At 43.7% G+C, this 72,089-nt stretch overlaps 1 long non-coding RNA gene across 1 annotated transcript; it reads right to left on the bottom strand.

Moving 5' to 3' along the window:
- Positions 1–14,823: 14,823 nt before the first annotated feature.
- LOC137500552 (uncharacterized) lies at positions 14,824–61,573 on the bottom strand. The gene is made up of 3 exons (XR_011018087.1): positions 61,455–61,573; positions 53,546–53,761; positions 14,824–14,988 (listed from the first exon to the last, which is right to left on the bottom strand). It is a non-coding gene; the product is annotated as an uncharacterized lncRNA (long non-coding RNA).
- Between the last annotated feature and the right edge of the window lie 10,516 nt (positions 61,574–72,089).

Here is a 72,089-nt window from a genome sequence, read left to right as displayed (position 1 = left end):
CGGCGCGCTCTCCTCGTAGGGGACCCCCTCGCGCCCGAAAAGCGTCGAAGTTCTGGGCGACACCCCTGCCATCTTTCGATGACGGAATGGATGTCGCACTGTCCTCTACATCTACGGATGTAGAACTAGATAGTGTTTAGGCTTACGAGCATTTTTTCGCTCATAACCTAACACTCCTTTTATAGTCCACACTATGGCACTGTTACAGTGGAATTGTAACGGTTATGACAGGCATCTTGCTGAGTTACGTCAGCTTATTAGTGAGTACGCAGCGAGTATAGTCTGTCTTCAGGAGACCAATTTCAGACCTGGTCATCATACGGTCTTGAGGCATTTCAAACTATACTCGACAGAACGATACTATGCTCACCGGGCTTCCGGAGGCGTTGGCATTTTTGTACGTTCTGATAGCTACAGCGAAGAGGTTCCATTACGAACCCCTCTAGAGGCTGTAGCTGTTCGCGTCTCGCTGCCTGTCATAGCAACAGTGTGTAATGTTTATCTTCCACCCGGCCAGCATCTGAACATCAATGATGTCGCTGATCTTATAGATCAGCTTCCACCACCCTTCCTCTTATTGGGCGATTTTAACGCCCATCACCCCATATGGGGCTCTGAGACGCCTTGTCCCCGAGGAAGAGAGTTGGAAACACTTATAACAGATCTGGATTTATGTATTTTGAACACAGGGGAACCAACTCACTTTAGTGTACGTTACGGCACATACTCTCGCATAGACGTAAGTCTATGCAGCCGAACGTTGGTTCCACTGTTTCGGTGGAATGCACACGATGATCTCTGTGACAGTGACCATTTTCCCATTATTCTTACTTTGTTGAAACATAAACCCGTCGAGGCTCCCCCTCGATGGATTCTTAAACATGCTGATTGGCCAAAGTACACATCACTAGCTGTCTTTCACGATGATGTCAGGCGGACCGTCGGCGAGGAAATAACTTACGTCACCCAAGTTATTCTTGCTGCTGCTGAGGAGTCCATTCCGTTTTTCTCGGGGGCTCCTCGCTGAAAACTCGTTCCTTGGTGGAACGATGAAATAGCAGCAGCCATCAAAGAACGCCGTCGCGCTCATAAACGTTACCGTCGACAGCCTACTGTGGCCAACTTGGTAACATTTAAGAAACTCCGCGCTAAGGCGCGAGTTCTTATTCGACAAAGTAAGAAGGCTTCATGGGAGAGATATGTGTCGTCCATGACGTCACATACTCCATCATCTCAAGTGTGGACGAAACTTCGACGAATTTCGGGTATTCAAGGATCATCTGCTGTACCGGGAATTTCCATTGCAGGCAGTGTCGCCACTGATCCCCTCGCGATTGCTAATCATATCGCTAGTCATTTCGCGGATGTCTCTGGCTCCGGGAATTACAATCCTGATTTCCTCCCTCTGAAGCGTGAGGCAGAACGTCATCACCTTAGTTTTGCCACCCATGATTCAGAGGACTACAACGTGCCCTTTACGGAGTGGGAACTCCGCAGCGCCTTAGCGCTTTGCAAGGACACGTCTCCTGGACCGGACAACATCCATAACCAGATGTTGAAACACCTTAGTGATGATAGTTTACTATATCTCCTTCGTGTGTTCAACCGAATCTGGACAGAGGGTGATTTTCCGTCTCAGTGGCGAGAGGGCATAGTCATCCCTGTCCTCAAGCCTGACAAAGATCCTAAGTATGCAGGAAGTTACAGACCGATTTGTCTTACAAATTGCCTGTGTAAGCTATTTGAGAGGATGGTAAATCGCAGACTCGTGTGGTGTCTGGAGAAACAAGGACTTTTGTCCGAGTACCAATGTGGATTTCGAGCCGCTCGATCCACTACAGACCACTTGGTACGCCTGGAGAGCTCTATCCAGGATGCGTTTCTCCGCAAACAGCACTTGGTAGCTGTCTTCTTTGACTTGGAGAAGGCCTACGACACTACCTGGCGATATGGCATCCTTTCAGTCCTGCATCAATGGAGATTCCGAGGTAACTTGCCGGTATTTATTGCGAATTTTTTGTCCCTCCGTCTATTCCGTGTCCGAGTAGGGAGGACATATTCGCAATACCACGTTCAAGAAAACGGAGTCCCACAGGGATCGGTTCTTAGTGTCACTCTGTTCGCGATTGCCATAAACGGTATTGTCGCTGCTGCTGGTCCAGCCGTAATACCGTCCCTATATGTGGATGATTTTGCTCTGCACTATAGCTCGTGCAGTATGGCAGTCGCAGAGCGACAGTTACAGCAAGCTATTAGGAGGGTGGAGAAGTGGACCTTAGAACATGGCTTTCGGTTTTCTGCCGCAAAGACCTCCGTTGTCCACTTTTGTCGTCAACGTACTCTTCACCCTCATCCTGAGCTTTATCTAGGAAATGTCGTTCTTCCAGTTGTTGACACCTACCGATTTCTTGGGCTCCTTTTTGACAGTAAATTATCGTGGGAGCCACACGTGCGGGAGCTAAAAGTGCAATGCACCAAGAGGCTTAACCTCTTGAAGTTTCTTAGCAGCACTAATTGGGGGGCTGACCGCGTGGTGCTCCTGCGATTCTATCGGGCACACATTTTATCCCGGTTAGACTACGGCAGTGCAGCATATGGCTCCGCAAGACCAAGCGTTCTTGCGAAGCTGAACAGTATCCACCACAGCGGGGTTAGGTTGGCGACGGGAGCTTTTCGTACTAGCCCCATCGCTAGCCTGCTCGCTGAGTCTGGTGTGCTGCCTCTACACCTGAGGCGCCAGCAACTACTACTTACATATGCTGCAAATTTGCGACAGATGCCACTTCATCCGAGCTATCCCTGCGTGTTCAACAATGGCAACCGCTTGTTGTACGTTGCTCATCCACGTGCGACGCGGCCGGTTGGGATACGCTTGGATAGCAGTTATGAATTGTTTGACGTACCTTCGATTCCTTGCCTTGTCAGACAACCAAGTGGGGTACCTCCGTGGGTTGTGCGACGACCTGAAATCATCCTGGACTTGCACACTGGCCCGAAAGGAGACACGGACCCTTCGATTTATCGGAGGATCTACCTGTCCGTTCTTGGCCGCTATCCAGGTTCAGTCGTCGTTTACACGGATGGTTCACGGACAGATACGAAGGTGGGCTGTGCGTTCGTTGTCGACAATGATCGGTTTCTTTTTGCTCTCCCGGATACCTGTAGTGTGTACACGGCAGAGCTCTATGCTATCTGTGAGGCTCTGCGGTACGCATTAGACAATGAGCGCCGACACTTTCTTGTGTGTACTGACTCCTTGAGTTCGCTTCAGTCTATTGATACCTGTTTCCCTCGACACCCTCTGGTGCAGCGGATCCAAGACCTGCTGGCCGGGTGTTCGGATGCCGGCACCAGAATTACGTTTGTGTGGCTCCCCAGCCACATGGGCATAGAGGGAAACGAGTTAGCAGATCAGGCTGCCAAGGAGGCAGTTACACTGCCCCCGTTGCCTTTCAAGGTTCCAGCAAGTGATATTCGCTCTCAGCTGAGACATCTGGTTATGTCTCATTGGGAGATGGAGTGGCAGGCCATCCCACTTCCCAATAAGCTGAGAGCGATAAAAGGAACAACGAAGGTATGGAGGACTTCCCTTCGGGCTTCGCGGAGGGAAGCCGTGGTATTATGTCGCCTTCGGATCGGCCACGGTATCTTGACGCACTCCCATCTACTGAAAGGAGAACCCCCTCCGGTGTGTACCTGCGGCGACCATCTTACCGTGGTACACATCCTTACGGAGTGCGTGGACCTGGTCGATCTGCGCCGTAGTATTAACCTTCCGAGTACTATCTCCCTTATCTTGCGCGATGACGAGCAGTCAGCAGACCTCGTCATCCGCTTTATGAGGGATAGCGGTCTGTTTTATCGTGTGTGATGTTGTCCTTTGTCCTAGTGTTGTTTATGTCAGTTGCGCTTTTATTTCATTGACTTCATTTTATTTTGTGTTGCGCATTTTAATGTGTTATTTGAACGTCTAACGTAAATTATGTGTTAATATCTGTATTACTGGGCAATGCCTTATTCCTTCAATTTCCTGTCCTTTCTCTTATTTTAATAGAACATAAGGCATTGCGTATTAGATCCACTGACTGTTTTAATCTCACCCTCATTTTTCTTCATCACCATTCTTTTTTAACTCTAGTCAGTGGATACCTTTTAAAATTTTAACTTCATGTCTCATGTCATTCATTTCGTTCCATTAGGGGCCGATGACCTTCGATGTTAGGCCCCTTAAAACAACAAGCATCATCATCATCATCATCGAAGCCTATGCAAAGTAGGAAGTACACAGGGGAAGCAAGGTAGACCAAGTTCCAGCCCCCAGATTGGAATGCGCAAGAAAAAGTGTGCTTCAGCAGTGCCAACAGCGGATGTGAGAAAGGATGGCATCAACCACTGGCCGCGCGTCATGGAGACAAGGCAACGCTGCAAACGCCATGGATGCAAAGGCTTCACAGTTATTGAATGTGAAAAATGCAAAGCAGCACTGTGTTTGAAAAAGAACGGAGATTGTTACAAAGTGTATCACACCAGTTGAATTGTGGACATGACTTATCCGCCTGAGAACCCTCTTTCGAAAGAAAGGCATTATTTTGCAATTTGAAAACTTTATTCATGAAGCAAGGTATCATTTTCAAATTCCATCAGTGTACTAAATCTCTTATGATTGTTTAAGAATCATTTTTATTGCTTTCTATGTTTTAGGAGTGATAAACAATACCTTGTCTGTTATACTGTACTGGGGTAACATCTGTACCAAAGTAGTCTACAATGCATGATGCAGCGTTTTTGCACATTTTTTATTTTTCTCTTCTTCTTCCCAAGTATGATCAAATACATAAAAAATCTGTTGTCAATGTGTTGATATATATCTAATTGTCCTGTAATAATTTTCCCACATCACAATTTTGTGTGTAAATAAATTCATGCAGTGTAGGGTTAATAAGGTGGTACTACTCGCAAGTTCAGGCAACCATGGTGTTCACAGCGTGATCGTACGAATCAAAAGTAGTTTCATGGTTCTAATTCAATCGTCCCTTGGTCGACCCTTTTAGTAGCCTCTCACGACAGGCAGGGGATACCGTGGGTGTATTATTCGTCTGCGTCCCCCACCCACAGGGGGTAAAGAGAGAGAAAAAAGAAGAAAGATGATGATGCTTGTTGTTTAAAGGGGCGTTACATCGAGGTCATCGGCCCCTAATGGTATGAAATGAAATAGCAAAAATATTCAAATTCATCCACTGACAAAAATAAAATTTTAAAAATGTCATGAAGAATGAATGGATGGATATGAATCCAACAAAAAACAAAAAAAATAAACAAAAACAGTGGATCCGACTCAAAAAAAGATCGTAAATAATAGTATTACTGACCAAAGGATCACTGTTAAAGCTCAAAGATGCTTGATGTCTAAAGGGGCGAAAATCCACTTCTAAGGCCCCACAGAATGGTACATGTCGCGAGTAAAGTAGAACCATGGTATTTGTCATGTTTGGGTACTAATCAAAAGTAGCGAAGACTCACGGTGTTCCACGCAAGATGGTACTACTCACAAGTATTGTACTTTGTACAGGTAACGCAGACCTATGGTGTTTCACACACAATGCCGCCACTCATAGCCAACGCAAACCGATGAGTTTGCTCTCCCAGGTGTACTAATCACACTATCCCGTGGTGTTCCTCACTTAGTGGATACTAATCACAGGCAACGCAGACCCGCGGTGTTGCTCACGTGGGTACGACTCACGGGTACTGGAAACCCATAGGGGACCCAACCTGTGCTGCTAGTGATCACAAACCTATTTCGTACCTAATATAGTGGTAATAATCGCAAGTAAAGGCGACCTATGGTGTTCCCCACGTGATGGTACTAATCAAAAGTAGTTTCATGGTTCTAAGACAATCATCACTTTGTCGCCCCTCACGACAGGCAGGGGATACCGTGGGTGTATTTTTTCGTCTGTGTCCCCCACCCGTAGGGAGTAGAGAGAGAGAGAGAGAGAGAGAGAGAAGAAAAGAAGAAAGAAGGGATCCGTCACTTTCAAAAATGAAGTAACGGACAAAGAAAGGCAAGGGCCACGTAGGGCATGAAAATGAAAGACTTCCTAGGCGTCGAATTCTCTAATATCGTCGGGGTCAAAAAATCACGAGTTGACCAAGGGGGGTCGGACGGGATAGATGAAAGTGAGGAGCCTGTCACAAGTAAGTAAAAGAATTGCCAGGACTCAGCTAAGGGCTCCGTGGTCGCCAACCCACACTCCCATGTGGAGAGCCCCTGGGGCCCGTTTTAGTTGCCTCTTACGACAGGCAGGGGATACCGTGGGTGTATTCATCTGCGCCCCCCACCGACAGGGGGTTATATTTTACTAGTTATTAGTATAATTGTTGAGTGGCCGGTGACCTGGATTTTGGACCCCTTCAGATAATAAGCATCTTCCAGTAATTAAGATCTTGTGAATTGGATCCACTTTTTGTTTTTGTTTCTCGATCATTCTCCCATCACCTTTCGTTTTACATTCTAGTCAGTAGATACATGTCAAAGCTTTAATTTTAATTTCATTACACCTCGTACCATTAGGGGTCAATGACCTAGCTGTTTGGCCCCATTAAGCAACTATCATCATCATCATCATCATCATCATCATAAACGCTATCAAGAACATTCCACTTGCTACCTCTGAACATGAACATGGTTTCTTCCACATGAACTTAATACTGACACCAACAAGGTCTACTCTACACCTGATACCTTTAAGTTCATTGATGTTTATCAAGCTGCAAGGTTCTCCTCTATGAGGTTGTTCAACCTCTACCTCATATCAACTCATGGCACCTGAAAGGGTCTTGCAAGTGACACAAAGGGCAAAGAATGTTCACATGAAGATGGCAGCAGCAGCAGCTTCAGGGGTCCAGTTTGGAAGTTAATATATTGGAAAAGTCACTAATATCGTGTCTTCATTTTTACTAACATTTTAGCTACCCATTCTGCAGTCTGAAAGTTAATGTAAAGATTAGGTTAACTTACACTGTGTTTTAAATTCATTTTAAACGAATTTACTTGAAATGGCTACTTCGTAGTGGGGGACGCACATGTAAAATACACCCGCGGTATCCCCTGCCTGTCGTACGAGGCGACTAAAAGGGGCGACCAAGGGCTGACTGAATTAGAACCATGAAACTAATTTTGAATCGTACCATCACGCGGGGAACACCATAGGTTGCCTGTACTTGCGAGTAGTACCACTAAATTCGGTGCGAAATAGGTTTGTGATTAGTAGCAGTTAAAGCCTGGCCTGATGGATTCCAGTACCCGTGCGTCGTACCCATGTGTGCAACACCGCGGGTCTGGGCGTAGCCTGTGAGTTGTACCACTATATGAGCAGCACCGTGGGTCTGCGTTGCCTGTGATTAGTACCCACTATGTGAGGAACACCACGGGAATACCGGCGCCCGTGTTTAGTACACCTAGGTGGGGAACCTTCTCGGTTTGCGTTGACTCTGAGTTGGGCCATTGTGTGAGAGACACCATAGGTCTGCGTTACTTGTACGTATTGCAATACTTGTGAGTAGTACCATTTTTGTGGAACACCGTGAGTCTTCGCTACTTCTGATTAATACCCCAACATGACACATACCATGGTTCTATTTTACTCGCGCCATGTACCATTCTGTGGGGCCTTAGACGTGGATTTTGCACCCCCTTTAGACACCAAGCATCATTGTGCTTTATAAGTGGTTCCTTGGTCGGTAATAATGTTATCTTCGATCTGTATTGAGTCCGATCCACTGGTTTTTGTTTGTTTGTTTTGTGTTTTGTTGAGTTCCTGTCCATCCATTCATTCTCCATGCCATATTTTATTTTGGTCAGTGGATGCCTTTGCAATTTTTGTTCTTTCATTTCGTACCATTAGGGGCCGATGACCTCGATGTTAGGCCCCTTAAAACAACAAGCATCATCATCATCATCCCGTGCCTGCCGTATGAGGCGACAAAAAGGGGCGACCTAGTTGCGGACATGGATTGCGGTTTGGTAAACCGTGTTGGACCTCCTGTGGATGCGAGGGTTTTAATACATCCATAGGTAATCCCTGCCTGTCGTAGAAGGCGACTTAAAGGATCATATGGCCATGGTCCCCTGTTTACTTTTTATTGTTTTTCCGAGTGTCAGTTGTAGACCATTTCTAAATTTTGATGTGCGTTAGTGCTCTGTACACGCTATGGGGTACATGCTATTGCGGGTGACTGGAGGAAAGGAGTCCTAGTGCTCACTGCCTCAGTCATCCCGTATTAGACATCGTCTAACATCGGACCCCGGGTAGTACCTGCTACGACCAGGTGGGTATTGCCTTGGCTGCTTGGTTCGGCTACAGAGACCCCTGATAAAAGTGGGTGGCTATCCAAGTCTTTAACTTTTGATTCCCTAAGGGGGGCGACTCTTTGGGAACAAGAACAGCGACTTAATCTGGGTTCCAGCTTCCCTCGATTCCTGCTTGCTATCAAAACCGATGGGCAGGAAATCAAGCTGGTTAAATCGATCCCCTTCAGTCGCTACATCGAAGGTGTGACCTGAAAAAAATGCGCAATGGCGGTTTGCTTCTTAAGACGAGTACTGCGCTCAAAGCCGATCAATTGCATAAGTGCGACCACTTCGGCGATATCCCCGTCAAAGTGGAAGAGCACAAAACATTTATTCTGGTTCGTGGAGTTATTTTCCACCGTGATCTCGTCCCGAACACTGACAATGTATTGATGGAAGACATGAAGCACCGTGGCGTGACCCACGTGCGGCGTATCACACGCAAAGTCAACGGAGAAGAAGTTTCCACAGGTGCGTTCATAGTCTCCTTCAAATTGTCAGTGTTGCCCGAGAAAGGTAAGGTAACAACCTATCGTTGCAATGTGAGGCCGTACATCCCGCCTCCTATGCCATGCTATCAATGCCAGAGATTCGGACACATGGTATCTCGTTGTTCGAATCAGTCAGTGTGTGGTACATGTGGGAAAGTAGCTGACGGCGCGGAGGAATGCACACCTCCGTACAAGTGTACTAACTGCTCTGGTCTTCATTCTCCCCGGGATCGGAACTGTCCGACCTATCTGAGCGAGAAGAAAATCCAGGAGTTAAAGACCCTGGATGGTCTTTCCTACCAGGAAGCGCGCCGTAAGTTTAATTCTCTGAATGCACCGGCCAAGACACTCGACTTCAGCTTGATAGCACAGTCCCTGCTAGGTTCCTCATTTTCCACTGGACCACCTTTCCAGAAGATCGCTGCGCCCAAGGCGGCAGTTGCTCCTGCGAGCAACGCCGCAACTACAACGAGCTCGAAGCCGGGTACACCCTGGCCTTCGACCACCACCTAAGCCTGTGCCGACTAATAAATCTAAGCCGGCACAAAAGGGGAAGAAGACAACGTCTCGAGGTCGGCGAAAGCCGTGCCTAAGCCGGCGGAGACGGCATCGTCGACCAGGGCTGGGAAACCACCTCCCAGCCCGTCTAAACAAGAATCGACGGTGGGGAATAGGAACGCCCTTACCAGGCGTTCTTCCACTTCTCTCTCTCTCTCTCTCTCTCTCTCTCTCCACGAACCTGCTACGCAGGCGTAGCAGGGGGAGAGGTGATACTCCCACGTGGCGCGTCCCAGGTGGCGGATACGGGGGTCCTAACCGGCTTGCCGGCGGACTTGAGGGAAATAAAATACCTCTCGCGGACCAAACACACACCCCCTGTGGGTGGGGGAGGCAGACGAATAATACACCCACGGTATCCCCTGCCTGTCGTGAGAGCCGACTAAAAGGGGCGACCAAGGGATGGTTGTATTCGAACCATGCAACTATATGTGATTAGTACCACCACGCGGAGAACACCAAGGGTCGCTTTTACTTGTGCGTAGTACCACTATATTAGGTACGAAATAGGTTTGTGATTAGTAGCACACAGGAGCACCGCGCGGTCGGCTTTTGCAGTACCTGTGATTAGTACCACCATATGAGCGGGACCATGGGATGATAGCTACCATGGACCTGCCTTACCTGTGATTAGTACCCACTATATGAGGAACACCACGGGATAGGGAGAGGTCCCTGTGGTTAGTACTCTTATGTGATGAACATCATAGGTTTGCGTTGCCTGTGAATGGCGCCGCAGAGTGAGAAAAACATAGGTCTGTATTAATGTCGAATTTCATAAGCTTTGAGTAGTACAATAATGTGTGGAATACCACAAGTGCTACCATTGATTAGTACCGTAACAGGACAGATACCATGGTTCTACATTACTAGCGATAAGTATCATTCTGAGGGGCCTTTGACTTGTATTTTGGACCCGTTTAGACACCAAGCATCCTCGATTTGCTTTGGAAGTGGTCCCTTGGTCAGTAATACTATTAACTATGATAGTTTTTTGAGTCGGATCCACTGATTGTTTTAAATTCATGTTCATTCATTCATTCATTCGTTCATTCATTCTTCATGGCATTTTTTATTTTGGTCAGTGGATAATTTTGAACTTTTACTTTGTCGTTTCATTTCGTACCATTAGGGGCCGATGACCTCGATGTTAGGCCCCTTTAAACAACAAGCATCATCATCATCTTCCACTTCTCCTACGAATGGGGCCTCACGCCCTCCACCTGGAGGACATGATTCTGCGCCAGCGGGTTTTCCTTCTGGGAAACCTGCGCGCTCCCCTCGTAGGCAGAAGCCCCGCCCCCGGACTACGTCGAAAAAAATTGAAGGCCTGCATCACCTCGTCTAATGACGAGGCGCTGCATATGAAGCATGAATCTCCATCTTCGGATGGGGATGTGAGTGTAGGTCAGGTAGCACTACGCTGCTCCAAACCTCCGAAGTCCACACTTACAATATGGCACTGTTACAATGGAATTGTTACAGTTATGATAGGCATCTTGCTGAGCTGCGCCAGCTCATTAGCGAGTATTCGGCGAGTATAGTCTGTATTCATGAACAAATTTCCGACCAGGTCATCGTACGGTATTGAGAAATTTTCGACTATACTCGACAGAACGACATTATGCTCACCGGGCTTCCGGTGGCATTGGCATTTTTGTCCGTTCTGATATCTACAGCGAGGAGGTTCCAATAAGAACCCCGCTGGAGGCCGTAGATGTTCGCGTTCCGTTGCCTGTCATAACAACAGTGTGTAATGTTTATCTTCCACCCGGTCAGTTTCTTAACATCAATGACGTCACTGATCTTATCGATCAGCTTCCACCTCCCTTCCTCTTGTTGGGCGATTTTAACGCCCATCACCCCATATGGGGCTCAGACGCCTAGCCCCCGGGGAAGAGAGCTGGAAACAGTACTAACAGAGCTGGATTTATGTATTTTGAATACAGGGGAACCAACTCACTTTAGTGTACGTTACGGCACATATTCTTGCATAGACGTAAGTCTATGCAGCCAAACGTTGGTTCCACTGTTTCGGTGGAATGCACACGATGATCTCTGTGACAGTGACCATTTTCCCATCATCCTTACTTTGTTGAAACATAAACCCGTCGAGACTCCTCCTCGATGGATTCTTAAATATGCTGATTGGCCAAAGTACACATCACTAGCTGTCCTTAACGATGATATCAGGCGGACCGTCGGCGAGGAAATAGCTTACGTCACCCAAGTAATTCTTGCTGCTGCTGAGGAGTCCATTCCGTTCTTCTCGGGGACACCTCGTCGAAAACTCGTTCCTTGGTGGAACGATGAAATAGCAGAAGCCATCAAAGAACGGCGTCGCGCTCATAAACGTTACCGTAGACAGCCTACGGCGCCAACTTGGTAACATTTAAGAAACTCCGCGCTAAGGCGCGATTTCTTATTCCACAAAGTGAGAAGGCTTCTTGGGAGAGATATGTGTCGCCCATGACGTCACATACTCCATCATCTCAAGTGTGGACAGAGCTTCGACGAATTTCGGGTATCCAAGGATCATCTGGTGTATCGGGAATTTCCATTGCAGCCAGTGTCGCCACTGATCCTCTCGCGATTGCTAATCATCTCGCTAAGTCATTTCGCGGATGTCTCTTGGCTCCAGGAATTACCGTCCTGATTTCCTCCCTCTGAAGCGGGAGGCAGAACGTCATCACCTTAATTTTGCCACCCAAGCTTCAGAGGACTACAACGTGCCCTTTACGGAGTGGGAACTCCGCAGCGCATTAGCGCTTTGCGAGGACACGTCTCCTGGAACGGACAACATCCATAACCAGATGTTGAAACACCTTAGTGATGATAGTCTACTATATCTCCTTCGTGTGTTCAACCGAATCTGGATAGAGGGTGATTTTCCGTCTGCGTGGCGAGAGGGCATAGTCATTCCTGTCCTCAAGCCTGACAAAGATCCTAAGTATGCAGGAAGTTACAGATACAGACCGATTCGCCTTACAAACAGCCTGTGTAAGCTATTTGAGAGGATGGTAAATCGCCGACTCGTGTGGTGTCAGGAGAAACAAGTGTCACTCTGTTCGCGATTGCCATAAACGGTATTGTCGCTGCTTCTGGCCCAGCAGTAATACCGTCGCTGTATGTGGACGATTTCGCTCTGCACTATAGCTCGTGCAGTATGACAGTCGCAGAGCGACAGTTACAGCAAGCTATTAGGAGGGTGGAGCTGTTGACTTTAGAACATTGCTTTTGGTTTTTCGCCGCATAGAACGTGGCTTTTGGTTTTCCGCCGCAAAGACCTCTGTTGTCCACTTTTGTCGTCAACATACTCTTCACCCCCATCCTGAGCTTTATTTAGGCAATGTCGTTCTTCCAGTTGTTGATACCGATTTCTTGGGCTCCTTTTTGACAGTAAATTATCGTGGGAGCCACACGTGCGGCAGTTAAAAGTGCAATGCACTAAGAGGCTTAATATCCTGAAGTTTCTTAGCAGCACTTCATGGGGGGCTGACGGCACGGTGCTCCTACGATTCTATAGGGCACATATTTTATCTCGACTAGACTACGGCAGTGCAGCATATGGCTCAGCAAGACCAAGCGTTCTTGCTAAGCTGAACATCCACCACAGCGGGGTTAGGTTGGCGACGGTAGCCTTTCGTACAAGCCCTATAGCTAGCCTGCTCGCTGAGTCTGGTGTGCCGCCTTTACACCTGAGGCGCCAGCAAATCCTTCTTTCGTACGCTGCAAATTTGCGACAGATGCCACTTCATCCCAGCTATCCTTGCGTATTCAACAATGGCAGCCGTTTCCTGTACGCTGCTTGTCCTCGAGCAACACGGCCGGTTGGAATACACTTGGAGAGCAGTTACAGGTTGTTTAACGTACCTTCGGTTCCTTGCCTTGTCAGACAACCTAGTGGGGTACCTCCGTAGGTAGTACGGCGACCTGAAATCATCCTGGACCTACATACTGGCCCGAAGGAAAACACGGACCCTTCGAGTTATCGGAGGCTCTTCTTCTCCGTTGTTGGCCGCTATCCAGGTTCAGTCGTCGTCTACACGGATGGTTCAAGGACAGATACGAAGGTGGGCTGTGCGTTCGTTGTTGACAATCATAGGTTTCTTTTCGCTCTTCCGGAAACCTGTAGTGTGTACACAGTAGAGCCCTTTGCTATCTGTAGAGCTTTGCGGTACACACTACAATGAACGCCGACATTTTCTTGTGTGTACTGACTCCTTGAGTTCACTCCAGTCTATCGATGCCTGTTTCCCTCGGCACATGGGCATGGAAACGAGTTAGCAGATAAGGCTGCCAAGGAGACAGTTACAGTGCTTCCGTTGCCTTTCAAGGTTCCAGCAAGTGATATTCGCTCTCAGCTGAGACATCTGGTTATGTCCCTTTGGGAGATGGAGTGGCAGGCCATTCCACTTCCCAATAAGCTGAGAGCGATAAAAGGAACAACGAAGGTATGGAGGACTTCCCTTCGGGCTTCGCGGAGGGAAGCCGTGGTATTATGTCGTCTTCGGATCGGCCACGGTATCGTAATTCACTCGCATCTTTTGAAAGGAGAACACCCTCCGGTGTGTACCTGCGGCGACCATCTTATGTAACTCTTGAATCAAACCAGCAATACATGCAAGGGCGACACTCAACACCGCCTAAGAAAGTGAAGTGCCAGCAAGCAATTTCAGCTCACAAACTCATGTACACTGTGTTTTGGGATAGGCAGGCTGCTCTGCTTGTGAATTTTTTGCACCAGGTTGACATATTAAGTGCCAAAAGTTATTGTGAGGCCTTACGTAAACTCATGGCATGGCATGCTAACAAGGGGGATTCTTTTGCTTCATGACACAGATAATGGAACCCAAAACATCATCTCTTCATTTGGTTGGGAACAATTTGATCATACTCTGTATAGCCCTGACCCAGTGACTACAACTTGTTTCTGCATGTGAAAAAGCATCTGGGAGGTCAGCGGCATGGTGATTATATAAAAACCACTGTGCTGCACTGGCTGGAACATCAGGAGGCAGATAAATATGAGGATGACAGAGGAAGTGGCTGTGCAGTTTGGGTACGGAACTGTCAGCTTGCATTTGGGTGATAGTGTATTCGAACCCCACTGTTGGCAGCTGTGAAGATGGGTTTCCGTGGTTTTCCATTTCTACACCAGGCAAATGCTGAGGCTGCACCTCCATTAAGGCTATGGTTGCTTCCTTCCCACCCCTAGCCCTATCCAATCATTGCCATAAGACCTATCTGTGTCCGTGCGATGTAAAGCGGATTGGAAAAATAATTAAATATGAGGATGAAATTCAGAATCTGGTTCCACAAAATTAGAAGTGCCTTAATATGCTTGGAACTTATGTTGAGAAGTAGACTAAGGTACAGGCTTACATACACATAAAAGAAATGTTTACAAGTTTAAATTATTTTTTATATATTAAAAAAATTCATCCTTATAAAAACATGGCAGTTCATAACCACTTCCACTAAATCTAAACACTTATAACAATTTCAAATTCTATGTAATCACTTCCACTGCATCAGGACAGTTTATTCTCTTGGTATAGCTGCCACAAAGAGCCACGTGTGTGCCTGAAATGCATTATAGAAAAAATACAGATTAGTAATTTGGTTTAAAATAAAGGGAAAACCATTTTATATCTAGTTTCAAGGAAGTACAATTCATCTTTAGAGAATGCCACCAATCCCACCAATACTCCGCACATCCCTCAAAAAACAAATTTAAAATACTAATATGCGAATACTGATCTATAGTAGGAAACCAGTTGTATGTTTAAAATTATCTATCTGTTGTTCAGTGCTCTGAAGGAAACTCTGAATCATCTTCAGAAAAAAAAAAAAAAATTCTGATGAAATTAGTTTGAGTATGACTGCAAGGAGCAGGATGATTGCTAAATGTATTCAATCAGATGAATCCTTGCAACAGTACTTGCAGGAGGTGAGCAATAACCAACTACAGCACTCGGTGAGCACGAACAACATAACCTACATCCCTATTACAAAGAAAGGCGACGTGAAAGACGGCATCATCTATTGAATAATTGTCCTTAAATAACATGAAAATGCATAAGATACATCTGAAAACGTGATCAGGAAGGTAAAAGACAAAAGTGAGAACGTTGTGCTGTACTAGAATATAAAGGCTAAAATCATGGTGACTGCAGAAAGCATGGTTGTCAAGGCGAATGGCAACGGCCAATGATAAACTGGAGATTTAATCTTCCCATGTTCTAAAATTAATCATGAAGGTGACTGCACTAATAGAGGAGTGTATGTAAGTCATAAGGGAATGAAAAGTTCTAGAAATAATTAGAAAAATATTTACAGAATCTAGGACAACTAAAAAGATGTACAATAAGATATGAAAGGTCCAGCTTATAATGTAGTATATCTTAACAACAGCTTCTCAGTGAGCTGTAGTCAGATTTGGCTGATTCACTCTCATAGATGAATAACAGGACCAAAAATGTGTTGTTACCAATATACAAATGTGTATATTTACAATTTCAATGAATACTACTCACTTGGTAAGCACCTTAAATTGTTGTAAACAAGATAAGGTTTACCAGAACACAACTTATTTATTTGCTTCACATAGAAATTTACAGTAATAAACATAAAATTGTCTTGAAGCAAAGTAGATAATTAAGCTTGAGAGAGTTTCTGTTTCTGTACACTATATACACTTTGAATGTATTTACACTAACTTCTATCTTGAAAAGATAGTTCGTGAGAATATTCAGTTCCTGATAGTCGAAAACTATCAGTTTCACTAGCATAGAGTAGCGAAGAGAGTTCCTTCTAACTGGAAGTGTCAGAGTTCATGAGCTTGCACTGAAGGAAAGCTAAGTACACTATTAGAGAATCTAATGTGTGTGTGTCGAAGCCTGAGTGAGGTGAGATTGGGGATGTGTAGAGTACAGCATCGGGGCTTGACTTGGATGGAGTGGGGTACCTCCGTGGGTCGTACGACGACCTGAAATAATCCTGGATCTGCACACTGGCCCAAAGGAAAACACGGACCCTTCGATTTATCGGAGGCTCTTCCTGTCCGTTGTTGGCCGCTATCCAGGTTCATTCGTCGTCTACAAGGATGGTTCAAAGACAGATACGAAGGTGGGCTGTGCTCTTTTTGCTCTTCCGGCAACCTGTACTGTGTACACAGCAGAGCTCTATGCTATCTGTGAGGCTCTGCGGTACGCACTGTACAATGAGCGCCGACACTTTCTTCTGTGTACTGACTCCTTGAGTTTGCTCCAGTCTATAGATACCTGTTTCCCTCGGCACCCTCTGGTGCAGCTAATCCAGGACCTGCTGGCCGGGTGTTGGGATGCTGGGCACCAGAATCACGTTTCTGTGGCTCCCAAGCCACATGGGCATCGAGGGAAACGAGTTAGTAGATCAGGCTGCCAAGGAGGCAGTTACACTGCCCCCGTTGCCTTTCAAGGTTCCAGTAAGTGATATTCGCTCCCAGCTGAGACATCTGGTTATGTCCCATTGGGAGATGGAGTGGCAGGCCATTCCACTTCCCAATAAGCTGAGAGCGATAAAAGGAACAACGAAGGTATGGAGGACTTCCCTTCGGGCTTCGCGGAGGGAAGCCGTGGTATTATGTCGTCTTCGGATCTGCCACGGTATCTGGACTCACACGCATCTTTTGAAAGGAGAATCCCCTCCGGTGTATACCTGCGGCGACCATCTTACCGTGGTGCACATCCTTACGGAGTGTGTGGACCTGCTCGATCTGCGCCGTAGTCTTAACCTTCCGAGTACTATCTCCCTTATCTTGCGTGGTGACGAGCAGTCAGCAGACCTCGTCGTCCGCTTTATGAGGGATAGTGGACTGTTTTATCGTGTGTGATGCTGTCCTTTGTCCTAGTGTGTTTTGTGTCACTTTCGCTTTTACCCTATTGACTTAATTTTAGTTTGTGTTGCGTATTTTAATGTGTTATTTTAACATCTCTCGTAAATGATGTACTACCAGGCAATGCCTTATTCTTTTGTTTTCCTGTAGATTATCTTATTTTATTAGAAAATAAGGCATTGCGTATTAGATCCACTGATTGTTTTAATCTCACCCTCATATTTCTCCATCATTTTTTTTTTTTTTTAACTCTAGTCAGTGGATATGTTTTTAAAATTTTAACATCATCTCTCATGTCGTTTATCTCGTTCCATTAGGGGCCGATGACCTTCGATGTTAGGCCCCTTTAAACAACAAGCATCATCATCATCATCATCATGGACTTGGATGAAGGAACGGGAACTTGGAGCAGTGACCTGAGGTGAAACCTCATACTACCAGAATTCCGTCCACCTGGTCGAGACACGTTTTCAAGAGGTGTAGCGTCCATGTTCGACGTACAGTGTATTCTGGAGCAGGACACCAGGAGAATCCTGGAGAGTGACAGACAGGGAGCACCTTTTATACTGCACTCGACGTTACAGGCACGCGCACTGAAGACTGCGCGTCGAGTCTCGAAATATCCACGCTTGCGTGCGTGCGGCTGGCTGGCGCTGAGCGGAGAGAGCGGAGGACATACAACATAAATAATGCTGAATTTCTTGTTGCTGGATGATGTTATTAATAAATTAGGTTTATACATAAAATGTATGTAAAGAAAGAATAAGGATTACATTGTGAGATAAAGCAGTATTATATAATGTATAAAGAGTATATCAGAACTATACCGATTTTTTAAAAAATCAGGAATACTCTTCGTGTTGATGCTGATGTTGATGCTTGTTGTTTGAAGGAGCCTAACATCTAGGTCATTGGCCCCTAACGGTTCGAAATGTAATGACAAATTAAAATTACAAAATTATCCACTGACTAAAATAAATGTCATGAAGAATGAATGGAGGGATATGAATTTAAAACAATCAGTGGATCCGACCAAAAAACTAACATAAAAAATAGTATTACGGACCAAGGGACCACTTCCAATGCACAATCCTGAATTGAGGAGGCTTGTTGGCTAAAGGGGTCCAAAATCCATGTCAACGGATTCTCATAATAATAATAATAATAATAATAATAATAATAATAATAATAATAATAATAATAATAGTACCTGTTCCGAGGTATCTGTGGAACAGCAGAGGTGAAAGAAGGTGCGGGGGTGAACAGGTCTCGGGCTACGAAATTAAAGTTAATTTAAATTTTAACAAGGTTATATTTTTTTTGCAAAATCAAGAAATAACAAGAATGGCAGGTACAGAGTAGCAAAGCCACTATTCGAGAATGTACAATTACAGAGTTACAGGATTTGGGCTCCGAGAGCCAGACACACAATTCTTGAGCAATTAGCCCAACTTTACGATATACAGAATTCAACAAAGGGGTAGAAGACCCCAATCATGCCCAGGAGCACTTGCTCCCAATTACACAGTAAAGCCTCCTCGAGGCGCGCAGAAAACAACTTTTATTTTGGAAAGAGCAACCAGCTCTCAAAGTTCTAGCCTATCAAAGGTCACACCAAATTCCACCTTCAAGCTGTCCTCCAAGGACATAGACACAGGGGTACAAATACCCAATCTACTGAGGCCTATTAAGTGAAGAAACGGAAATATTACATAGCCTCGACAACACCAACTTGAGAGGAGGCACAACTGCACTCCTAATATATTTTACTAAAACCTACTTGGCACTAGGCCGCTTATGCAAGGGCTAATCCCATACTAATGAGGTGACCTATATGAGGAAATAATTTACATTACGTTAAGGAAGAAACGGTTGTGAAAAATAAGTTCACCTCAATGCAATATGAGTGGGAGCTCGAGAGGGTTAAGCACACTCTATCCCGATTTGTAATTTAAAAAGATAGAATAGATACCAAGTGTTTTTACATTTTAAGGGAAGTTACATGGTAAAAGGCTTCGGACCTGCCCCGAGAGTTAAACTGCTGAGCTAGCAAGAAAAGAAGTTATTAAACGGCCATTACCTTGTGGATGAACTGCTGCCCGAAGAAAGAGGCGCTTCCCGCCCCCTGCTACGTACTTTACACACTGAAAGATGTTACTGAAGTGGCTCAGAGACCCGAAAATCAGCAGTTTATATACTCTCGCGGAAAGTTCGAGGCGTTTCAGGAATGAAAACACCCTCCCACAAGAATTTTATTGGCTAGGGTTAAGCAACATATCCCCTTTGGAGAAGATACACCTGATTGGTCATAAATTAATTAAAGAAATTCGGGATTGGCTAAATTCAAAACAAGGGGAAAGAAAGGGTTATACAGCCAACTTAAACAATAACAGAAAGAAATTTAACAAGGAACAAACTTTTGAAATAAAAATTTCTCCAAAAAACAGTTCTTTCACTTCGCACTAGGGTGCACCATTGTAGTTCTTCAGTAGTGTCCTCTAGAAGAGAAAGTTCACACTTCTTACTACAGGTAAAACAAAAATACATCGAAAACGACCCAGTTCAGAAACTTCATATTTTCCAAGTAGTGACATCTTCTGAGAAACTTGAAAATTAACACATTAGATAAAGTTCAGACTTCCTCCAGTAGGGGAGTTTCAACAGGCGCAAAGTTTGAATTAGCGACGTGGATGTGTACCACCCGGTACAGTACCTATCGCTAGTAAAGTAGAACCAAGGTATTTTTCATGTTGCGGTACTAATCAAAAGTAGCGTAGACTCACGGTATTCCACACACGATGGTACAACTCACAAGTATTGTACGTTGCACAGGTAACGCAGACCTAGGCTGTTTCTCACCTAACAGTGCCACTCATAGGCAACGCAAAATGATGAGGTTCCTCACCATACGAGCTAAAAAGTTTCCATATGGCCTCAAAGAACTTTAAGACAAGTAGGAATATTTTTACTTGCAAGAATGTTTTATTACATAGAAAAATAAGAGAGAAGTGCATATGTTAAGCACACTTCATCAAACCACATTCTATTCCATCAAGACTTAGGGCTGGTGTTATAATAGAAGTTTAGACTGTTGGTTCAGTTTAAACTTCGATTTATCTGTTAGTTGTGTATTATAAAACTTAATCTTAGGTTTAACTAGAGATTAATTTTACTGCCAATCATGTAGCGTTTAAACTGAAGTTTAAGAATACATAACCTTACAACATGGCAGAACAAATGGATCTGGAAGATATTTTTGAGGCGTTTGAAAAAATACTAAGCGATGATGAAGAAGTGGTTCAAATTATGGGCAATACGAGTTTTCCGAGCAAGGGGACATCACCTTCATATATGGAATGAGCGGCCGATGACTTTCGATGTTAGGCCCCTTAAAACAAGCATCATCATCATATATGGAATGAAAAATAGCTTACAAAACAGACTATCATAACCCTATTTCAAAAAATTGGTGCTAGAATAAAACATGCAACGAAAAGGTAAGAATATAAAAATGACCTTTTGAACTGTTCGAATGTCAAAAGTGTAAATTTTAGAAAATTGCGGTTATCTGCCTCCCGCAGTACGGTACCTTTATTAAAATGGGAGATTTCAAAGGAATTCATAAGGCCACTGTTTCATGGACAAAATAAATATTTATGTACTAATTGCACAAGCAATTCTATTTCTTTACAAGTAAAATTAGGTCAACGTTTATTGCTTTTAACCGCCATTTTACCTACAAGAAGCAAAGAAAACATTATCGATACTCATCTTTTCTTGCAAGTCACTGCTACCAAGATAGTACATTTCCTTCTTCACCTCAGTTTAACTTAGGCCGGCCATTATAAGACTCAACATAGGTTTAACCTCAAGTTACAGTTTAACTCAATCTTCAATTTAAACCCTCATTATAATACTGGTCCTAAGGGAGGAAAGTGGGTGAAGAAACCTAAATGCATCTTGAGGTTCAACTATGTTACAAAGGAAGTTGACTGCTCATCAACACCTCTCTTATTATTCAATCCTCCATAAGACCATAAAGTGGAGTGAGAAAATGGCCCTGTGGCTCAACTACTGTGGACTTCTCAATGCATTTAGGGTGAAAAATACGCAGAAACCTCAAAATAAAGTATAACAACTTTCTCATGAACGAGGCAAGAGTTTAGGCTTCTGTCAATGCTGAAGAATCGCAGGATTTAGTACAACCCAGACACCAACTGGAAGAACACCCAAGCTTGATGATGATGATGATGATGCTTGTTGTTTAGAGGGACCTAACATCTAGGTCATCGGCCCCTATGTTACAAAATGAGACGAAATGGGATTACAATTTAACCCTTTCGGGTCCAATTGATTTTCCACCTGCATCCTGCACAGGTCCAATTTGACATTAGGCAAATATGGGAAGGAAATACTCACAAAAGTATAAAGCTGAATTTTTACATTAATAATACGAACTGCAAATTTATTTATTATCACTCAAGTTAACCACATTATCAGCGATATTTTTTTAAGTATGGTACTTCCGGAAGCATTTGTTCGGGTGTAGTCCTGGGTTCCCTGGACAGGTCTCACAAAATAATGATGTCTCCTTCCTGCCTCCTTTCACTTTCCTGTCAGAACACCGGCACAGTCCTTGTTTTTTTTTCCTGACGAGCATCTATGATGTGTAGCTTCCCGTTCAGTTGAAGTTCTTCGTCACAGCTGTTCCGTCGGCCGCGTTTACGGGCATGTTTGTTCCCAACGTCCCCAACAAGCCCCATAATAACTCGGTCCCTGAAAGTCTTGTGATTCACCCCGGGCTTATTTTCTGCCGTTTGTTGCAAGTTATATAGGTGAAAACTGTTCACCAAAGCTAACTCCAACACCCAGAAGTACAATTTCCTCCAACACTTCAGACTTTTCACTACAAAACCATAAGATGAGCAGTAGTGATCAGCACGATCGACCCCTCGCATTTTGCCTGTGTAATCTATAATGGCAACAGGCTTCAAAATTCTTTCTTCTCCTTGTCCATTACGGTTGTGTCTGACTACCTCCACCATTGATGGGTTGTGCCATGTACCAAGAACTGACACAGTGCGCTTGTCTTTCCACGAAAATACAATGATCTTTTCTTCCTTCCACAGAGCACAAATTTCATGCTTCTTCAGATTTAGCCTCCTATCTTTCAGCTGAGGTGGTAGTCCCTTCCGATTCAACAGTCCCAGTTAGGTGAATTTTCCTTTTCAAGAGTTCTCTTGCCAGTTTCATACTAGTGTAAAATCGATCAGTAAACAAATTATAACCTACAACTTGAGTAACGTGAAGTTCGTCTGTCACCAGCTGTAGAACTATTCTACTGCCAAATGTCAAACCAGGGAAAAGTAAATTTAGCGTAGTAAACGAGCCAAAGTAAGGAATCATGGACAAAACATACCCATTCAATGCATCAGCAATAACATATATACTAATCCCCCACTTTGTTGGTTTTCGTGGATTGTACATTTTGAAAAGGACACGCCCCTTGAAGCTTACAGTCGATTCGTTAACTGACAGATACTGACTTGGCCTATAAAATTCCAAGAATGACTTCCCTACACATTATAAGACACTTCTAACTTTACTCATTCTTGTTACCATTGTTGATGCACTTGATTGTGGAGGGGGTGAAACATGAAAGCCCCAGAATATCTGAAGAAATAGTTTCCGAGAAAAAATGTCCTTACAGAAGGTCGATGAAGAGAGCCACAAGTCTATCTTCCATGTCATTTTCCTCCTCACTCGAAATATCATACTCAGATTCAGGAATACTAATGTCACCATCAGAATCCGTCAAGTGGTGGTGGTGGTGGTGATTTTTGTTTTAAGAGGAAGTACAACGAGGTAATCATCCTCTCTGAACAAATAAGTGGAAAAGAAATTTAAAATATAAAACAAAATTGTTTATTCAACAAAGGATTTTGGAAACGCAGTACAAAATAAAACAAAAAATAATTATAAAACTAGGCCGAAAGGATTACTAACGTATCAAAAGGGAACGTACGTTCCCTGAGTAACAGTACACTTGTAATTTACATACCCTTGATAAGTCGACTGTCGCACATAAAGCGGATGACGAGATCAGCAATAGTCGCGTCATCGGCTAGTATGCGTTCGAGTGTTTCCTGCAGGCCGAGGCTCCGTCTTAGGCCAGAGAGATCGGCGCACTCTGTGAGGATGTGGGCCACGGTGAATTCGGCACCACAAGAACACACTGGGGGGTCTTCCCTCTTTAGGAGATAAGAGTGCGTGGATCGTAAATGACCTATCCTCAGCCTGCACAGTATTATGGCCTCTCTCCGTGAAGGTCGGAAAGAGGACCGCCACACGGTAGTTGTCTTCTTAATTGCTCTCAGCTTGTTGGGAGTTCGGATATCTAGCCACTCCGATTCCCAGAACGCCAAGATAGTTCGACGTAGCTGAGAACAAATATCCTTAGCAGGTACATTGACGGGTCTTGGAGGTAAAAGTGCAGCTTCCTTTGCTGCTTCATCCGCAAGTTCGTTTCCCGCAATCCCAACGTGGCTTGGAAGCCACGCGAAAGTAATTCTGGTGCTAGCATCGCTTAACCTGGCTAGAAGGTCATGTATCTGCTGCACCAGTGGGTGTTGCGAGAAACAGGTTTCAATAGACTGCAGAGAGCTTAACGAATCGGTACACAACAGAAAGTGGCTTCTTTCGTCACGCAGTGCAAACTGCAGAGCCTCTAAGATGGCGTAAAGCTCTGCAGTATACACGCTACATACTTTAGGGGGCGAGATCTTCGTACTCATATCATCAATGACAAAAGAGCAACCAACATTATCTCCGATTTTAGAACCATCCGTGAAGATAAGTCCCGCGGCCGGATATTGGTGAACAAAGTCCTGGAAATACCTCCGATGAACGGAGGAATCCGTGTTCACCTTGGGTCCACGGAGCAGATCTAGACGTATATCCGGTCGCGGAACCAACCACGGAGGTACCTCGCTAAGAGTTCGTTCAAGACAACCACCGATATCAATATTCAAATCATGACACAAGCTATCAATCCGAAACCCAACCGGCCGTGTGGCATTCGGCCGGTCTTGGCACCGCTGGTGGTATTGGGTGCGATAGATGCATTGATAGCTTGGATGTAGCGGCATTTCACGAATTTTGGCAGCGTACGTTAGGAGTAACTGCTGCCTCCTTATCCGTAAAGGTGGAACTCCCGCTTCAGCGAGCAGGCTGGGAATGGGGCTAGTACGGAAAGCACACGTTGCCAGCCTTACTCCACTATGGTGAATACTGTCTAAAAGGCTCAGCGTAGATTTTGATGCTGAGCCATAAGCCGCACTTCCATAGTCAATTCGGGAGAGGACCGTCGCCGTGTAAAATCGTAGCAGTACCGCACGGTCAGCCCCTCACAAAGTGCCGCTGAGAAACTTAAGCATGTTAAGTCTCTTCATGCAGGCAACCTTTAACTGACGGATGTGGGGCTGCCACGTAAGTCTCTTATCAAAATGGAGACCCAGGAATTTGCAGGTGTCAAACACTGGTAAGACACTGTTTCCCAAGCGGAGCTCTGGTTCGGGATGCACAGGCCGACGTCGACAGAAGTGTACAACTGAGGTTTTCGCTGCTGAAAATCGAAAACCATGTTGCAGGGCCCATCTGTCGACTCGGTTAATAGCTTGCTGTAGCTGTCTCTCTGCAAACGCCACCCTTCCGGAGCTGTAATGTAGAGCTAAGTCGTCTACATACAGCGATGGAACGACTGCGGGCCCAGCAGCGGCAACTATGCCGTTGATGGCGATTGCGAACAACGTGACACTCAGTACCGATCCCTGAGGTACTCCATTTTCCTGAACGTAATATTGAGAAAATGCATTCCCTACTCGGACTCGAAAGAGACGGAGGGACATGAAGTTCTCAATAAACGTAGGCAAATTTCCCCGAAATCCCCACTGGTGTAGAATGGAGAGAATCCCATATCGCCAGGTAGTATCATAAGCTTTTTCCAGGTCAAAAAACACGGCGACTAGGTGTTCCTTCCGGAGACAGGCCTCCTGAATGGAGCTCTCCAGTCTGACCAGATGATCAGTGGCAGACCGATGAGAGCGAAAACCGCACTGGTAGTTAGACAAGAGGCCCTCCCTTTCCATGGCCCACACAAGACGCCGGTTAACCATCCTTTCAAATAGCTTACAGAGGCCATTTGTAAGGCATATTGGCCTATAACTATCCAGAAGTTTTGGATCTTTACCTGGCTTGGGAATTGGTATTACAATTCCTTCACGCCATTGAGATGGAAACACTCCCTCACTCCATATTCTGTTGAATAGGGTGAGGATATCCTTGAGACATCTGTCACTCAAATGCTTAAGCATTTGATTATGGATTTTGTCCGGTCCAGGAGCCGTATCTCTGCATAGCGCAAGTGCACTTCGCAACTCCCACTCCGTGAAGGCCACGTTGTAGGGATGCGAAGCACTAGAGGCAAAAGAGAGATGGTGGGCCTCTGCTTCGCGCTTAATTGGAAGAAATGCAGGGTCGTATCTCCTAGAGCTGGACATATCTGCGAAATGTGACACGATGTGGTCTGCAATGACTGAAGGAATCGTAACTATATCTCCATTAATGAAGATTCCGGGTACTGAGGGCACATTCTGTACTCCGACAATACGGCGGAGTTTTGTCCACACTTGTGATGACGGAGTATGTGCCGTGATGGATGACACATACTTTTCCCACGTAGCTTTCTTACTTTCTCGAATCAAAAAACGGGCCTTCGCGCGCAGACGCTTAAATGCGATATGATTGGCCATCGTAGGATTCCGACGATAATGCTTAAAAGCCCGTCGGCGATCACGTATGGCTGCTGCAATTTCGTCCGTCCACCATGGGACCTGTTTCCGGCGACGAATACCGGACGAGGAAGGAATTGTTTCCTCTGCAGCAGCCAAAATTCCAGTAGTAATGGAAGAGACGTGGTCGTCAACAGACTCCAGCATATCATCAGCCATCACTGCGCGTTTTGTAAATTCTGGCCAATTTGCCCGCCGAAGTAACCAGCGCGTGGGTACTTCGGACTGTCTTTGATTCAAGAGAGACAGAATTATCGGGAAGTGGTCACTATCGCAGAGGTCGTCGTGAACTTGCCACCGTAGCAGGGGAACTAGCGCACGGCTACACAAAGTGACATCCAGGTGTGAGAATGTGCCATGCGCGCTACTGAAATGTGTCGGTTCCCCTGTATTGAGCACACAAAAATCAAATAGGTTGATCATTCGCTCGAGCTTCCTCCCCCTAGAACAGGAAGACGGAGAACCCCATAGTGTGTTACGGGCGTTCACATCCCCCAGCATGAGGAAAGGAGGAGGCAACTGAGCGATCAAATCTTGTAGTGCATGCATATCAAGGTTATAATCCGGTGGAAAGTACACGGTGCAAACCGTTCTCATTACTGGCAACGGAGTGCGAACTGCAACTGCATCTAGCTCAATACGGAGCGGTACTTCTTCGCTGAAGATGTCGGAGCGAACTAGGGTACAAACGCCCCCAGTTGCCGCGCCATCCACAGCTACTCTGTCTTTGGAATAAAGACGATATCCTCTCATAGTCGTGTCGTGTCCAGGTCTCAAACGAGATTCCTGTAGACAGACTATGGAGGCCGCTTAGACGGATATCAGTTGACGTAACTCAGCTAGGCGACAGTGGTAACTACTGCAGTTCCACTGCAATAGTGCCATTGTGTGGATTGGTAGTGTTGCGAAATTAGGACAATTGCTTGCCCTTCTTTTTGTCAACTACCTGCCATTTTCCGCCGTTGTTGTCGGTATTGTCGTCACCATCCACGACAATGAGTGGTTCAGTCTCCATTGTCTCCTCAGAAGAAGGAGGCGCGGTGACTGGACCCTCCGCGGACGGTGATCTTATTGGTCTGGAACAGTGGGCCTTCTTCCTGGGAGAACTAGGTTCTCCAGAAAGTGATCGAACAAGAGGGCGTATGGCCCTCTCGCTCTTGCCCACCATTTCTCTCTTTTTGGGAGGAGAGCCGGCAGATGGCTTGCCGGATTTCTTCGGTGATCCGGTGGACTCCGACTGAGTTGGAGAAGGCTCCTTCTCCAATGTTTTAAGGGAGCTCTGTGGCTTCACCTTCTCCTCCTTTATGATCTGGGCATTGGAAGGAGGGCTGGACTTTCCAGCCCTATTTGGGGAAGTCTTTCCCCCCGCCCTGTTGGGAGAGGACTTCCCAGCCGAACGTTCCTGGGAAGGGCCCTTCCCAGGCAACGTCGACAGTAACGCTCTTTTCGGTGCTTCACATGCTGAATCTCCAGTTTCTTTAGTTACTGAATTTTGTTGCTGGCTTTGACTTTTCAATCCATTTTCAGTACCGGTGTTCTGTACAAAACTCTGTGGAGTGATCTGTACGTTTGCGACCTTTTCCGCGAATGAGATGGAGAACTCCGGAGCAGCCATGGACTTGAACTTCCTCCGGGCGTCTGGATAATATAGCTTATCCAGCGTTTTTATCTCCTGGATCTTCTTCTCCCGCTTGAATGTGGGGCACTCCTTGGAGATTGGAGCATGCGTACCCGGGCAGTTGACGCACACAGGTGGTGGTGTGCATTCAACCCCAGCATGCTCGCACTTCCCACACATTTTGCAGGTCGTCGAACCTGTACATCGCAATGAGGTGTGGCCAAACTTTTGACAGTTATAACACCTCATTGGTGCCGGAATGTACGGACGAACAGTCAGGCGATACATTGCTACCTTTATTCGTTCAGGTATGGTCTCAGCGTCGAAGGTAAGGATGAAAGCACCCGTATCGAGTAGCTTATCACCCACACGCCTCTTCAACCTCTTCACGTCGGTTACGCCCCGACGTGCTAAGTACCGGATCATTGTATCATCGGAAGACTTAACCAAATCCCTGTGGAATATTACTCCCTTGCAGGAGTTAAGGGTTTGGTGCTTCTCGATTTTCACCTCTACCTTTCCGAATAACTTGGCTTTAAGTAGCCGTCTGGACTGTTCAGCCGTAGATGTCTTAATAAGTACGGATCCATCGCGGAGCTTGCACATCTCGTCGACTTCACCAGCAACAATTTCTTCGATGGAATTGCTGATCATGAAAGGACATTCATCAAGAAAACTCTTACCATCGACCCTGGAAGCAACCAGGAATCGAGGAAGACGTTCGTCACTTACATAATCCACTGGAACTGGAGTATACCGCTTGCGTTTCTTGGCAATCTTGGACGCAGTTTTTTGAAGGGTGCCACCCTTTGAATTAGTAGAAAGTGAAGAGATGGTGGTGGTGGTGATTGTTTTAAGAGGAAGTACAACTGGGCAACCATCCTCTATATAACACTAATCAGAGAGAAAATTGGAAGGGACCCGACACTTCGAAAAATGAAGATATCAGCCAAAGGAAGACAAGGGCCACGAAGGGCGTGAAAATGAAAGACTCCCTAGCCCTCGCAAACCTAATAGCGTCGGGGTCGGAAAAGAACAAGAGTTGACCAAGAGAGATCGGATAGGATAGATGAAAGTGAGGAGCCTGGCACAAGTAAGTGGAAGCAATGCCAGGACTCAGCTAAGGGCCCCGCGGTTGCCAACCCACGCTCCAAAGTTCAGAGCCCCTGGGGCCCCTTCAGGGTGTCCACCAAATCCAGATTTTAAAATTCCCTGACATTTCCCTGTTTTCCAGACATAAAAACCAGTTTTTTCCCTGACACCTGATGACAAAAAACAATTATAAAGGAAGTGTCAGTAATATTAAAATACATTTAAAAAACTTAACATCCAAAAAAATAAATGAGCAATTAATGTGCATATTAAAACTTGGAAGTTTAATTTAGTCTGATTAAATTCACTTTAAGTTTTTTTACATGTATTACCATTACTGCTTCAGCGAAGAAACTTCTTTGTAGCCACCAACGACTCGAGCTTCTGCCATCACCCTCCACTTCTTTTCTTTTAATTCTTTCAGCAACAAAGCGGCCTTTCTTTTATTTTTTGCAAAGAATCTTCTACTTCCGATAGTTCACGTTTCTCCTTTAGATTTTGAACGTACAAAGCATGAGCACTCCTTGCAGCATGGAACATGTTCTTATTAATGGAGATCTTTTCAATTCCACCAGGGTTTGGGATAGCATCATATATTATTCTTTGTGCTACAAGGGATACTTGTAGCATGTTCTCTACTATAATTTCTTTATTAACAGGAAAACCACATTCAAGTGAAGCATTTCCATGAAACAATATTAGTATCATTTTGAGAAATGAAGCCAACTTTTCTATTTTCAAATTTACTATTGGAAGAACAGTGCGAAGCCAAAAGTGATCTAACCTCTTGCCTTTAGAATACAAAGAATTCACTTCTTTCAAAGTATAATTCTCACAAACAGAAGTGAACTCCCTTTGTACATGAATGGCTTCATTACCCGAGATCCATTTGTTTTCAACAAAGGCATTTAAAGCTATCCTTAGCAGTCTGCTGCTTAGAGGCTACTTGGCTACACTTGGATCGAAACAAGAAATTAATTTAGTCAGTTTATATGCTAGTGGTGAGCAGATGTGGCCAACAGCTGGAAACTGCAGATGATGACGACGATGATATGCCAGCGGTGACCTTTCCAGTAACTATTTGCACAAAACTACTATTCCTTTTAGACAATCTGTGCAAAACACTAATATATCTCTATCATTTAATCCAGGATTGCCACGAAGTGCTGCTTTAGCAGCATAACCTATGTCAATTTTAGAGGCAGGCAGAAGATTTTCTTTACTGTCTAAATGCGTTTTAGGAGATTTTCTGAAGACTGCAGTGACTCAGACTTAACAAACCTTGTCATGATATTTATCATCAATGAAAGATTCATAAAGGAGTGATGCAAATGGGAGATCTGTCTGAAACTTTTAGGAATGGTTCCAAATCTCCAACAAGTGATAATAAAAATGACAACTTGGCCTTAAGAACCTTATCTTTAAGTTGATACTATTTTGAAGCTGTTACAGCTTGAGATTTTCTTGTCTCTGTTTGTTCCTTCCACATATTTTTCGACATTAGGTAGGATATCTATAGCATGTTCAATGACTTGAAAATTTTCAAGCCATCTTATAGCACAATATTTCGAAGGAAATACGTTTGAACCTGAATAATGTATATAATCAGCACGACTTGCAGGAGCGTAGCAAAACAAGAAGTGAAAAGCACGAAGAAATTCTGCAATATTCCACTGGGTTTCTTTTACTGCCATTTTATATGAATTGTGCACACTATGCAAGCCACAAGATCCAATGTTCAACGAAATAGGAACATCTAGATCATCTAATAAATTACCAAAATCCTGAAGGAACTTTTTATTAACATTTGGACCATCCACTGAAATTTGTAATTTTTTTAGATAGATGCCTTGCTGTGCTTGCAAAAAACCATTTAACAAATCTGAGGAGGTAGAGTGACCAAGAAACATGGAATCAAAATAAGAAGTGCATACTTCATTAGTATCAGGATTGAAACAATGAACTACAAGATCCATTTGGCCTATCTGAGAAACTTTATTCAGTGACTCGTCAAACCCAACGGTGAAATGTGTGCACTTACTACCCATCTCAAGAACTTGTTTATGGAAATAGAGAGCCAAACCATGAGTGATTGTATATGCAACTTTTGTTCTGTGCAGTTGAACTTTCGAAGCTGTTTTAGAGTCTGGAAACATTACTGGAAAAAACTGAGAACGCAATATAGGTCTAATTCATCGAGCTCACCATTCCCCAACAACACAGAATATTCAATAGTAAGCAGATCAAAACATTGAAAATTCGATCGATCAATCATATAGCTATTGATATTATTGATTACTTCACATTCGAGATCACACTTTAACTTTTCATTAAAATTTATTCCTGGCATAAAAGACATGCCCTAGATTAATAATATAAAAACTGAAAAATGTGTTTGTATTACACGGATAAATACGGTATGTCAATTTTATCTGGCAGAAGAATGAATTTCCAGATTTTTTCCTGAATTCCCTGACATTTCCAGGTTTTCCTGTTAATTATCGAATTCCCTGACATTTCCCTGTTTCCCAGGTTTTCCATACGGGTGGACACCCTGCCCATTTAGTCGCCTCCTACGACAGGCAGGGGATACCGTGGGTGTTATTCTACCGCCCCCACCCACAGGGGGAAAGTGAAGAGAGAGGTTCCGTTTCTTGGTCCCACGAGTACTCACGGAAATATGACGTCGACCTCCGGCAGAGCCAAGGAGATTTACCGGAGGCAAGGCTATATACTCCAGAGGGCGCCCGGTATCTGGAGGGGGTCGCTTGGAACTACTCACCCAGTAGCCATGCATCACCTCGCCACGACCCGAAACTTGTGATTGGGGGAGGATAAAACCTCCATGCTAACCTAATTATTTTTTTAATTTAATTTTTTTTAATTTCTTTTTTTAATTTTTTTATTTTTTTAAATTTTTCTGTAATGTCTAACCTAATCTACCCGAGGCAGAGAGGGTGGCCAGACAGGAAGAGGAATGAAATTAAAGATGGTGAGAATAGAAGGGTAGAAATAGTGATGAAGAATAAAGAGCACAGACACCTCTCAAGCAACTCGGGGGACACCTTGTTAGTCTGGCCCTACACCGAGGCCTATCAGCATGGGTAACCCTGAGCTGGCACAGCCCTCGGGATCAACAAGCACACAAGCCCCCACACCGACTTCAAGGTCATGGTGTCCCTAGAGGGGGTCAGAATCCGTCAACAAATCATAGTCAATATCGCCACTGTCACATAACTGTTCGTAAATATCATCAGGCTCCATGCCGCGGCTGGTGGACGCCATGTTGATAACACAGCTGTGACAGTGAGGAACTATCTCCAAAGAAATCACAATTCAGCTTAAAGGAATGAACAGCTGATAGCAGTAGGCAAGAGAGAAATGCCAAGGCTGTATACTGCGTAAAGCTCGGCGCCATTTCTGCTCCAGCATACGAAATATATAACCTTAAAGTTGTGTCGGACTAGGTCCGACATAGGACCGGAACTGAAAATTAACGATGTCGAACTGAGTCCGACATTGGACCCCAAAGGGTTAAAAGTACAAAATGCATCCGCTGACCCAAATTCAAAGCGTGATGATGAGGAATGAATTGATGAATATGAATTTAAAACAAGCAGTGGATAAGACGCGCAATGCCTCACATTCCAAAAAAAAAAAAAAAAAAAAACGTTACTGACCAAGGAATTGCTTCCAAAACCCAATCCTGAATCGATGATGCTTCTCTGAAAGGGTCAATATCTATGTCAACGATCCCGCATAACGGCACTTATCGCTAGTAAAGAAGAACCATGATATTACTCAAGCTGCGGTACTAATCAAAGGTAGCGTAAACTCACGGTGTTCCAAACATTAAGGTACTACTCACAAGTATTGTACGTCGTAAAGTTAACGCAGACCTATGGAGTTTCTCACACAATGGCTCCACTCATAGCCAGTAATACGATCTTTTTTTTTTTTGAGTCTGATCCACTGTTTTTTTTTTTTTTTTTGTTTTTGTTGGGTTCATGTCCATCCATTCATTATGACATTTTTTATTTTATTTTGGTCAGTGGATTAATTTGATGATGACGATGCTTGTTGTTTTAAGGGGCCTAACATCGGAGGTCATCGGCCCCTAATGGAACAAAATGAACGACATGAGAGATGAAGTTAAAATTTTGAAAAGTATCCACTGACTGGAGTTAAAAAAAATGGTGATGAAGAAAAATGAGCGTCAGATTAAAACATCCAGTGGAACTAATACGCAATGCCTTATTTTCTAATAAAATAAGAGAAAATACAGGAAAACGAAGGAATAAGGCATTGCCCAGTAGTACAGATATTAACACATAGTAAAATAACACATTAAAATACGCAACACAAACTAAAATGAAGTCAATGGGATAAAAGCGCAACTGACACAAAAAACCACTAGGACAAAGGACATCATCACACATGATAAAAGACCGCTATCCCTCATAAAGAGGATGACGACGTCTGCTGACTGCTCGTCATCTCGCAAGATAAGGGAGATTGTACTCGGAAGGTTAAGACTACAGCGCAGATCGACCAGGTTCACACACTCCGTAAGGATGTGTACCACGGTAAGATAGTCGCCGCAGGTACACAGCGGAGAGGGTTCTCCTTTCAAAAGATGCGAATGAGTCAAGATACCGTGGCCGATCCAAAGACGACATAATACTACGGCTTCCCTCCGCGAAGCCCGAAGGGAAGTCCTCCATACCTTCGTTGTACTTTTAATCGCTCTAAGCTTATTGGGAAGTTGAATGGCCTGCCACTCCATCTCCCAGTGGGACATAACCAGATGTCTTAGCTGAGAGCGAATATCACTTGCTGGAACCTTGAAAGGCAACGGGAGCAGTGTAACTGTCTCCTTGGCAGCCTGATCTGCTAACTCGTTTCCCTCTAAGCCCATGTGGCTTGGCAGCCACAGAAACGTGATTCTGGTGCCGGCATCCCCACAACCGGACAGCAGGTCCTGCAACCGCTGCACCAGAGAGTGCCGACGGAAGCAGGTATCAATAGACTGGAGCGAACCCAAGGAGTCAGTACACACAAGAAAGTGCGGCGCTCATTGTACAGTGCGTACCGCACAGCTCTACAGGTAGCATAGAGCTCTGCTGTGTACACACTACAGGTTTCGGGGAGAGCAAAAAGGAACCTATTATTATCGACAAGGAATGCACAGCCCAACTTTGTATCTATTTTTGAACCATCCGTGTAGACGACGACTGAACCTGGATAGTATCCAAAAACGGACCGGAAGAGCCTGCGATAAATCGAAGGGTCTCAGTTTTCCTTTGGGCCAGTGTGCAGATCCAGGATTATTTCAGGTCGTCGTATGACCAATGGAGGTACCCCACTAGGTTGTCTGACAAGGCAAGGAACCGAAGGTACGTCAAACAATTCGGAACTGCTATCCAAGCGTATCCCAACAGGCCGCGTCGCTCGAGGGCAAGCAGCGTACAGCAAACGGTTGCCACTGTTGAACACGCAAGGATAGCTTGGATGAAGTGGCATCTGTCGCAAATTTGAAGCATAAGAAAAAAGCATTTGCTGGCGCCTCAGGTGTAAAGGCTGCACAACAGACTCAGCGCGTAGGCAGGCAATGGTGCTTGTACGAAAAGCTCCCGTCGTCAACCTTACCCCGCCGTGGTGGATGCTGTTTAGCTACAGAAGAATGCTTTGTCTTGCTGAGCCATATGCTGCACTGCCGTAGACTAGCCAGAATAAAATATGTGCCCTATAGAATCGTAAGAACACCGTGCAGTGAGCCCCCCAAGAAGTGCTGCAAAGAAACTTCATGATATTAAGCTTCATAGTGCATTGCACTTCTAACTGCCGCACAAGTAGCTTCCACGATAATTTCCTGTCAAAAAGGAGCCCAAGAAATCCGTAAGTGTCAACAACTGGAAGAACGACATGGCCTAAATGATGATGATGATGCTTGTTATTTTAAGGGGCCTAACATCGAAGGTCATCGGCCCCTAATGGAACGAAATGAATGACATGAGATATGAAGTTAAAATTTTAAAAAGTATCCACTGACTAGAGTTAAAAAAGAATGGTGATGAAGAAAAATGAGGGTGAGATTAAAACAGTCGGTGGATCTAATACGCAATGCCTTATGTTCTATTAAAATAAGAGAAAGTACAGGAAATCGAAGGAATAAGGCATTGCCCAGTAATACAGATATTAACACAATTTATGTTAGACGTTCAAATAACACATTAAAATGCGCAACACAAACTAAAATGAAGTCAATGAGATAAAAGCGCAACTGACATAAACAACACGAGGACAAAGGACATCATCACACACGATAAAACAGACCGCTATCCCTCATAAAGCGGATGACGAGGTCTGCTGACTGCTCGTCATCGCGCAAGATAAGGGAGATAGTACTCGGAAGGTTAATACTACGGCGAAGATCGACCAGGTCCACGCACTCCGTAAGGATGTGTACCACGGTAAGATGGTCGCCGCAGGTACACACCGGAGGGGGTTCTCCTTTCAGTAGATGGCAGTGCGTCAAGATACCGTGGCCGATCCGAAGGCGACATAATACCACGGCTTCCCTCCGCGAAGCCCGAAGGGAAGTCCTCCATACCTTCGTTGTTCCTTTTATCGCTCTCAGCTTATTGGGAAGTGGGATGGCCTGCCACTCCATCTCCCAATGGGACATAACCAGATGTCTCAGCTGAGAGCGAATATCACTTGCTGGAACCTTGAAAGGCAACGGGGGCAGTGTAACAGCCTCCTTGGCAGCCTCATCTGCTAACTCGTTTCCCTCTATGCCCATGTGGCTGGGGAGCCACACAAACATAATTCTGGTGCCGGCATCCGAACACCCGGCCAGCAGGTCCTGGATCCGCTGCACCAGAGGGTGTCGAGGGAAACAGGTATCAATAGACTGAAGCGAACTCAAGGAGTCAGTACACACAAGAATTTGTCGGCGCTCATTGTCTAGTGCGTACCGCAGAGCCTCACAGATAGCATAGAGCTCTGCCGTGTACACACTACAGGTGTCCGGGAGAGCAAAAAGAAACCGATCATTGTCGACAACGAACGCACAGCCCACCTTCGTATCTGTCCTTGAACCATCCGTGTAAACGACGACTGAACCTGGATAGCGGCCAAGAACGGACAGGTAGATCCTCCGATAAATCGAAGGGTCCGTGTCTCCTTTCGGGCCAGTGTGCAAATCCAGGATGATTTCAGGTCGTCGTACGACCCACGGAGGTACCCCACTTGGTTGTCTGACAAGGCAAGGAATCGAAGGTACGTCAAACAATTCATAACTGCTATCCAAGCGTATCCCAACTGGCCGCGTCGCACGAGGATGAGCAACGTACAACAAACGGTTGCCATTGTTGAACACGCAGGGATAGCTCGGATGAAGTGGCATCTGTCGCAAATTTGCAGCATACATAAGTAGTAGTTGCTGGCGCCTCAGGTGTAAAGGCGGCACACCAGACTCAGCGAGCAGGCTAGCGATGGGGCTAGTACGAAAAGCTCCCGTCGCCAACCTAACCCCGCTGTGGTGGATACTGTTCAGCTTCGCAAGAACGCTTGGTCTTGCGGAGCCATATGCTGCACTGCCGTAGTCTAACCGGGATAAAATGTGAGCCCGATACAATCGCAGGAGCACCACGCGGTCAGCTCCCCAATTAGTGCTGCTAAGAAACTTCAAGAGGTTAAGCCTGTTGGTGCATTGCACTTTTAGCTCCCGCACGTGTGGCTCCCACGATAATTTACTGTCAAAAAGGAGCCCAAGAAATCGGTAGGTGTCAACAACTGGAAGAACGACATTTCCTAGATAAAGCTCAGGATGAGGGTGAAGAGTACGTTGACGACAAAAGTGGACAACAGAGGTCTTTGCGGCAGAAAACCGAAAGCCATGTTCTAAGATCCACTGCTCCAACCTCCTAACAGCTTGCCGCAACTGTTGCTCTGCGACTGCCATACTGCACGAACTATAAAACAGAGCAAAATCGTCCACATATAGGGACGGTATTACCGCTGGGCCAGCAGCAGCGACAATACCGTTTATGGCAATCGCGAACAGAGTGACACTAAGGACCGATCCCTGAGGGACTCCATTTTCTTCAACATGGTATTGCGAATAGGTCTTCCCTACTCGGACACGGAATATACGAAAGTACAAAAATTCGCAAAAAACGCTGGCAAATTACGTCTGAATCTCCATTGATGCAAAACTGAAAGGATGCCGTATCGCCATGTGGTGTCGTAGGCCTTCTCTAAGTCAAAGAAAACAGCTACCAAGTGTTGTTTGCGGAGAAACGCCTTCTTGATAGAACTCTCCAGGCGCACCAAGTCGTCAATAGTCGAGCAAGCGGCTCGAAAACCACATTGGTACTCTGAGAACATTCCTTGATTCCCCAGTCACCACACGAGTCGGTGATTTACCATCCTCTCAAATAGCTTACACAAGCAGTTTTTAAGACAAATCGCTCTGTAACTTCCTGCATACTTAGGATCTTTGTCAGGCTTGAGGACAGCAATGACTATACCCTCTCGCCACGCAGACGGAAAATCACCCTCTATCCAGATTCGGTTGAACACACGAAGGAAATATAGTAAACTATCATCACTTAGGTGTTTCAACATCTGGTTATGGATATTGTCCGGTCCAGGAGACGTGTCCTTGCAAAGCACTAATGCTCTACGGAGATGCCACTCCGTAAAGGGCACGTTGTACTCCTCTGAAGCTTGGGAGGCAAAATTAAGGTGATGACGTTCTGCCTCCCACTTCAGAGTGAGGAAATCAGGATGGTAGTTCCCGGAGACAGATACATCCGCAAAATGACTAGCTAGATGGTTAGCAATCGTGAGAGGGTCGGTGAGAGATCCGGCACAGACTTCTGGTTGGTCGAAGGTGGGGTGGTCACCCCTTCAAGCTTTGACTATTCGCGACGTTGCTGGGAGCAACAACAGTCGCCTTGGGCGCAGCGGTCTGGACAGGTGTCGAGGTTGTGAATGACGAACCTGGAAGACTGCTATCAAACTATAGTCGAGTGTACGGGCAGGTGTATTCGTAGAATTAAACTTACTTCGCGCTTCCTGGTAGGAAAGACCATCCAGGTTCTTGATCTCCTGGATCTTCTTCTCACTCAGGTATGTCGGACAATTCCGATCCCGAGGAGAATGAAAACCGGAGCAGTTAGTGCACTTGTATGGAGTTGTGCACTCCTCCGCGCCGTGAGCTACTCGTCCACATGTACCACATACAGCCTGATTCGAACAGCGATATACCATATGTCCAAATCGCTGACATTGATAGCATCGCATAGGAGGCGGGATGTACGGCCTCACATCGCAACGATAAGTTGTTACCTTGACTTTCTCTGGTAACACTGACAACTTGAAAGAGACAATGAAGGCACCAGTGGCAACGTCTTCACCGTTGACCTTGCACGTAATGCGCCGGACGTGTGTCACGCCACGGTTCTTCATGTCTTCCATCAACTCGTCGTCAGTGTTCAGAATAAGGTCGCGGTGAAAGATGACTCCGCGAACCAGGTACAAGGAGTTATGCTCCTCCACTTTGACGGGGATTTCGCCAAAGTGCTCGCACTTAAGCAACTGATCAGCTTGCAGTGCTGTACGAGTCTTTAGAAGCAAACTACCGTTGCGCATTTTCTTAAGTTCCTCCAGGTCGCCATAGACGCCTTCGATGTGTCTACTAAACAGGATCGACTTCACCAGCTTAAAATCATGCCCATCGGTTCTGGTAGCGACCAGAAACCTAGGGAAGCTGGATCCCATTCCTGCACGCTGCGCATGTTCCCAGGGAGTTGAACCTCGCAGGGAAGCAAAAGTTAAAGACTTAGGTGGGCGACCACCTTGAGAGAGCCGACTTCGTTTGGAAGCCATGCCCGATAGCATCCTCCCCGAATGCCACCCACTCCGATGAGGGGTCTCTGTAGCCGAACCAAGCAGCCAAGGCAATACCCACCTGGTCATAGCAGGTACTGCCCGGGGTCCCATGTTGGACGATGCCTAATACGGGATGACTGAGGCAATGAGCACTAAGACTCCCTTCCTCCAGTCACCCGCAATAGCATGTACCCCATAGCGTGTACAGAGCACTAAATATAGAAAAAATAAATAAAAATAATTAATAAGAATATGTCCTTCTGGCATTCGGCTGTGCGGGGACCTGCGTTGTCAGGCGGATACCACTGCCCGGGTACATGACACTCCCACCCGCCGCGTCCTGGGTGGTTGCTGGCACGGGCTTTCGAGCGTAGTCGCACACATAGGAGCTCCATCGCCGAGCAGCACGCACATCAAAATTTGGAATGGTCTACATCTGACCCTCGGAAAAATAATAAAAAATAAAGAGGGGACCATGGCCACATGACCCTTTAAGTCGCCTTCTACGACAGGCAGGGATTACCTATGGATGTATTCAGCCTCTCCCATCCACAGGAGGTCCATCACATTATACCAAACCGCAATCCATGTCCGCGCCAAGGTCGCCCCTTTTTGTCGCCTCTTACGACAGGCAGGGGATACCACGGGTGTATTCTACATGTACGTCCCCCACCCGCAGGGGGTAGTGTGTTTGGTCCGCGAGAGGTATTTTATTTCCCTCAAGTCCGCCGGCAAGCCGGTTAGAACCCCCCTATCCGCCACCTGGGACGCGCCACATGGGAGTATCACCTCTCCCCCTGCTACGCCATCGTAGTAGGTTCGTGGTTATTACAGATAGGGGATGGAATTTCGTCACCAGACTGTGAATCAACGTTAGGCATTTTAATTCAGTATGTTATTTTAACGTGGCAGGAGATGAATATTATTTTGTTTCTCATAGAGTTACTACGATAGATACCAGAGCAGTAAGTATTCTTTTTTTTTTTTGCTTGTTGTTTAAAGGGGCCTAACATCGAGGTCATCGGCCCCTAATGGTACGAAATGAAATAACAAAAAATATCAAATTCATCCACTGACCAAAATAAAATAAAAATGTCGTGAAGAAGGAATGGATGGACATGAACCAAAAAACAAAAAAAAAACAAGCAAACAAAAAAACAGTGAATCCAACTCAAAAAACATCATAATTAATGTATGACTGACCAACGGACCAGTCATAAAGCACAATCCTGAATCAAGGATGCTTGATGTTGATAGGGGTCCAAAATCCAGATCTAAGGCCCCTCAGAATGGTACATGTCGCGAGTAAAGTAGAACCATGGTATTTGTCATGTCGGGGTACTAATCAAAAATAGCGAAGACTCACGGTGTTCCACACATGATGGTACTACTCACAAGTATTGTACGCTGTACAGGTAACGCAGACCTATGGTGTTCTCACACAATGGCGCCACTCATAGCCAACGCAAACCGATGGGGTTCCTCACCAAGGTGTACTAATCACGGGCGCCGGTATTCCCGTGGTGCTCCTCACATAGTGAGTACTAATCACAGGCAATGCAGACCCACGGTGTCGCTCATATAGTGGTACTAAGCACAGGCAACGCCCAGACCCGTGGTGTTGCTCACGTGGGTACGACTCACGGGTACTGGAAACCCACAGTGACCCTCTCGCTGCTGCTACTAAGCACAAACCTATTGTGTACCTAACATAGTGGTACTACTCGCAAGAAAAGGCGACCCATGGTTTTCCCCGAGTGATGGTACTAATCAAAAGTAGTTTCATCGTTCTAATTCCGTCATCCCTTGGTTGCCCCTTTTAGTCGCCTCTCACGACAGGCAGGGGATACCGCGGGTGTATTCTACATGTGCATCTCCGACCCGCAGGGGTTAGTGTGTTTGGTCTGCGAGAGGTATATTATTTCCCTCAAGTCCGCCGGCAAGCCGGTTAGGACCCCCCTTTCCGCCACCTGGGACGTGTCACGTGGGAGTATCACCTCTCCCCCTGCTACACCAGCGTAGCAGGTTCGTGGGTAAGTATTCTTAGCGCTGGGTCAATGGTAGTTTGAAAATATAAGATATTAGAGCGTTATAACTTCCAAGATTGGCATCGTTTAAGTTAGTCTGCCTCGAGAAGAACAACGTGCAAGCAATGCCAATCAATAAAATAAAGAAGGCTGTTGTCTTTAGCACTAAATTAGCTTCACAATTAAATGAAGAATCTCCTAGCAGGAAGATCGCATGAGACGGACAGCACTACTATTTACGTAGAACATATTCTTGCACGATTGCACGATTTCCCGCCATGGCACTTCTCTCGTACTTCAGAAATTTGAACACTTGCCGCGTCACAAAGTAAACTCATTCTAAGACCTATTAATGCATGTAATCACCTTGATTCACAGTTTAAACCTTTCAAATGCCATGGAATCTATTTCCGAAATGTACCAACAAGGTGCATTTACAGGGTTCAAATAATGCAATAGGGTTACCAACCGTCTGGCTTTTGCCGGACATGTCCTGCTTTTCAATCATTTTGGTTATATCCGGCCAGCATTTCTAATTTATCGACATTATCCGGTATTTTTCGTTACTAGATTGCTCGCTCACTTAGGTTTTAGGCTGAAGAAAGCATGTTATTGTATCGTACATCAACTCCATGTGCTCAGGGCGCTACTTCCGAGGGTGGAAATAAGTAATACTAATATTCGATATATTGAACTCGAAGTCCAGGTATCGATCAACCAATCAACGCGCTTCATTTCCACGTTTATGTTGAGAGAAACCGGAAGTGTATAAAACTACAGTTTACATGTGCTTGCCATATGATGTGCAGCTATCGTGTTTGGTTATCTGGTTGTCGCCGTAAATTATAGTGCGAGTATGCATCGAGTGGAGTGAAATATTAATCTCATTGCATCCTATTACATACAAGTATGTCATCTTTGCAACCTGAAAGGAGTGAATCTAAAAAAAAAAAAACAGTGTAAATTTTCGGATAAACTAAAACATAAGTATCCTTGCTTTACTCAAGGACGCAGTGAAAGTGAAGCGAAATGTGCAGTGTGTGATAGTTATGTTAATGTCGGATACAAAGGTGTTGGTGACTTGGAAAGACACGTTAACAGTGAAAAACACAAAAAGATGGTGAGAACTAGGTCAATATCATGTTCAATGTTATCATTTGTCACTCCCAAATATTCACCAGAAGATAAAAGAGTTCATGCTGCATAAGCTACAATGTCATTTCATACAGTTTTCCATCACCAGTCGTACAAATCAATGGACTGCACAGCTAAATTGAATAAGAGTATGTTCTTAGGTTCTGAAGTAGCATAGAAACTGACCTGTGCAAGAACTAAAACAGAAGCCATAATAAATAATGTTATAGCTCCTTACTTGACAGATATTATAATTGAAACTCTTAACAATAAAGTTCCATTTTTGGCCTAGGAATAGATGCAAGCAATCATGGTGCACAAAAGTTGTTTCCAATTGCCATCCAATTCTTTGATTACAAAAATAATGGCATTCAGATAAAAGTTCTTGATTTACAAGCACGTCCAAATGAAAGTTCTGAATGTATTTCCTCCTATATTTCAGATACTCTCAAAAAGCATAAAATTACTTGTAGATGCATTGCATTTTCTGGGGACAATGCCAATGTTAATTTTGGAGGCCTTGCACACAGGGAAGGGAAGAATGTATTCTCTGCTCTCAAAAAAGACTTGAATGAAAACATAGTAGGTGTTGGATGTCATGCTCACATTCTACGTAACTGTTTGCAACATGGAGCTGATGCCCTTCCTGTTGATATTGAGTCTGTGGTGATGAAAAATTTTCAACTTCTTTCATATATATGCAGTGCGCACTCAGGAACTGAAAGACTTTTGTGAATTTGTTGATGTAAATTATCTGCAGCTTTTAAATCACTCTAAGACTAGGTGGTTAACATTGTATCCAGCAGTTGAAAGAATCCCGCAATTGTTCCCAGCTCTGAAATCCTACTTGCTTTCTCAGGGTAGCAAGTTAGAGCCTTCATCAGTTGAAAACTTCCTTGAAAATGACTTTTCAGAGCTTTATTTTTGCTTCTTTCCTCAACCATGCACATTTTTCACTACAAAATTTTGTCACTTGAGAAAGAACATATTCCCTTAAAAGTCAGACAGATGTTAAATGCATCTTCAGAAGATGGTTTGGATAAAGAATGCAAAGTGTTTATGGAGAACATATCTTGTTTCTATGAAACCTGCACTGAGTACTTAGATAAATGGATGCATCCTATAGAGGAATTCAAGTGTTTCAAATGGTTGAAACTTCAAAACATTAAAGACCTCAGCTTTGACGATATTGTACCATGTATTCAGTACTTACAGTCAAATGTGTAGAAATAGATGATTCAAAATTATTCAACCAGTTCTGCAACGTAAGGGCTGATTCTAAAACTTCAACTTAGGATAAAGATACAACACTAGACCAACACTGGTCTGTTTTTTTTTTAATAAGTGCCAGAACATTGAGGTATTTTCTGAACTTTTGAACATTTGTCAGTTTTTCTTTGCCATACCAGGCAGCAATGCCTCCACTGAACATGTGTTTTCATTCCTAATACTCAATGGACAAAGGAAAGGAACCGTTTGTTGGTAGAATCAGTGAAAGGTATGTTACTTGTGAAGTTCAATTTCAAAGATGTGTCGTGTGAAGAATTTTATAAATATGTACTTCAAGAACATATGATGATGCTTGTTTAGAGGGGCCTAACATCGTCATCGGCCCCTATGGTACGAAATGAGACGAAATGGAATTACAATTTAAAAGTACAAAATTCGTCCACTGACCCAAATTCAAAACGTGATGATGAGGAATGAATTGATGAATATGAATTTAAAACTATCAGTGAATAAGACGTGCAATGCCGAACATTCCCAGAAACAATATTACTGACCAAGGGACTGCTTCCAAAGCCCAATCCTGAATCGATTATGCTTGTCTGAATGGACCAATATCTACGTCAACGATCCCGCATAATGGCACTTATCGGTAGTAAAGGAGAACCATGGTATTTCTCAAGCTGCGGTACTAATCAAAGGTAGCGTAAACTCACGGTGTTCCAAACATTAAGGTACTACCCACAAGTATTGTACGTCGTAAAGGTAACGCATACCTATGGTGTTTTTCACACAATGGCGCCACTCATAGCCAACGCAAACCGATGAGGTTCCTCACCTAGGTGTACTCATCACGGGCGCCAGCATTCCCGTGGGTACTAATCACTGGCAACGCAGACCCACGGTGTCGCTCATATAGTGGTACAACTCACAGGCAACGCCCAGACCTGTGGTGTTGCTCACATGGGTACGACTCACGGGTACTGGAAACCCACACTGAACCCCGCTCGAGTGCTACGAATCACAAAACTATTCAGTACCTAACAGAGTGGTACTACTCACAAGTAAAGATGACCCATGGTGTTCGCTGCGTGGTGGTACGAATCAAAAGTAGTTTCATGGTTCTAATTCAATCATCCCTTGGTCGCCCCTTTTAGTTGCCTCTCACGACAGGCAGGGGATACCGTGGGTGTATTATTCGTCTGCCTCCCCCACCCACAGGGAGTGTGTGTTTGGTCCGCGAGAGGTATTTTATTTCCCTCAAGTCCGCCAGCAAGCCAGTTACGACCCCCCTATCCGCCACCTGGGACGCGCCACGTGGGAGCTTCACCTCTCCCCCTGCTACGCCTGCGTAGCAGGTTCATGGTTCAAGAAAATAATTCGCGTCTTCTTTCAAAAGTAGGTTCTGTTGAAAAATACAGCTTCAAGGAAATGAACTGCAGCATGTACTGATCAGTAAGTAAGGTATTTCCTTTTGTAAAAAGTTGTGTGTAATATATGTATAATTTTGTTATCGATTGAAATTGTCAGGCATTTTCCTTAAATGTCCTGCTTTTTGCTAAGCACTGACGAACATAACCTCACACAGCGAAAGAAAAAAAAAATCACACAATTCAAAGACAAGGATAAATTATGCTGGTTCCCCTGTGCAAATGCATTATTTTTTGGATTACTGTACTGTTTGCATTTTTAGATGCCTTGTACTTGTATGGAAAGTGCCCGAGGCCCTTAAAACATTAAGGCTTATCGAACTTTCCTAAGACGGGCGGGGGATAAAGTTTCTTGCTTCCTTTTTCATTGCAACACATTATAATGAGATGCACCCATGTACGATTCCCCGGCTGGCACTTTCTCCTTTAAAACCACAAGACTGTTTGGGCTCGGCATTAAAAGAAAGCAATGCAGTTTCATCGGCAATGACAGTATTGTTCAGTGCCTACGAGTTGATTATATGAGCCACGCCTTTTCGTCAACTGTTGACATCGCCAGTGTTCGCGGATTGTTTTTCCGCACACTGCCTGCTGTGTGATATTACGGCGTTCCTTAAAAGGTTGAATACAAAAGAATTCCGATTTCATTCAACTTAGCAATTATGAAGCACACTGTAGACGCACCGAAGTGAGTGTAAGTGCGGAAAGCTACCCCTCCACGTTCTGGAACACGCGTTCTATCACGACGCAGATAAATTTTGCATTTAAATTACTGTGTTACATACTATTGTTTTAAAATGTAATGGCAGTTTTGAATTAAAACTCTGAATTTCAGTAATGGGGCCGACATTGTAGTTCAAATTACGAATTATCCGCATTTCGAATAAAACCATTTAAATAACATGCAAAACCGTATCTCAAGTTTCCAGGAACGAGAACTTCTTCGAATTAGGCAGGATTTTGAATGAACTGATTTAGAATTATTGAGGTTCTACTGTATTTTCAGCTGTTCCTGGTGTTACTGACCTTATCGAATATAAGATTGAGGTTACGGATTCGTTTCCAGATAGTTTCCGCCTTATAGACTGTCCCCACCTAAAATGAAGGTTCTTAAGGACATCGATCAAATGTTGAAGGATGGTATAATTCGACCTAAGTCAGCGTATTCATCGCCCATTTTTCTTGCACCAAAACCGCAAGGTGGCTTCAGGCCAGTGATTGATTATAGGGCTTTAAACCATACGGTGGTGTTACAATCTGTGCCCCTTTCTGATCTTCACTCTTGTTTTTCATGGTTTCGGAAAGCCAAATTCTTTACCATCCTTGATCTTAATCAGGCGTACATCCAGATACCTCTAGCAGAAGAATCGAAACATTTAACAGCTTTTGTCACGGACTGGAACTTGTATGAGTACAACCGCGTGCCTTTCGTGCTCCCCGCGGGGGCAGCTGTTCTTACTAGATTGCTAGATAGGGTCTTTTCTGACATCAAATTTGAATACTTATCACTACCTTGATGATGTCATATTTTCTGAGACCTTTGAAGAACACCTAGATCGTCTAAAGGGAGTACTAAATCGCCTTCGTAAGGTTGGGTTAACTGTGAAGTTAGAAGGTTTAGCAAAAGCTAGTTTAGATATGTCGCTCTTAAGGTATGTTGTGTCACCCGATGGTGTTTCCATCGATCATTCCAGAACACAGGCCATCCGTGATTTCAAACCTCCTAAGGACACCAAAGGCATTACCGGGTTTATTGGTATGGTGAATTTCTTCACGAAATTCATTCCTAACTTCGCCAACAGAGCGGTGCCTTGAACTTACTACATAGGAAAGGTGTCAAATTTGATTGGGGGCCATCTCGGCAAGCCGCTTTTGAAGATCTGAAATTAGCTCTTTGTAACGCCCCTGTATTAACAATGCCAGATTTTTTGAAGAATTTCACTGTCCAAACCGACGCCTCGTCATCGACGGTTGCTGCTGTCCTCCTTCAGGATTCGGAACTAGGAAGGCGACCCATCGCCTATGCTTCTAGGACCTTATCGGCTCAGGAGGCCAAATATTCAATCTATGAACTTGAGGGTTTGGAACATGGAACATGTCAAATTCGACCTAGAAACGGATAACCAAGCTAGGCCTCGTCGTACTGGTCGCACAGCCCGCTGGGCCATCTGGATTTCTGCTTTCCAATTTGATGTGAGGCATATTAGAGGATCTGAAAATGCAGTTGTGGATGGTCTAAGCCGCATGTTCTCTCATGAAGTGGAGACGACCGAACAGGAAGATAGTTCTTCTATTTCCATGCCCATACCTTCGGGTATTAATGCTATTCTAACAGATGCCCTTCGTTATTTTGGGGTATTGAAAAATACCAACGTGAAGATCTTGTGCTGGCTCCTATAATGGAAACCCTTTCTTCTGGGAACATGTGGTCCCTTATGTGTTGAGAAACGAGGTTTGTGTTGCCCTTCGAGGCACGATCTAAAGATGAAAGTAGTGACTCCAGCTGTGCTTGTGCCTATGATCTTCTAGTACTATCATGAGACCCCATCAGGGGGGCATTTACGCATCTTCAAAACTCGGGAAAAGATCCGAGAGATGTTCATTTAGAAAGGTATGGAGAGTGAAATTCGAGAAATGGTAAAAGCGTGTAAATCTTGTTTGCTTAGTGAGCCCACCTTGTCTACTAAACTAGGGCTCTTGTCATCACATCCCACGTGGCGGATAGGGGAGTCCTAACCGGCGGACTTGAGGGAAATAAAATACCTCTCGCGGACCAAACACACTACCCCCTGCGGGTGGGGAACGCACATGTAGACTACACCCGCAGTATCCCCTGCCTGTTGTAAGAGGCGACTACAAGGGGCGACCAAGGGATGATTGAATTAGGACCATGAAACTACTTTTGATTCGTACCATCATGCGGGGAACACCATGGGTTGCCTGTACTTGCGAGTAGTACCACTACATTAGGTACGAAATAGGTTTGTGATTAGTAGCAGCAAGAGGGGGTTCTCCTGTGGGTTTCCAGTACCCGTGCGTCGTACCCATGTGAGCAACACCGCGGGTCTGGGCGTTGCCTGTTAGTTGTACCACTATATGAGCGACACCGTGGGTCTGCGTTGCCTATGATTAGTACCCACTATGTGAGGAACACCACGGGATAGTGCGAGTCCCTGTGGTTAGTACACCTAGGTGAGGAACCTCATCGGTTTGCGTTGGCTATGAGTGGCGCCATTGTGTGAGAAACACCATAGGTTTGCGTTATCTATACGAAGTACAATACTTGTGAGTAGTACCATCTTGTGTGAAACACCGTGAGTCTTCGCTACTTTTGATTAGTACCCCAACATGACAAATACCATGGTTCTACTTTACTCATGACATGTACCATTCTGAGGGGCCTTAGACCTGGTTTTTGGAAACCATTAGACATCAAGCACCCTCCTTTCAGGACTGTGCTTTATTAAGTGGTCCCTTGGTCAGTAATAGTGTTATTTATGACCTTTTTTGAGTCGGATCCACTGTTTTTTGTTTGGTTGTTTCTTGTTTTTTTGGGTTCATGTCCATCCATTCATTTTTCATGTATTTTTTTATTTTGGTCAATGGATTTTTTGAACTTTTTGTTGTCATTTCATTTCGTACCATTAGGACCCGATGACCTCGATGTTAGGCCCTTTTAAACAACAAGCATCATCATCATCATCATCATCATCATAATCATCATCATCATCATGTCATTGCATCAGGCGTCCAGCACCATGGTACCTCTATATATAGACTACGTCGGACCCTTCCCACAATCAAAGGGGAACGCAAATAAATTTATTCTGGTGTGTGTATGTATGGTTTCACAAGATTTTCTTGGTTGTTTCTGACTAAGCTGGCTACCGCTCAGTCTACTATTTCTTGTTTGAATACTGTTTTTGCTTCTTTTGGTCCTTGTCAATATATATATACTGTATTCTGATAATGCTAAGGCATTCACATCTAACTTATTCCGTGAATTCTGTTTTGACCTGTCTATATCACACTTAACCACTTTAGCTTATTACCCTCAACCGTCTGAGGCTGAGCGGGTTAATCGTAATCTCCGATCTGCTTTAATTGCGTTTCATCATGGAGATCATTCCAGGTGAGATACCTCCTTGCATTGGTTGGCTTTTGCTCTAAATTTGGTGGTTCATGAGTCACACAAGATCACTCCAGCATCTCTCATGTTTAAGTTTATTCCTAATATGCCGCTCTCTAATCTTTGGTCACTTAATGACATAACCAGAGACAATAGATCCCAAGAATATTAGAGATCTATGGAAAAAGGCTACAAGTAACCTAAAAGTGTCCCACAAAAAGTTAGAGAAAGATATAATCGTGGACGGAGGCCCACCAATTTAAAGGTCGGAGATCAGGTCATGGTTAGGAATTTTGTTCCTGTGGGCAAGCTTGCCCCCAGGTTCCATGGGCCGTGCTTCATTCTAAATTTTTCTAACACCGGTTACATTATTGGTCAGTAACCCAGCCACGAAGAGGATATTTAGGGTTCACCTCTCTCAGGTGAAACCTGTTTAAACTCAGGGTTGTTTTATATTCGCCACTAAACATAGGCAGGCGTTGAATGTTATCTTTATTTTTAAGAAGCGTCGTACTGCTTAAAAATTATGTAATGCTAATGGCGAGGCTTTCTGCCCCTATTATTATTAGTAGGCATTATGTGTACTCTTGTAAAATCTTCCGCTCCGAGATATTTCTTGTTAGCCAGTACCTGGTGGCCATTACCAAGCCCCGTCTCCTTAATCCTTGCATTGCTAACACACACTATCCATCAATGCTGCCCGCCCCTCTGCCCCCAACAAATAAAAATTGTACTTGCATGCTCCAGCAAAACAATCTCTGTCTGTTTCAGTACCCCCTCAGCTGTCGTCGGTCGTCTCAACATCTGGCGAGCGATACCGGAGTGGGTAATTGGCCCACTTCACTCTAGTGAGGCCTCCTTCTGAACAGCGCCCAGGAGTTCCATCTTTTCGGCAAGGGCTGAGGTGTGGTTACTCTACCGCCAACCCATCTGGGGACTGCACATCTAATCTCATTGTAGCGGGAGAGGTGTATCAGAGGGTACTTGGGGGGTCCAGGCGACCTCACCTGGGTATCGGCAGCAGCGGCCGGTCTTGCCAACAGTCTGAATCGGCATATAATTAACTTCTACAATCACAAGACTTCAAATCTTGTTTTCCAAACTAATTCTCTAAAAAAAGGACTTACAGCAAGATATCTTTCAGCATCTATAAAAATTTCTATGTGCAAATCATCTTCTTTCAAATTTCTTCTGTGTCACCCCAAGGAAGGACCTTTGACTGGGGAGGTCTGTACCGGGAGATGCACCTCAACTCCGCTCATTTAAATGAAGCGCCTTAAGGAACGCTACCCCTCTAACAAAACGTGAAACAGTTACGGCACGAAGTTGGGACATTGAACTGAAGATGTCACCAGTGAATTATTGAGTAATGTGTTATTTTGAAGTTGCCTAAACTGATTGGACTTATTTGTTTTGTTTTACGTCAAGAAGTTTAGACTTTTCTCAATATATGTCATTACAAAAAACTAAGGTAATGCACTCTGGTGCAAGGTAAAAGAATTAAAGAAGTAAGGAAGTTTTGTGTTATGTTTCCTCAACTAAACTCATTTATTTTGTTACTTCAAGGTTTGCAACAATTCCTTCTCATTCTGCCAGTTTTTGAATCTGGCCAATCAGAAATTTTCTGTAATCATTTTTCAACCAATCACAAATTTCTTGTACCTTTTGAATTTGCCAACAAAAATAAGAGGGTGTGTCCGGATTTAGTCCAGAACCCTCTCGAACCGTCTCGTTAGGTATATAAGCTGCTGCCTTTTCAGGCTACCTTGTCTTTGGATCACTGAATTTCTGAGTGTGTGTGTTAAAACAGGCAGTTCATCAGCCAAGGTAATGGCCACCAGTCGTATCTCTATGTAGCTACCTCCACAGACTTCACGAGGGGAAGGTTCTAATTTCTAACTACGTAACCTCCTGTTTTCTAAAATGTAAATTTTCTTTCGGCTAATATAAAATTTCATAAAAAACTTAAACTGAAAATCGGGGATAGAGAGTGAGTTACCGATTCGAGTTCCCCTTCAACTTAGTTTGAGGTGACTACGATTCTGTAACTGTTTCTCTTTTCTTTAAAGCGTAATTAACCTTCATTCTAGTTACCTCAGTAGCTTGGGATTAGCTTCTGCATCATTGGGCCAAGAGCCCAATTAGGGTTTTATATTAATTTTCTAGAAGCGCAAGTGTACGCCTTCATTCATTTTGTGTTTGGGCCAGTAATTTAACATGTTCTTCTTTCCATGAAGGCCCAGTAGTTTGGTTAATTGATACCCCTGTGTAAAAAATTGTTAATTGTAGGTTGGGCCTAGAGAGGCCAGAAATTTGTAAGATTTTTGGTGTAATGTTGCCTTGAGTGGGCTGTAAGAAATTGGGAGTGCAGTCTCCTTGGTTAATGTTGGAGAGCATGTAAGCTCTTGTCTAAGATTGCTAATTTACTGTAATATTGCGAGGTACCTTTGGAAGGCCGTAAATTGTTACTGTTGGAGCCAAGTGCCCGTGAACACGATGATGATAATGCTAGTTGTTTAAAGGGGCCTAACATCGAAGTCATCGGCCCCTAATTGTACGAAATGAAATAACAAAAAGTTCAAATTCATCCACTGACCCCACGAACCTGCTACGCAGGCGTAGCAGGGGGAGAGGTGATACTCCCACGTGGCGCGTCCCAGGTGGCGGATAGGGGGGTCCTAACCGGCTTGCCGGCGGACTTGAGGGAAATAAAATACCTCTCGCGGACCAAACACACACCCTCTATGGGTGGGGGAGGCAGACGAATAATACACCCACGGTACCCCCTGCCTGTCGTGAGAGCCGACTAAAAGGGGCGACCAAGGGATGGTTGTATTCGAACCATGCAACTACATGTGATTAGTACCACCACGCGGAGAAAACCAAGGGTCGCTTTTACTTGTGCGTAGTACCACTATATTAGGTACGAAATAGGTTTGTGATTAGTAGCACACAGGAGCACCGCGCGGTCGGCTTTTGCAGTACCTGTGATTAGTACCACCATATGAGCGGGACCATGGGATGATAGCTACCATGGACCTGCCTTACCTGTGATTAGTACCCACTATATGAGGAACACCACGGGATAGGGAGAGGTCCCTGTGGTTAGTACTGTTATGTGATGAACATCATAGGTTTGCGTTGCCTGTGAATGGCGCCGCAGAGTGAGAGAAACATAGGTCTGTATTAATGTCGAATTTCATAAGCTTTGAGTAGTACAATAATGTGTGGAATACCGCAAGTCTCTGCTACCATTGATTAGTACCGCAACAGGACAGATACCATGGTTCTACATTACTAGCGATAAGTACCATTCTGAGGGGCCTTTGACATTCTCGATTTGCCTTGGAAGTGGTCCCTTGGTCAGTAATACTATTAACTATGATAGTTTTTTGAGTCGGATCCACTGATTGTTTTAAATTCATGTTCATTCATTCATTCATTCGTTCATTCATTCTTCATGGCATTTTTTATTTTGGTCAGTGGATAATTTTGAACATTTACTTTGTCGTTTCATTTCGTACCATTAGGGGCCGATGACCTCGATGTTAGGCCCCTTTAAACAACAAGCATCATCGTCATCATCATCATCCACTGACCAAAAAATAATAAAAAATGTCATGAAGAATAAATGGATGGACATGAACCTAACAAAAAAAAAACAGTGGATCAGACTAAAAAAAAAAGATTGTAAATAATAGTATTACTGACCAAGGGACCACTTATAAAGCACAATGATGCTTGAAGTCTACAGGGTGCAAAATCCACGTCTAAGGCCCCTCAGAATGGTACATGTCGCGAGTAAAGTAGAACCATGGTATTTGTCATGTTGGGGTACTAATCAAAAGTAGCGAAGACTCACGGTGTTCCACACAAGATGGTCCTACTCAAAAGTATTGTACTTCGTATAGGTAACGCAAACCTATGGTGTTTCTCACACAATCGCGCCAATCATAGCCAACGCAAACTGATGAGTTTCCTCACCTAGGTGTACTAACCACACAATCCCGTGGCGTTCCTCACACAGTGGGTACTAATCACAGGTAAGGCAGACCCACGGTGTCACTCATATAGTGGTACAACACACAGGCAATGCCCAGACCCGAGGTGTTGCTCACATGGGTACGACGCACGTGTATTGGAAAACCCCAGGCCAGGCTCTTGGCTGCTACTAATCACAAACCTATTTGGTACCTAATATGGTGGTACTACTCGCAAGTACAGGCAAGCTATGGTGTTCCCCGCGTGATGGTACGAATCAAAAGTAGTTTAATGGTTCTAATTCAATCATCCCTTGTCCGCCCCTTTTAGTCGCCTCTCACGACAGGCAGGGGATACCATGGGTGTATTATTCGTCTGCGTCCCCCATCCAGAGGGGGTAAAGAGAGAGAGAGAGAGAGAGAGAGAGAGAAGAAGAAAGAAGGGATATGTCACTTGGAAAGATCAAGTAACGGACGAAGGAAGGCAAGGGCCGCGAAGGGCGTGAAAATGAAAGACTCCCTAAGGCCTCGAATGCTCTAATACAGTCTGGGTCGGGAAAGAACAAGAGTTGACCAAGGGAGGTCGGACAGGATAGACTAAAGTGAGGAGCCTGGCACAAGTAAGTGGAAGCAATGCCAGGACTCGGCTAAGGGCCCAGTGGTCGCCAATCCAAGTTGAGAGCCCCTTGGGCCCCTTTTAGTCGCCTCTTAAGACAGGCAGGGGATACCATGGTAATTGTAATCTTCAACCCATGGGTTTTCTTTCTTTAATTCAACTGCTATTTGTACCTGTAACCCTGTTATTTCACTAAGTGAAAAATTGTGAAGTTTGTGATTGGAAAAGAAATATAACTTATGTTAAAGTTTTAACTTACTGTAGTCTTTGATACTGTAGATAGACCCATTCCCACCAGCATCTACGTTCACCTCTTTCTGCTCCACGGAAACTCCATAACAATGACACTGTGGATGTATTCTGCCACCCCTACCCACCAACAGGGGTTGGTATCTTCTGCATTTCTCAGAGTATGCAAATCTGAAGTCAGCAGGATTCCCCCCTCTTGCTTTGGATTACAGTACATGGTTCATCCCTGCAACAAAAAGGGATTATTCATATAATATAAACCATAGTGCAGACATAGTTTATAAACCATAACACGAATGTTACTGAGATATATAAACTGTGACAAAAACTGGCGTTTATGTAACTACTAAATGCAACTTATGATTGTCAAAATACAGGAAAACAACAAGGGAGGTCATGCTAATGCAAAGACATAATGGATAATAATTTGTTTTTTTTTTTAATCCCAGATAGTACAAGCCCTGAAGCCCTGAGCATTGTTCCGGGGTATTTGTGGATCGCAGAGGTGAAAGAAGGTGCTGGGATGAATGGGTCTAACTGCAATGTCAAGAATGAATTTAAAACTTGAACTGAAGGTTATATTTTCAGAAATCAAAATCTAACAATTTTTACAAGTAGCAAACATTAAACCAGATTGGTAAAAAAATCCAAGATTCAGAACTTTAACACCTTGGGCTTTAAGCCTCTAGCTTTACATTTCCTGAGCTACAAGCTCAAATTTACAAAGAGCACAAATTTACTCAAGGGCAGAAATCCCCTAATTCAAAGAGCACTTGCTCCCAAAATTACAACATCCAGCCTTCAAGAGGCATTCATTAATCTTACAAAACCTTGAAAAAGAGCAAACAGGCTCTCTGTTTTTCCAAGCCTACTCAAGGCAACATTACATGAAAATCTAATAATCTCAGGATTTACAAGGCACTATTTACAAATAGAAATCTTATTACACAGAGGTATCTAGTACCCAACCTACAGGGCCTTAGTGAAAAAGAACAAGTTAAATAAACGGCCCGAGTACAATTTGAATGGAGTCGAAGACTGAGCTCCAAAAAAAATTTTCAAACCTATACGGCTCTTGGCCGACGAGACAGGGGCTATTCCCAAACTACTGAGGTAGCACGCATGGAAATAACTTTAATACATTGCAGAAGAACGTGGCTTCTCAAACCAAGATGAAGGGGAGCTCGAGAGGGTACATCACTTTCTATCACCGATTTACAGTTAAGGTTTTTACGACGTTTTTACATTAGCCAAAAAAAAATATTTACATTTTAGAAAAGTTGGTTACATAGTTAAAGTTTCCGACCTTTCCCTCGGGTTAAACTGCGGAGTTAGCAAGAAAGAAAGATGTTATGTGGCCATTACCTTGTCGATGTACTGGTGCCTGATGAAAGAGGCCTCCCGCCTCCTGCTTTGACACACACACTTAGTAAGCTGACGACCAATTGGCCAAGAAACGTGAAAACCCGCAGTTTATAAACCCTCAGGGAGAGTTCGAGACCATTCAAGATTAAACTAGCCACATCCTCTCACGTTTATTGGGTACTTTCTAAGTTACACTCTAAAATCGAAGAAGACTGTGATTGGTAGAAAATTAATTACAGAAATTATTGATTGGTTGGATTCAAAACTGGCGGAAAGAAAGGATAATTATTGCCAACCCAAAAATAAATGAACATCAATCAGTAAAAAAAACTTATGAATACAAACTTATTTAAATCAAAAGTTCTTTCACTTTGCACGAGGGTGCATGATCATAGTTTTTAGTAGTGTCATCTGTGGAAGAATATCCAAACCTCTTGATGAATGGCAAACAAAACAAGTAGAAGTACAGTAAGTTCAGGAAACTTCACAATAACAAAATTACAGGGTACGATGCGCATTGGTATCACCCAAATATCACTATAAAATTTGTCACAAATGGAACATAATAATTGCTTTTACACATATCAAGTGAAAAATCTGCGGCAAATTAAGAAATACCGTCGTTATTTGAGAAATATGAAAACATACTTAAGGCTTGTAGACAGGACTGGTTTATGTCATACTCCACTGCTGGTGCCATCTTTTGTTACTTTCTTCAGGTCCAGGGCTAGCACCGTGGAATGGGAGGGCTATGTCTGTGGATTCTCATTATCTTTGTCCATTCGCTGCTGGTGCCGTCTTTTGTTACTTTCTTCGGGTCCAGGGCTAGCACCGTGGAATGGGAGTGCTATGTCTGTAGATTCTCATTATCTTTGTGCATATGACTAGAGCGGCCAGTTCAAACAGCAAAATGGAGGTCAACAGAAAAATAGCCAATAAATATTTTTATTTCTGTTCGAACGAAAGTAGCTGGACAAATATATCACTAGTCCACTGAATTTTTCTTATGTACATTGGCCATACTATTTTGTCGCCTATTAAATATTGCATATCATGATACAATTCATGAAATGATGTCATTGACAAGTGAAGCAATGAAACGAAAGCAAAGAACTCCAGTGAATACAGATATCACACACGAAATTGTTGAAAGTGTAAGACAAAAGACATTGTGTGTCACTGTGAGCGCAACACCAAATGGACTTGTAAAGTGGTAAAGTACGCATACATAATATTCTCAAAAAATCAAATATTTCTTAATTTGCTGCAGATTTTTCACTTGATATGTGTAAAAGCAATTATTATGTTCCATTTGTGACAAATTTTATAGTGATATTTGGGTGATACCAATGCGCATTATACCCAAATTACATCATATTTTACTGGTGACATCTTCTGAGTAAATTTATAAGTTGGTGTAGATTCAATTTCACTGTTTCACCAGTAGAGGAGTTCTTTTAGGCGCTAGATTTAAATGCGCGGAGTTGAGGTGTACCTCCTGGTACAAGCATAACTATTTTGGATTAAGATAATATTCATTTGCAAAGAATTAATAATGTATGACATGGAAGTACCATGACTGCCACATTTAGGCACACCTACACTATAAAGATGAAACAATATTTCAAATTTGATTACACTGAAAGGTAATTAGCTTAGCCTAGAATGTATTGTAAAATTTCAGATCATGAAGTTGGCAATGCTCCTTAGCTGAATTGTCAGCATACTACTGGTCGGAGTACTCACTTTGATACACCATTTACTGTAGGCCAACTTATTGTCTACCACAGTGAACTTCTTTGCGATACCAGGACCACAAATGGCCCTAATACCAATCTATGCTGCTGCGGACCAGTGCTACTTCAAATCGAGAGAACATCTCATGGCTGGATGAAAAGGCAGTGCTTTACTGCTTAACTGACGAATTTTCAACATCCTTCAACCTAACACAATACTACTTGAAAGCAGAAAAGTCTTGTTTAATAACCTGGCATCACATTTTGTCCAAGCATTCATGTTTCAATAACATCTCCGTTTGCCAAGAAATCTGACACACTAGTACAACCAATGAAAGTAGGTCTAGTTAACGCATCTGAGGATGACAAATCACAAAAGGATTCATTTCTAAGCCTGCATTTCCACAATCACTTAAGGTAACATCGGATAAAGACTGGCACTGTGAAGTCCACAGTACTAGAAATGATGTCAGTGGCCTTCAAGGCAACCGGATCCTTAAAACAAAGACTTCACAGTGCCCGTCTTTGCCTGATGTTACCCTTAAGTCATTTTGGAAAAGCAGGGTTAGGAGTGATATTCCTCCCGGAATTTGTCATCATCTCTGTTAACTAGACCTACTTACATTGGTTAGGTAAAGGGGAGATCAAACTGCCTAGATCAAGCCATGATGACCCACAGCAATTAGTTAACGATTCACTGATTGAATTCTTGAAAGATAAGAGGTATGGGAATACCTGGGCAGAAAAAAAAAAGAGAAAACTAATTATTGTAGACTTTACTAGGTAAAAGTGCTGTGCATGAAAGCAGCTCATCTGAAAATAGTACCAGAAATACAGTCTAATAAATCTGAAGACAAACTGATAATTTCAAACCCAGAATGATTGATTCATGTTTGCTGTTTAAAGGGGCCTAACATCGAGGTCATCGGCCCCTAATGGTATGAAATAAGATGACAAATTAAAAGTCCAAAATCCTCCACCGACCAGAATTCACAGCGTGAGGACGAAGAATGAATGGATGGACTGATATTAAGTTAAAACGATCAGTGGATCCAACCCACAGTGCTTCAAATGCACAGAAGCTGGCACAAAACAATAGTAGTACAGACCAAGGGACCGCTTCTATAGCACGATGCTGAATCGATTAGAATATGCTTGTTCTCGAAACGGGTTAAAAATCCAGGTCTTCGCCCTCATAATTGTATTTATCGCTATAAAAGTAGAACCATGGTATTTCCCATGTTGCGGTACTAATCAAGAGTAGCGTAGACTCGCGGTATTCCATACATTATGGTACCTCACAGGTAATGAAATTCGCACGTGTATTAAACCCTAATGTGTTATGCACATTGCGGCGCCCTTGACAGGCAACGCAAATCTATGGTGTTCATCACCGAGGTGTACTAACCACAGGGACTCGTACTATCCCGTGGCATTCCTCATATAGGGGGTACTAATCATAGGCAAGCCAGAACCATGGGTTCCTTCATCCCATGGTGTCCCTCATATAGTGCTACTAATCACAAGTACTGTAAAAGCCGTCGTGCCCACGTTTGCTACTAATCACAAACCTATTTGGTACCCAACATAGTGGTACTATGTTCAAGTAAAGGCAACCCATGGTGTTCCACGCGTGGTGGTACTAATCACAAATAGTTTCATGGTTCTAATTTGACCATCCCTTGGTCACCTCTTACGACAGGCAGAGGATACCCTGGTGTATTCTTTGTCTGCGTCCCCCATCCACAGAAGGTAGATAAAGAGAAAAAAAAGAAAAAGTAGTGATCCGTCACTTCGAAAAATGAAGTAACGGACAAAGAAAGGCAAGGGCCACGAAGGGCATGAAAATGAAAGACTCCCTAGGCCTCAAATACTCTAATATTGTCGGGGTCGGAAAACAACAAGATTAGAACTTCAGTACATGTCACGCAAGATTAGTACCGCGGTAGTACCATGGTTACCGCTTTCATCGGCAATATATACGCGCGGTATTACTGTCCTATGTTTATTTTTCTCGCAGACGACTTGCCCTGGACCACAATTACATTTGTTGAGCCCTGGACCACAATTACATTTGTTTTCACATAGGTTAGGTTAGGACTGTTTAATTTTATCGCAGGTTAGGTTAGGTTAGATTATTTATTTTTCTCGCAGACGACTCGCGGTTAGGTTAGCCCTGGACTATGTTTATTTTTCTCGCAGACGACTCGCACCACTTAGCCCTGGATCACAATGACGTTTCTCCTCACATTAATACACCACGGCATTCTATGTCGCTTACTGGTCACGAAATGACAGGATTGATAGAAGCAAAGCCTACTACTTCTTTCTTCGTACATAGCGCATCCAGTGCATCTGGCCATTGTTGATACAGAAAACATATCTAATTATATTGACATGGCATCGTGCGATGGATGTGTTATTAATGTAACAAGTTTTTCAGCGAATTACAAGAACAATTTCAATGGTTTACTTCAATTCTATGTACGTCACAATTTGATTTCAAATAGCAGAGTATGTGAAAGGTGTGGCCGTCACGTCAACTTATTAGTGAATGAGAAGTTCAATCGTGTTGTTTTTTCGTGTCGTCGCCTAACCTCCACTACATGAAGGTTGGTTCCATTTACATATATTCTTCTTCTCTATTATACATTGTTTATCATTCAGGTTACATTTCCTTGTGATTTTTTCTAATTAGTACGTAGCGTTCCCCACACTAATAATTAGGCCTCTATTTCTTTTTTATATTCAATCACAAGTCGCGCGGATTTAAGCCTCTATTTCGTATTCATATTTAAGCATAACTAGCGCTATCTTTGGGTTCAAGTGTTTAGAATCGTAATTACTGCATCGAAACGTCTCAACTATTTCATTACGTTGTTATATAATCGTGGCTGGCGTTGGCACGAATAGACTCTCCATGGCCTGAAGATTTGCCCTATGAAATGTCACTACCATAGTTCAACATACCAAGATATTGTTTCATATGCCCATTCTTTGACATTGCCTCACTCTTAGGTCTTTTCATCGCGTAAGTTGGTCATAACTTCTCTCTCTATTGAATTATGGGAACGACATTTTATTGGACTAGCCTTCAACCAATCAGAGTGTCCATTCGCCCACCGTCAGCCATAATTAATGTAATACAAACTTGCGTGACAACATCTGAAGTTTTACCAGAACAAGAGTTGACCTAGGGAGGTCGGACAGGATAGATGAAAGTGAGGAGCCTGGCACAAGTAAGTGGAAGCAATGCCAGATTTCAGCTAAGGGCCCCGTCGTCGCCAGCCCACGCTCCCAAGTTGAGAGTCCCTTGGGCCCCTTTTAGTCGCCTCTTACGACAGGCATGGGATACCGTGTGTGTGTATTCTTCATCTGCGCCCCCCACCCACAGGGGGTAATCTTGTTTGTGGCGTTCACTTCGTTGTATTGGTTTTTCAGAACTTATGTACTAAATTAGAACAGTGATGATTCATAGAATTTTTAAAATATCACTTAAACCATTATATATCAAAGAGAGGAAAGAGACAGACTTTTGAAATCAACCCATCAATGCTTTACTTCTCGCAGCCCAACACTCGCTACATTCAGCTGCGCGCGGAACGACTGTCGTTTGTTTACACGCTCGCGGCCTTCTCGGGAAGGATGTTGTGAAGCTATGCTCAGAGCTGCCAACCTCTGTACGGAGGAACTAATGAGTGAGGTGCTTCGATAGCTGGTGGCAAGACGATTAGTCTGGACGGTTAGGATTCTTGCCGTGGACAAGACGATTGGTCTGGACAGTTAGGATTCTTGCCGTGGACAAGACCATTGGTCTGGACGGTTAGAAGCCGCGAAGCGGCCTTAGGCCCCTAGTTTCATGTGGAAACACGATTGGTCTGGACGGTTAGGATTCTTGCCGTGGACAAGACGATTGGTCTAGAATTCTTGCCGTGGACAAGGCCATTGCTCTGGCCGGTTAGAAGCCGCGAAGCGGCCCTACGCCTCTACTTTCATGTGGGAACACGATTGGTCTGGACTGGTTCTTGCCGTGCGGACGGTTAGGATAAGACCTGGACAAGACCGTTGGTCCGGACGGTTAAAGCCGCATTGTAATTTTACATGGTGTTTTTTTTTTTTTTTTTTGTTTGTGTTTTTATTCAGCCGGGATTGGTAACGCAATGTATTTATCAGCATTGATGGCAATGACGTCACATTCCGTTCACCATGACCAATGAGAATGCAAGAAACTACTTGAGCCATGGACGATGGCGGCTACTGCTCTTTATTAGGTTATAAAAGTAAATATATTTCTCGGGGCGGGCTGGTGGGTTCCTAGACATGGCAATGAACACATATCTCCTCTAAAAGGAATTCCAAGTAAGATTTACATTATTTTCACTTCCCTATAATGTTATAAACGTTGGGCTGCGGGAAGTAAAGTTTTACCACAGATTCATTTGATTACCTTTAAGAACCAAACACTCAAAAATTATTTTCCGAAATATTACAAAGAAATGACTTTGAATAGTGATTAATATGCCGAAAAGTATCAGTCCTCATACACACTACAGCCTACTACAAAAATGAACTGGGAGAATGGCATCTAGGCCATCTAACCCACAAACTTCCGTCACATACTGACGAAACAAAGAAACTTACCCAATCCTTTCCGCAAATACTTTTTTACATGGCCTACCACTAATTATAACGAGCAATAATACTCTCCGTTCACTCGCAATGCAGAGAAGTGGGATAGAAGTGAATTTAGTGCCAGTGAAAACAGGCTAAAAGCAGTAGGAGACAAATAGAAAGACCTGAAACCACAAGAGAACATACCTGGTCATAACGGTAAACCACAGAATATTACCTTCACACTTCAATTACGATAGGTTAAATAGTAGAGAAATTAAAATCCAAGACGTGAACTAAAAGAAGAGCTGCCATGTTGTCACGGCTTATTAGATTCCTAACATGCACAAGCGTCTCCAAAGAGGGGGGGTGAATGAATTTACTGGAACCGAAGTTTCATTTCGCAGGATGGCCATGTATCCTTGCTGATCAAAGCCTGGCTCGGGTGTAGGAGGGGGAGATTGCATGATGACTTGAGTAAACTTACGTTTACGGGGGTTTGGTGTCGGAGGAGATGAGGGATTCGATGGTAGTGGAGGGAACTGATGTTCTTGTTGTTCGGAATGGTAAATTGGAAGGGCAATTCGAGCTTTAGCCTCGGGAAAAGACAGGTATTCAGTACTCATTAACTTTTTAATGTTAACTTGATACTTGTGTTCAGGACAAGTTGAGGAACCCGTAACATGATTTTTCCTACAGTAGGCGCATTGCGTGAATTGCTCAGTACAAGCCTGGCTTTCATGCTGCTGCGAACATTTACCACAACGTGCGTTTTTGGCTTGACATTGCCGAAATGTATGTCCATAGCGCTGGCATTTACGACAGCGAATAGGTGAAAAGATGTAAGGTTCAACTGCCATATACACCTTATATAAGGCTACATGCGATGGGAGCATTTGAGCCCTGAAAACTATTTTTATAGAACCTGTAGGAAGGTATTGGGTTTCTCCATCTTGAATTGCACGACGATTATAACCGGTGCCTCAGATTCCAGATATTGTAAAATTTCATCATTCGATAGGCCTTTTTCAACTCCACGAATAATTCCTACTCGTAACACTTGTGAAGATGGAATATAAGCTTTAATTTTTAGGGTTTCAAGAATAGAGTTACTCAAAAAGGCATTGGCTTGAGAAGCCGTATGGAAAGTATAAGGCAGAAACAGGTTCCAAGAAGGATATCCCAGGAATAATTAATGAACAAGGGGAGTGTGTATGTGAGGATCTTCAAAAGGCAGAAGTATTCAGTCAGCAGTATGTAAAGATTGTTGGTTACAAGGATAATGTCCAGATAGAGGACGAGACTAAGGCCAAAGAAGTAATAAAATTTACATATGATAACAATGACATTTACAATAAGATACAAAAGTTGAAAACTAGAAAAGCGGCTGGAATTGATCAGATTTCTGGGGATATACTAAAGACAATGGGTTGGGATATAGTAGAGGAGAAGGTGGTAGTATGGGACACACTTTTTCCTACGTCAGTACCTCTGAATATATATGTTATACAAGGTAACTGACAGTAAATCCCAATCTAAATATCATTTTACTTCGTACCTCCAAGATAATAAATACCAAATTACAAATATTTATAGTCATTTCTTCCAAAAAAGTAAACATGCTGCAAAGATGAGCACTAAGAATTTGAGGTTGAAATATGGGACACAGAGAGTGAAATTCTATTTCAGTGTAGCATTACTATAATTTTTTAGTTAAGGAATCTATAACATTCAAAATGTATACATATTAGTATAAAACCACATTTTTCAGTCTTTCAAACTTTCCTGGACTTTTTTTTCATTTAAAAAAGTCACGACTGTCATAACAAGAAGTGTCATAAGAAAAAAAAGCAAGATTTCTTTAAAGAAATAAAATGTCTATATGCAGAAATCACAAATAAAAACAGCTTGTTCACATGCCGAGCAGTCTACATGAGCCCATCTTCTACAAACTGTGCATCTAATCCACATTTCTCCCGCTTTCGAGTCTTCAAACATCTCACTACAGAAGATGCATTCTGCATTATCTTCTCCTGGTGTTGAGTCTTCAGGAGGAAGGGATAATTCTGATTCCCCAGATGATATGGACACGTCATTATCTTCCGAGTCAGAAGATTCTTCTCTGAATGGAAGTCTTCTTTTTGCACGCAGAGACTGTTGTTGTAGCTTAGGTCTACTTTTTATCTTCCTCTTCAATGTAGCAGAGTTTCCATTTGAAGTTGATTTTTGCCTGTTTGAAACACTAGAAGAGTTGTTCGAAGTTATCTGGTCTCCTGACGTGCTAGGTCTTGCATTTTGATGGGCATCTTTGGGATTCTTCTTTTCTCGAGAAATTTCAAGTGCAGTCTTGTAAGGTGAACCTGTGATCACTATGGCTACTGATGCTTTTCGTCCCCTGTTACTTGTCTTTTTCTTCAGAATGGGAACAGGTGCAATATCCTGAGGACTAACATAATTGCTCTGTCCACTGTGATCAACTCTTGGTTGAACTGGAGTTGGCTGGTCATCGTGATTAAGATCTTCATCTGAATAAGTCACTGCTACTTCCTCTTCCATGCCCTTGCAATCAATGAAATCAGATTCTATGAAAACACTTCTGTCCAGAGGATAAATCCCTGTGACTTTGAATCCATTGACAGCAATGTCACCTGTCTGAGTTTTCAGATAGGCCTTGCCAAACAACTCAGCAATGTCATATGGTGTCAACGGACGCTGGATTTCACGCAGTTTACTTCGGACACATTCACTGTAATAACTCTTCAGGGGGCCCATGAATGTTCGATCCAGAGGTTGCAACTTGTGACTTGAATGAGGTGGCAAACTCACAATTGTCACATGATTTTCTCCAGGTTACGTGTATGGGAGAAATGTCCATCAAGAATTAAAAGTACAGGTGATTCTGCAGAAGGTTTGGTTTTGTTCAAAAAGTGATCAAAGCACTGAGTGAAGAGTTCAGTTTGCACCCAACCAGAAGGGTGACAAGCCCCAATTGCTCCAGGTGGAGCACCTCTCATTAGCTGATCACTCCAATTCACACGTGGGAATATTAGCATTGGTGGGATGAAAGTGCCACCTGCGCTCATTGAAACTATTACTGTCACAAGGGCGCCTCTCTCCGCACCACGAACCTGCTACGCAGGCGTAGCAGGGGGAGAGGTGATACTCCCACGTGGCGCGTCCCAGGTGGCGGATAGGGGGGTCCTAACCGGCTTGCCGGCGGACTTGAGGGAAATAAAATACCTCTCGCGGACCAAACACACACCCCCTGTGGGTGGGGGAGGCTGACGAATAATACACCCACGGTATCCCCTGCCTGTCGTGCGAGGCGACTAAAAGGGGCGACCAAGGGATGAATGAATTAGAACCATGAAACTACTCTTGATTCGTACCGTCATGCGGGGAACACCATGGGTTGCATGTACTTGCGAGTAGTATCACTAACATGGTACGAAATATGTTTGTGATTCGTTGCAGTAAAAAGCCTGGCCTGGTGGATTCCAGTACCCGTGCGTTGTACCCATGTGGGCAACACCGCGGGTCTGGGCGTAGCCTGTGAGTTGTACCACTATATGAGCGACACCATGGGTCTGCGTTGCCTGTGATTAGTACTCACTATGTGTGGAACACCACGGGGCCCTTGGGACCGGCACCCGTGACTAGTACCCTAGGTGAGGAAACTCATCGGTTTGCGTTGGCTGTAAGTGGCGCCATTGTGTGCGAAACACCATAGGTCTGCGTTACCTGTACGAAGTACAGTACTTGTGAGTAGTACCATCTTTTGTGGAACACCGTGAGTCTTCGCTACTTCTGATTAATACCCCAACATGACACATACCATGGTTCTATTTTACTCGCGACATGTACCATTCTGTGGGGCCTCAGACGTGGATTTTGCACCCCCTTTAGACACCAAGCATCTTTGTGCTTTATAAGTGGTTCCTTGGTCGGTAATAATGTTATTTTCGTTCTCTATTGAATCCGATCCACTGGTTTTTGTTTTTGTTTGTTAGTTTTGTGTTTTGTTGGGTTCCTGTCCATCCATTCATTCTTCATGACATTTTTTATTTTTATTTTGGTCAGTGGATGCCTTTGTAATTTTTGTTCTCTCATTTCGTACCATTAGGGGCCGATGACCTTGGATTTTAGGCCCCTTAAAACAACAAGCATCATCATCAACCTCTCTCCGCAGAGGTAAGTGCCCCCATTTGGAGTTTCCTCTTTAGGCCTATAATTTTATGTATTTTGCTCTGAACAACACTTAGTCCTGTCTCATCCACATTAAAAATTCTATCAGCCGGATAACCAAATTTATCATACAGCATTTCAAGAATGTCATAGAAACAGTCAACCATTTCTGCGGTGAAGCCAACAGCTCGAGCAAAGGAGGTACCGGTATGTTTTCTTACGGAGATCACACCTTTGTAGCGGTTCATGAAGTGGTAGAACCATGCACGGCCAGCCATTCCGTTTGTAAATGGATGATCAATTCTATTTCTTACGCATAATTGGAAAGCTATCCGTCTTACATCATTTCTTGTCAAGCCGTAAAATGTTTTCTCCATCTGCAATAAATATAGTACTAGGTCGTTTTCTAACTCGAGAGGCAAAATAGGCTTTTGTCCTAGTTTACTAAAAGTTACAGTTTCTGTTGAAGGTTCAGTCTTTAATGCCAAACGATGCAATGTAGATCTTGGCACATTGTAATGATTAGCAGCTTGTCGTACACTGCATTTTTCTGTTCTTACGGCTGTAATTGCGGCTTTCATGTCGTCTTCTTTCCACTTTTTACGGACTGCCTTCGGTGAAGGCCCCAACTTTGTCCTTGGCATCTCTAACCAGCGAGCGGTCGAAACCTGCACACATAAACATTGTGGTTGTAATATGGGACATGTCTGTCCCATAATGCCACCAATAGCCTAGGAGTATTTAACCTTAAAATATTCCAACGTACATTTATCCCTAGGGCAGTACATGTAACAAATATAAAGCTACTACTATCCCCTGTACAATATCAGAAATGAAGTAACTGTACCTTACCTAATCGCTGAGGAACACAAGCTGAAATATCTGCCTGAAAAAACGTTTAACTCGTTGAAAATCTAAACCCTCCTCTCACAACAACAGCTCTCAAGCGACTGATGCTCAACGTTCTCTGACAAGGCTGCATAGAGTCAGAAACAAAATGGCGCCACCGCAATATGCTCGCGCCATTAGAAAAGCTGGAGCAGACGTGTCCCATTTTCCAACCCCGTCCTGTATTACCACCTTCTCCTCCACCATATCTGAAGTACTTATTTGATTATTGTTTGGTCGGAGGAGCTATACCAGATGAATGGAGAGTTGCTATTGTAGCCCCTGTGTATAAAGGAAAGGGTGATAGACATAAAGCTGAAAATTACAGGCCAGTAAGTTTGACATGCATTGTATGTAAGCTTTGGGAAGGCATTCTTTCTGATTATATTAGACATGTTTGTGAAATTAATAACTGGTTCAATAGAAGGCAATTGGTTTTAGGAAAGGTTATTCCACAGAAGCTCAACTTGTAGGATTCCAGCAAGATATAGCAGATATCTTGGATTCTGGAGGTCAAATGGACTGTATCGCGATTGACCTGTCTAAAGCATTTGATAGGTTGGATCATGGGAGACTACTGGCAAAAATGAGTGCAATTGGACTGGACAAAAGAGTGACTGAATGGGTTGCTATATTTTCAGAAAATAGATCTCAGAGAATTAGAGTAGGTGAAGCTTTATCTGACCCTGTAATAATTAAGAGGGGAATTCCTCAAGGCAGTATTATTGGACCTTTGTTTTCTTATATATATAAATGATATGAGTAAAGGAGTGGAATCGGAGGTAAGGCTTTTTGCGGATGATGTTATTCTCTATAGAGTGATAAATAAGTTACAAGATTGTGAGCAACTGCAACGTGACCTCGAAAATGTTGTGAGATGGACAGCAGGCAATGGTATGTTGATAAACGGGGTTAAAAGTCAGGTTGTGAGTTTCACAAATAGGAAAAGTCCTCTCAGTTTTAATTACTGCGTTGATGGGATGAAAGTTCCTTTTGGGGATCATTGTAAGTATCTAGGTGTTAATATAAGGAAAGATCTTCATTGGGGTAATCACATAAATGGGATTGTAAATAAAGGGTACAGATTTCTGCACATGGTTATGAGGGTGTTTAGGGGTTGTAGTAAGGATGCAAAGGAGAGGGCATATACGTCTGTGGTAAGACCCCAACTAGAGTACGGTTCCAGTGTATGGGACCCTCATCAGGATTACCTGATTCAAGAACTGGAAAAATCCAAAGAAAAGCAGCTCGATTTGTTCTGGGTGATTTCCGACAAAAGAGTAGCGTTACAAAAATGTTGCAATGTTTGGGTTGGGAAGAACTGAGAGAAAGAAGAAGAGCTGCTCGACTCAGTGGTATGTTCCGAGATGTCAGCGAAGAGATGGCGTGGAATGACATTAGTAGACGAATAAGTTTGAATGGCGTTTATAAAAGTAGGAAAAATCACAATATGAAGATAAAGTTGGAATTCAAGAGGACAAACTGGGGCAAATATTCATTTATAGGAAGGGGAGTTAGGGACTGGAATAACTTACCAAGGGAGATGTTCAATAAATTTCCAATTTCTTTGAAATCATTTAGGAAAAGGCTAGGAAAGCAACAGAGAGGGAATCTGCCACCTGGGTGACTGCCCTAAATGCAGATCAGTATTGATTGTATTGTATAGTCTATTGCGTCCCTTACGTTGGATAGATTTGACGTTGAGCTTAGTTTCATAGAATCGGCGACCAAGTGCCATAGGGTGTAAACTGCCTATGTTTTGATCGTTAATGGATTCAACGAATACAAAGAAAGGACCATGATGAAAGCGATTATAATATTCCGGGGGAGAAGTTACTGGGGACACCTCGGATTGATTGTTAAGTTGTTCTGGATTAGAACGGTCTGTGCCACTTCCGTACTACGCCTCTGTACATTAGTCTCAGATGACTGAGAACCTTGCTGTTGTGTCGTATTACTAAGTGAATCAGATATGGATTCCTCATCCATGGGGACGACAATCTCACGCTCCACTCGTAGATTATGCCCGGCCACTTTCAACGTTCCGCCACTGTCGGTCTCCATGATTTCTCACTCTTTCACCACACCCTAGCAAAACACAAGTGATTACCACTACCGCGCACCACTGACTCGCACAACTAAGGTAGTGTACCGTACAACGAGCTAGAATAACATAGAGAGGCGGAAGCGCTGCCTGGGTGAAGCTAATAGAACAAAAGTCCGCCATGTTTCCTGTTGTCACACAACCAAGGGGGCATGGCCTTTAAATGACGAAAAGTGTAGAAAATACGCGTTTTAGAATCACTGGGGGAGAATTAAAGACCGTTGCCGATAGCTTGAAGCATTAAAGCGAATACCGCCACTTCATCATATTGCGGCACGAGGCCAACATCACGATCAGTTGATTGTAGGGTAGTTCGAAATCATCGCACAGTGACATACGAATAGGCCTCGAAATCGGAACAAGAGCGTTACCCTGCTTGGCTGTTGTGGTTACGGGTAAATTAGAATAAAAACGATGGACATAAATATTTATGACAGAAATCCTTAAAATGAATGGGACCTACAATAGGTTACAACCTCATTCTGTTCATATTTTAAAACTTATTGCATCCTCATGAGTACTGTGTTCCTTTCTTAATCTGTTTACCCTCCGTGTTGGTTTTTCCCACGGACTCAGCGACGGATCCCACCTCTACTACCTCAAGGACAGTGTTCTGGAGCGTGAGACATTGGGTCGGGGGATACAAATGTGAGGGAGGGCTGCACCTGCTATGCTGAACAGGAGCCTTGTGGTGGGGAGAGAAGGAAGCGGCCGTGGCCTTAAGTTAGGTACCATCCCGGCATTTGCCTGGATGAGAAGTGGGAAACCACGGAAAATCACTTCGAGGATCGCTGAGGTGGGAGTCGAACCCACTTCTACTCAGTTGACCTCCCCAGGCTAATAGAATCCCGTTCCAGCCCTCGTACCCCATTTCAAATTTCGTGGCGGAGCCGGGAATCGAACCCGGGCAGCTGCTCACGCTAACTAGTACACCACAGAGCTGGCCCATGAATACTTTAAAACAATAATCGTTTAGTGTAATTATTTTTTACAATATAGTGGGGATATCATGTTTCTCCCATTACCATATCATACTGGGATTACTAGCTGAGAGGTAAGCTTGAAAGTTGTCCGTTATGAAGTTTGGCATAGTTTTAAAAACCAAGGCAACAGACATGTACAATAAAGGCTGTATACATTTCAAAAATAGCAGTAAAATACTGTATTTACCATACTTGGAGTACGTTTAAAAGAAATAAGTGGGTTTTTTTTGTGGTTACGTTTTCTTGGTTGTGGGTGCTCCATTTCCTTTATTTGTGAATGTGAATGAAAATTAAATAGGGCTGGAAATGTACAGAGCATAAGTAACTGAATTGAGTGGGATACAATTTATCTCTTTTCGCCCTCACAACGCATTGTTCCGTCAATTCCTTGTTATTTAAACGAAATCTGAAACAAAATTCGACAAATAATTACCGTGACTATCCGTACTTTCGCTAAGTAAATAATAAAATGGATTTAATTACAAAAAAAATTACAAAATGAATCTCGGCTATAATTCAGTAATACTTACTTAAAGTACGGTATATCCTTGGTTTTATTACTCCGATTAGAACAACAATACGCTGAGCTTACGGCTGGCATTCTTGAAAGCGAGAATCTATGTTTTCACTTCTTAAAACTTAGGGAATTAAATTGGCATGCACGATCTCCCTATCACCTCAACATATGCTCTCGCGCCAATTCGCTTTGTTTTGACAACCACTAACATGGCTGTCCCTTATCAACTTGCTTCAAGCAGGGAGCGCTGATGACAGGCTTACAGCCCCTCTATGTTATTGGTTGGTACCCTACAATGGTCACTGCGTGACTGTCTCCAAAGAGAATGAGTGAGCGACTCTGTATAGACCTCGTGCGCATGGATGTTACTGCGCTCTGGCGGCAAGTTGCTCGAATAGTTCATGTGACTTGCTCTCGTCAGAGAAGTGAAGCAACGCGATTATCAGGCTGCGTTTGTAGTGATACGAAATCAACTTCGAGATGGAAGAAAGTTCTACAAATAGTAGAACAAATTGTTCTATGGTTGGATGTAACTATTCCTATAGAAATTGTCCTCCTGGAACGAAATTCTTCGTATTCCCAAACAATTAGCACACATTTGGTACCTAACTCATTTAGACAAAATTGTTCGTATCATAGGTGAACTTCAGTCCTCCGATCATTAAAGCAGACGACTAGTATCTTTTAGGTAAAAGCCTAAACTTAAACATGTTTATATAATTATTGAATTGTACATGATTCCATCAATTTAGTTCACTGTTTAATTTTTTACTTCTAACTCAAGTAGAAATTATATCATGTTTGAAATGTCTGAATAGTGATAAAATCTATGCATGGGTATGGTACCGTAACAATGTAACACTATGAAAATTAGCGGAAGGTAATGTTCGAAGTAAAACCTCCGTGCCGTGAGAATAATATTTGAAAGGAGTTCTTCTCTTTTGGAGACACCCACTTTAACACTTTTCTTCGGAGAATATACAAAAAAGTCATGGGAGTCGAGGTTCAAAATATACAATGATGCATGTATCTGGGTGTAATATACGTGAGTTTCCTTAACTTGATATCACCATCAATGTCAATATACATATTTGGAACATTACAAATGTTCTCATCAGTCACAGGCTTTTCCCAACACGAGTAAGGGAACTCAATCTCCAAAAAGAGAGGGTCAGTCCTGATCTAGCACTATCCCATCCAGGCTACTAGGGTTGCTCTTCGTTTAGTAACAAACCCAGCTGTGACACGCAACGTTGGGACGATAAACAGAACTTCTGAAGTGCCCCCTGCTCATTATTTCTGCCATATCTCACTGCAGGACTGTTTATGTCCTTAGAAATAAGAAGCTGAGTTGCCAGTTTATTAAAATCTCCACTCTGCAGTGTCATGATATTGTGTACACTCTGGCTGGCAGATATGTGTAATTTTCTTTGATCGAACCAAGCAGGATTTTTAGACAACCCTAGTCTCAATCGCAATAGCATACGTCTAGGATTTTGTGACTTTTACGCTGTCATAATAAAAATTCAGGACGTCACTTTGCAATCTGCACTCATAATAATTGTTTGGCACTATTGATATCTTGCCACTTGACAAGTAATTTATTCCATAGCATCTAAACAGTTTATTAACGTTTTGAAGGTCTAATTGCTGAAGACACTGAAGTAAAAGTCGTGTTTCGCTCTGTTCTACAACATCATCCACGATAGCTTCAACAGTGCAATTGGAGTTAATTAAGGTATCACCTTCACAACTCGGCCTTCAAAATTCTTGTAAAAGCACAGTATATAAATTTAATTTTCTCATAGTTCAGTGTTGCTGAATGTTTCAAATCCCTCACTTTCCAGTACGCTACAAACTAGCCGCTCACTTAATCTGTCCTTGAACATTTCTCCTAAATATTCACCTTTAGAATATACTGCGGTAACATTTTTAGGTTTTTCCCATTGTTGCAGAAAGGAAATCTTCGAAGTATCTCTTTTTGTAGGTATTAATATAAAAGCAAAGCGCAGCAATGCGCTTACAGCATTTGGGAAGGGTTGCTTTGCATTCACACTCGGCTGGCTTGATTTTCCTGTTGCAATCGATCTCTTAAATGTTAAAACAAGACTAGCATTAATGAATGAAAATATAATTTACAACGGAAAATGCCATTTCCTATCCCA

Source organism: Anabrus simplex, chromosome 4, assembly GCF_040414725.1.
Source record: "Anabrus simplex isolate iqAnaSimp1 chromosome 4, ASM4041472v1, whole genome shotgun sequence".
In the NCBI taxonomy this organism is placed as follows: Eukaryota; Metazoa; Arthropoda; class Insecta; order Orthoptera; family Tettigoniidae; genus Anabrus; species Anabrus simplex.
Note: the sequence above shows the minus strand (reverse complement) of the source record. Positions and strands in the feature narration are given on the sequence as shown.